The sequence below is a fragment of the Cornus florida genome, unplaced genomic scaffold, assembly GCF_030987335.1.
Source record: "Cornus florida cultivar Cherokee Brave unplaced genomic scaffold, ASM3098733v1 CherokeeBrave_3.0.0_Hap2_Chr04, whole genome shotgun sequence".
Taxonomy (NCBI): Eukaryota; Viridiplantae; Streptophyta; class Magnoliopsida; order Cornales; family Cornaceae; genus Cornus; species Cornus florida.
The window spans coordinates 47,627,697-47,699,785 of NW_026775574.1; the positions used below are offsets into that span (position 1 = coordinate 47,627,697).

Below are 72,089 nucleotides of genomic sequence, written 5' to 3' on the forward strand. Positions count from 1 at the left end.
ACTTGTTGACATCAAGTTTGCCTCCTTTAAGCGTCAATGATGCTAAGAGGCACCATTTGACCCTTTTGATCTTAGCTTCCGCTTCTTGTTTCTTCTTTGTGTGTCGTGGCTTTGTAGAAGTCCACTTTAGGTCTTAGGGTTTGTGCTTATCCTTAGTGACTGTTTCATTTTCTTTGCTTTTGCATTTCAGATCTGTTCTCGGATCAATCCATCAGGTTACTCGATGACGCACCGGGTTTATAAAACTTGGGCCGTTATAAATGGTATCAGAGTGTCCGGGTTTGAAAACCTTAGGACAACGGGTTTTGGGTGCGTATCATACTTTTGTTGACGTGCTTTGATATGTTCACAAGCTTCTTGTGAACATGTCTAATATGATCACATGTTTACATGCTTATGTGCTATGCGTGCTTACTGTTTGTCTAGTATGAATTGATTTTGAAGTATTAAGCATGACGTATAATATATGCTAGCTGTGTGACAGCCCAAGTTTTTCAACCCGGTGTGTTAGTAATGAACAGAAAGTTGACCCCATAAAAGATCCGAAATGCGGAAGCGAAACCAAAAACAAGACTTGTAGAGATATTAATCATCCCTAAGACACCCAAATGACTTTCCATGAAGTCATGAAACTCAAAGAAATAACCAGAAGCGGAACTAGAATAAAAAGGTCAAATGATAACCTATGGCACCAATGACGACCAAAGGAATGTGATCTAGTTCAAACTAGACTACGTACACTATTAAATGGCTTAAACGAGATCGACAAGGTTATGTTGGAATAAACAAATAAAGCCAACTAGCCAAAACAACTAACCAAGCAAAACCCACAAAATAGCACCATTTCGATCGACTGAAATGGAGTTTCGATCTGTCGAAATGGACCAGGAAGAGAAGAGAAATGAGCCTTCATTTTGGTCGACCGAAATGACAAACCGGTCGACCGGTTTGTGGCTCGAAGTGAAAAATGGCTACTGGAATTGGACTTTTACTGTTCAATAGAAATTCAAAGGCCATCGGTCGACCGAAACAAGCCACCGGTTGACTGAAACAGGTAGAAATGCAAAGAATGAATCTGTTAAGCACCAAAACTGAAAAGAAATTCCTAAGTCTCAAATGGATCCCCTATTGCACGATCAAAATGAATTGTATGTAAGTGTGTGATGATGTGGACATACACGAAAGTGTAAAATAACATTTTAAACATGCTGAAATGGCCTATGGCCTTATTACAATTCATTTACAACATTTGACATGTCAAACCTCCAAGTTAGAAAAATTATATTTCATAGGCAAAACTTAAACATGCTAACACTTGTATGTGAACAAGAATGCTTCTAAAGAAACTTCAATTCTGCAAATCACTAAAGCAAGTACAAATCTCCAATCTTGTATCCTGTACCTGAAATATGCCCCAGTAACTTTGGGGTGAGCAACATAAAGCTACTCGTAGGAAATGAGCATACATTGACTTAACGTTTTACAATTTTATCACCTTAAGGTGAAACATGCTAAAGGGGCTCATACCACTTAACGTCTATGTCAAGATGAGACTCAGGGAGCATTCTAAGCTACCCTAGATCATTTCTAGCATCAATCACGTCATACATGCAATTCAAACCATATAGGAGCATGCTATACAAAGTAACATGATATAGATTCTCAAAGTTACCAACTTGAAATCTAAAGCGCGAAAACAACCAAAGTGGATCATGCCACCTAACGTCTATGTTCCAAATGAATCTATATGATCACTCCTAAGCTACATTTGAACAACAAAATACAATCACAATATCTATACAATTTAACCAACATAGAAGCATGCTATACCAAGCAATAAGATATAGATTCTCAAAGTTATGAACTTGAAATTTAAAACTGCGAAATCAACTAAATATAGCAATTCAGTATACTTAGAATATCTAATACCATACATCAAGACATAGATTCTCTAGGTTATCTACATTTGAACAACAAAATACAATCACAATATCTATACAATTTAACCAACATAGAAGCATGCTATACCAAGCAATAAGATATAGATTCTCAAAGTTATGAACTTGAAATTTAAAACTGCGAAATCAACTAAATATAGCAATTCAGTATACTTAGAATATCTAATACCATACATCAAGACATAGATTCTCTAGGTTATCAACTAGAAATCTAAAAGTGCGAAATCAATTAGTGGAACACTTGGACATCTAAGCTCGGAATTCTGCCGAGACCTCAACGGCTATTACGAGGACTAACCCGCTGGTAATACCACCCCTAGTGCACACTATCTCGACGGGGAGAACTCATACCTCCCGCACTAGAGCCAAACTCTAGCCATGTCATAGTAACCATGTCCCAAGTGACTCCAAAATAAATAAGTTAACAACTTATATATGTATAAAATGGTACACAAGACTACCTTCATGCACAAGTAGGTTGAAACCACACAAAACATACTCTAAATCCACAACTACTATAGGATGACAAATGTCAAATCTTTAGGGCGCGATTCGTTATGTGCTATAATAACATTACATGTCGAATCTTCAGTGTGCGATTCGTTACACGCTATAACAATATAATTCAATATTGAAAGTATAACTTATAAATCCATTACAAGTCTAAAATCATGCTTCAAACATACTACCAATGTTATATACATGATTAAGTCTTCAACGCAATAGAGACGGAAATTAATTACATAACCTAATTAATTTCTGTAAGTTTCAAGTCTCGATTTAATGATCCTTAATTAACACATGTTATACAACATAGCATGGCCATTACATATACCACATGAAAAACTTAATTAGGTCATTAAAACAATATAATGGAATTTAATTAAAACATGATAATTAAATTCCTAGATTCTAAAATAACATCGAATGGTCCTAATTTAACATATGCTAGTGTACAAGTCCTAGTCATCAAAAATATTAAGTTAAAAGCTTAATTAAGCCAACAGAACCTTTAAATAGATTTTAATTAATCATTTTAATTAAAATCTCTAGATTTTCATACTTAACCAAAATGTTCTCAAATTAAAGTATGTTAAACAACATGCCAAGATTTAATTTAAAAGTATGTTATAAGTTAATTTCATGCAAGGTACATCCATGATAATTAAACTTTCACAAAAGATAATTATTAAATAAAAAAGTGTAATTCTTATTCAAATAATTCAAATTTAATATATGTTAATAAACATATCAAAACTTAATTTTCTAGCATGCCACAATTTAATTCTAAGTCATATAACATCATGAGAATTAAATCTTAACCATAGAAATTAATTAAATTAAATTCTAGATTTGGAACAAAAGCATGCATACAAGTTGTATAATCATGGGAAACACTTAATACAACACATAAATAATCCTAAAACATCCCCTACCTCAATTTGAGATGAAAATCTCAAAAGCCCACTGAAAAAAAAAAGTGTTCCGAATCCAACGATACCGAAGGGTTTTGTCGGGGACAACACGATCTACATGAACCACCAAGAAGCCCCATCAAAATCACAACTTGACTTCAAACCCAAACTCGAAATTTGGTCAGAAATGGGTTCTAATAAGGGTGAAAGATGCGTATCGCCAAGACGAGCAATAAACACAAAGGCCTTACTATGGTTTAACAAAAGAATGAAGCTTAAAAGAGGAAAGATAAGGTGGCAGCCTCCCTTAGGCTGCCATGGGAGCTACTGGTCGTGCAAGGAGAGTGGGGAAGATGAAAAATGAAATATCTCATCCCCCTTTTATAGAAATCTCAAAAAGTGCCCCGAACGGGCCCCGCCGGGTCCGAAAAAATGAAATTCGAGCAGATGCACTCAAATGGCAAAACTCTATGAACAAAAAAGATTTAAAATGAGAAAATATGAACAACGAAAGAAACGATGTCAAAAATTGAGTCCCGAGCAGAAAGTTATGCCCTAAACAAGTTCAGCGGCAATTGGGGCCAAAAACCCTGAAACTGGAAAACAACGACCAGAAGGAAATTCTATGAGTACATGACTCGATGAAAAGTGAAAATGAATCCCGTACAAGGATCCAGGCTTAAAACAAGGCATTTAGCAATAGATTTCATTAATTGCACAATGGCCCCTCCAAAAAGTGAAAACTACACTAATGCCCAGAATGAAAATATCTTCCAAAAATATTTTCTTAAAAACCCCTAAAATAAAATATCTTCAAAAGATATTTACGAAAAATACCCCAAGAAAAGAAAAAGATTCTGAAAAACTATGCATCCATGCCCCTATGGACACAGGGAACAATTAGAGTACTTTTTTACAAAAATAAAGATACGTATTTTGTGGAAACCACTTAGAATGAAGATACATGAAGTCAAAAACCAACTTCGAACGCAAGAAGTGTGGTTTTGCAAATAAAGTGACAAACGGGGAAAAGACAAAATAGGGAAAAAGACGAAATAGGGAAAAGGACGAAAAGTGAATAGTGTCGAAAAAAGAAAAATGTAGAAATGACCCGGCCCTCAAAGGAAGTTGTCAATCCAAAGAAAAGGGTCTCAAAAACCATCCCCGAGCACTCAAGATGACACTAAGTGATGAGAAACTGAACTCAGAAAAGAAAAGATCAATGGAAAAAAAATATTCGTGAAAATCTGAGAAAAGGGAAAGGAATGAAAATGACCAGGTCATTACAAGCTGTTGAGCATAGTTGAGTGTTCATGTCAACCTTATATTAAGTTATGAGCATCCTAGTTACAACTTGCATTATTGATTTTGATTTTTTATCTATTTGTTAGATGACTGAGTATGTTATATGTAAATTGTTTGCTACTTGTATAAGTATACAATTCGGTTGCCATGTTGTATGCTATATATTTAGTATGCCTATGTGTATGAATGAATATGATCTACGTGCTTAACTTGATTGCAGTGATAGCATGAGATTTTTTTTTATGCAATGTATAAGTAGCCTTATACTTGTTTTGTATCTGTTTTGACCTTGTGCATTGTTCATACTCGGTTGGGTGAGATTAATGCTAGGGCATTGGCTCCTGGAGTCTATAGTATTCTTAGACACATCCTTGTCATTTAGGACTTTGTCCTTGGGTTAAAGGAATTCGTTTTGTAAGGTCTCCATGGTGAGAGCCTTCTTGTCTGTTTTGTCAGTTTGAAAGTTTTGAGATTTTAGGTTTCTGGTTGTTTTTAGTAAGGTTCATGTGAGCGTAGGGCTGTGGTCCTTGTTTTGCGAGATGAAACGTGGGCTATGGAGGCACCGTTTCATCTTATTCTCTTTTGTTTCTTCATGACGTAGTCGTGGTAGTGTCTGAGGTGTTGGTGTCATCTCTTAGGATTTTATGGTGATCTTGATGTGGTGACATCATTTAGAGTTTCGTTTCGAGTGTCATAGGACAGTGAGTCAAGATTGACTTGAGTTCTTCTTTAGGAAAGAGTGATTTGTTTTCGTAAGCCTCAACATAGAGGTTCTCATGTCTTGTCTTCTTAGAGTGATGGTTTAAGGACTGGTAGGTGTGTTGGACTAGGATCCTTTTTGTGTTACCTTAGACATCTCTTACGAGCTATGGTTGGGATGTGAGTGGTTTTGTGTGATTAATTGCATTAATACAATTAATTACTCTCCCTTGTCATTGTAGACTTGGGGTTATGTGTTAGGGTTCCGGTAGAATCCTATAGAGTTCCTATCGAACTCTTTGGCATATTGAGATATGTCTTTCTTATGGATGTCCTATGATGGTTAGTTTTGCAACTATCCATTACATTGTCATTTTGCTGTTCAGTAATCGTTTTAGGAGATGATTCCTTTCCTCGCAGTGAGAGACTGGACTCATCCATGTTTTTGGGGTACGTTTTCTATCAGATTGTCCTTTTGAAAACCATTCCATCTTTGTATATGAATTTTGTGGCATCATTTTTTGTTTAGTCACTCGCACATGTTTATATGCCTTATCATTTTTGAGCATGCCTTAAAGATATGTTTAGGATATGTGGCTATGTGTTGGCTTGTACGATGATAGTGATGATGCGTTTTTCATATGCTATATCTGTTTAACATGCTAATATCATTAGCGATATATAGTGTATCATTGCTTACTCGATCCCTATGTGATAGGTAGATTATTTGATTACCTTATGTACACAATGTGATGTGTTAGTAAGGTCTTATCTGGTTTATGTGATTTGATATTGTGAGAATGTGTTTTGTGGGTGTCGAGTACATACATGGGTGCATTGTATTGCATTAGAGTTGCATACATAGTGTACATATATCTTGAGATTATGACGTGGTCACTGTATATATATTTGTTTTATGATGAGGGACATGGTCCTAATTTAGCACTTTTATGCTTGCATTTTGTTTCGGTGTTCCATTCATGAGTTTTATTTTTACATGGTATGCATGTTATGTTATTGTTCCTGCATTAATGCATGCTTATATGCTTAGAGATGCCATGTTGTGATTATGCTTTAGTGATATGATTTTTGTACTTACGTGGAGACGTATTGTATGTATCATTGATTTTACTTACATGAGCATGTTTATCTTCTTAGCAGTGCATTCCAATGTTATATGCATTGATATCCATGTTTAGTGTTACCTTTGTATCTTTTTTTTTCCGCATGACACATGATGTCTTGGCATAATTTTTCTTTTGTTCATTTTGAGAGAACACAAGCTAGTGTCATGTTCCTTTTGTTTGCATATAGTGTCTTTACGAGCTTTTACAGTGGTTGCGTAGTGGAATTCCTTATTAAGGAGTTACCACATCTTATTTCATTTTGGTTTGTCCACTTCCTTAAGGTGGGAAGAATGTTTCTTTTTTGGGTAATTTACACAGACCTCCCCTATAGTTTGCCATAATTACAGACGGCACCCTTCATATTCCAGAAATTACGCGGACCTCCCTACTTTTTAAAATATCCTACACGGACCTCTCTTCCATTACGGTCAACGCCAGTCAACGACGAAAAATGATGACGTCAGCTACTATTTTTCATGAAATGCCGAAAATACTTTTGCCTATATTATTTCATATTATATTTAAAATTATATATATATATATAATATATGATATTATATATATATATATAATTTTAAATATAATATGAAATAATATAGGCAAAAGTATTTTCGGCATTTCATGAAATATATATATATATATATATATATATATATATATATATATATATATATATAAGACCCATATATAAACCGTTGTGCTACAGAACGGTTCTCTTAGGGTTGAAGAGAAGAAGAAGACGAAGTTGTTGCCGTTCTAAGAAACTGCTCCATATTGGTTATGTTGTGCAAAACAAGTGTTGGGAGCTTTGGAGAGGAAGAAGAAGAAGAATATTATTCTGTAATTTGAAGAAAAACGATGAAGAAGAAGATTGTTCTTCTGTCTGCAACTTAGGGCTCCATTTGGGTAAGTTTTGTTCATCTAAAAATTAAAAGCTGAATTCTGAGTTACGATTTGTTATCTTCAAAACAAATATCTGGATTTTCAATTTGGTTCTTCAAAAATCTGAAAATTTCATTTTTGTGGGTTACGATTTGTTCTTCAAATATCTGGATTTTCGTTTCTTTTTGAAAACATGTCTACAAGTTCAAAGGGAAAAGCTTCAAGCTTGGGTGATTTAAGGTATAGGGATCTGTATTGCAAATGTAAATCAAAAACAAAATGTGTAAGTAAGGTCACAGGTTCAAATGATTATAACAATAAGGGGAAGTTGTATTATGTTTGTTTAACTAGAAGTTGTGGTGTTTGGGAATGGTGCAATCCAATTAGTTGCATTACAGACGATGTGATGGACTCTGCTACAACATGTAACCAAAAAGATGTATTTCTTGAGATTATGACAAATGTTGTTTAGATAAGTTCTGAGATTGGTAAGCTAAAGTCTAAAATTTGTGAGATAAGGTCTGAAATTGGTGTACTAAGGTCTGAGATTGGTGAGACAATGTGTGAAATTGGTGAGATAAGGTCTCAATTTGCAATGTTTGAAAAACCCCTTGGATTCATGAAGCTGCTTATCAATACAAGTTTATTTCTTGCATTTTTCTCAGTTGTATTATTTTTTTTCTTAGTTGTATATTGAAAGTGGTATGCCTTCAGTAATTATCTTTTGTAAAGAACGATCTTCAGTTCTTAATGGAGTTCTTAATGAACGATGGAGTTTTTTTGTAATGAATGATCTTCACTACTATATGACTTGTATTGACAAACTGCATTGACAAACTATGCATTGACAAACTGCATTGACAAAGAATTCAGACCTATATGACAAACAACCTATAAATATGAACAACCTATACAAACAATCAATTGTCCACAAAACATACCATACAAACAAAGTTAGGCAAAAAACATACCATATTATTTAGCAATAAAATTCAAAGTTGTCCAAAAGCTATACCAAAAGTCAGTTGTCCAAAAGCTATACCAAGAGCTATACCAAGAGCTATACCAAAAGCTATACCAAAAGTTAATCCCAACTCCATAAAGTCCACCATATACCTATCTATTCTTTTTGGACGATTGAGTTACCCACAAAGTACTTAAACAACAAAAGTTTCATAAATTGTCCATAAAAATAATATAGTTAACTATATTATGGCTGCATCTTCAACTGCCTTCTTCTCTATCTTCAAGTGTCCCTTCCAGATTGGCTGCATCTTCCAGTTCCTCTTCGAACTTGAAATTTGACTACATTGGGTTTTCTTGATTGATTTGATGTTGCAGAGTCTTGTCCAGGTTGGTTGGTGCTTGCAATGCCTTTTCTTGCTTGATTTGACCTTGAGCTTGCATACCCTCTTCCAGCTTGGTTGGTGCTTCTTGATTGATTTGAGGTTGCACACCCTCTTCCAACTTGGTTGGTGCTTGCAGTGGCTTTTTTACCTGCATTCCTCATTGTCTGTGATTAAAAGGAAAACAATGTTACTTTATCAGTTAATAAAGACATTAGGTATACATGTTAAGTTATAATTATTGTGAAGAAGTTGTTAAGTTATACTTGTTGTGGAAAAGTTGAGCTTTGACACCCAAATTGAGTAGCTGATGTAGGCCTCATCATCTGTGATTACAATTAAACTAAACTTAGTCTATTTAAGAAAAATAGAAATAAAGTTAAACCTCTTCTTTTTTTAAAAAAAAAAAAAAAGTTATACCTTTTCTGTTAAACTGGTAAAACTTAAAGTTCCACTTCCAACTTGACTGCTTGTTGGTGTAGTTGTATGTCCCTGCAAGTTCTTATATAGTGTCAAATAATGTCACAAGTTAAAGGGCATTAACTCTTGAGTTAATATTAAAAAAATTATAAATGATTTACCTGGTTGGGTTGACCTACTTTGCATGTTCTCCTGTTGTGCCCAAATTCTTCACACTGTGAGCATTGTAGGGATTTGCTCTTTCTAGCATCACTAGTTGCAGCTGCAGGCTCATCTGCATCTCTAGTCCTGGCTTTTTTTGGTCTGCTAGGCTTTTTCCTTGGAACTGGAGGTTCCACAGGGTTACAATGCATAGGAGTCCACATTCTCTGATCAGGTACTGGGTGAATCATACTAGAATGAGTTCTCATGTATGTTTCATTATAGAAACATGGATCACAAAACTGTTCAATATCTGTTCTTTTGTTTGTTATGGTTGTAGTTACATGTTTGCATTGGAGGCTAGAAATCTGCCATCCTCTATAATCACATGACCTTGATCTAAGCTTCACTATATGCTTTCCTTCCTCATTTATGACTTCATACTCATCTTGCCCTGCTGGGGTAACATTACATAATCTAGACTCATCAATCAACTTATTCAATTTTTTCCTAATGTTTGGGGTCACCAATCCTACCCAAGCACTGGCCTTTTCAGCCCTCATTAGGAGTCTGCTCATCAATTTGCTCCTACAACCATCAAGCAGCCCTAAAATATGTTTAGACCTAAGCTTCCCTGTAACGACACAGTCATTTGCCTTCCTTTCCTTTTTCTTGAAATTTTACGAATGAATTTTTTTCGTTTCATTTTCCATTCTGAGCTCTGTTTTGTGTCGCTTAGTGTCATCTCGAGTGCTCGGAATTGGTTTCTAAGACTCTTTCATGTGAACTGACAACTTCCTTTAAGGACCAAGTCATTTTCGCATTTTTCGTTTTTGGATACTATGCGTTATTTCGTCTTTTCCCTATTATGTCATTTTCCCTATTTCGTCTTATCTCTGTTTGTCAATTTTTGGCACAACCTCACTTCTCATGCTCGGAGTTGGTTTTTGACTTCACGTGCCTTCATCTTGAGTGGTTTCCACGAAATACGTATCTTTACTTTTGTAAGAAAGTACTCTGGTTGCTCCCGGTGTCCATAGGGGCATGGATGCAAAGTTCTTTGAAATTATTTTCTTTTCTTGGGGTATTTTTCGTAAATATCTTTTGAAGATATTTTATTTCAGGGGTTTTTAAGAAAATATTTTTAGAAGATATTTTCATTCTGGGCCATAAGTGCAGTTTTCACTTTTTGGAGGGGCCATTGCGCAATTAATGAAAGTTATTGCAAAATGTCTTGTTTTGAGCCTGGATCCTCGTACGGGATTCATTTTCACATTTTGTCAAGTTGTGTACTCTTGGAATTTCCTCCTGGTCGATGTTTTCCAGTTTCAGGGTTTCTGGCCCCGATTTTTGCCAAACTTGTTTTGGGCATAACTTTTTGCTCGGGACTCAGTTTTTCACGCCGTTTTTCTTCCGTTGTTCATATTTTAAGGGGGTTTCTTTTCCGTATTTTTCCAGAAAAAGCCATCTTGGCATCGGAAATCGCATCCGAAGTTCAGCTCTCAGTTTTTAAATTTAGCAGCTTTTTGGACCCTCCGGACCAGTTTTCTTGGGAGGGCATTTTGGGCATTTCACAGTGAGTTTTTTTCAATTTTTGTGGCGTGTCACGTAGAAAACTCAATTTTGAGGATGGTTTCTTCTTTGTGTTTTTGCAAAAAAGTTCATCTAGGCCTCCAAATTTAGCCTCTATTCTGGATTTTTCTAAAAAATTACCCCACAGCAGCTTTATGGCTGCTGCTGCTAACCATGGTGCACCCAGCGCGCGCGCGGCGTGCATGGGCGCGCGCATGGGCATGCGCATGGGGCTGTCATGGCCCCTCGTCGGGTCGTCGCGACGTCAATTCTTCTTTTGGGCTTTTCTCCTTCGTCCGGACTCCGATTCAAGTGAATTTTTTTTTGAACTTGACTAATTTTTCGCTGTCTTTCTAACGGTATGCTCGGTTGCACCCGATTCTTCCTGGATAATTACCAGTTTACCCTTTTTGCCTTAAGTGCTCGTTTTTCTTCGTCATGCCGTTTCTCCTTCGTCTGGACTCCGAATCATGCGATTTTTGAGTCCATCGTGATTATTTTTTCGCTGTCCTTCCAGCGGTGTGCTCGGTGGCATCTGAATCTACAGTTTTCAGAAATAACTATTTTGCCCCTGGGGGCTTATTTGTCATATTTTCGATCTTTTGCTTCCGCATCAGTTTTTGTTGAGTTCCACGACCTCGTGGAAGGTCACTTTGACTTCTTAGAGTCTTGTTTTCTATTTTCGCTTCCGCATTTGGATCCGTTATCGGATCATCCTTACGGTTCATCACAGGCCACGCTGGCCTAAAAACTAGGGTCGCCACAGGTGGTATCAGAGCGTCCGGGTTTGAATACCTTCGACGACGGGTTTTGGGTGCATATCATGCTCACGTTGTTTTGCTTTGATATGTCATTTATATCTTGATAACATGCCTTCTTTGATAACATGTCTTATATGATAACATGTTCACATCCTTAGGTGTTTTGAGACATCTATTATTTGTTAAGCATACTTTATGTGTATATATGCTCTTGATAACATGTTTTGATTTGATAACATGTCTGTTTGCTTATGTGACACCTTGAGTAGATAGTCCATTGCTATATTGCATGCTAGCTACTTCCTTTATGTCAGGTTTTGACATTATCTCATAGGATTTGTCGTATTCCTTGGATGTATTCTGTTTTCACGAGTTTCTTCCTTGGATAGGAGAAATCCATTCTCTAAGGACCCATGTCGGGAACATTCTTATCTGTTTTGTTGATATGAGTAAGGCTCATGTGAGTGTAGAATCGCAGTTCTTGTCTGGTGGACTAAGACGTGGGCCAGGGAGGCACCGTTTCATTTCCTTTTCCTTCGTGGCTTCTAGATCTAAGGCCTTAAGCGTAATGGTGCCAGTGTCATTGTTGTCAGAGTTTTAGGATTAGCTACCCCAACTCTCGCAGATGCCTGGTTTTCGTAGTGCCTTTGGTAATGATCATTTTCGACATTAATGTCATTGGTATCGAAAAGTTCCCTTCTGGGGCATGTTACGAACTAGTGCCTTATACTGTCATGCTACCTTGCTGACGAGTAAGTGTGGGCGGGTTCTGGTCACTGTTCATACTGCCTTGTCACTCTCTTCTTCTATCACGTTTCCACGTTTCGTTGTCTTGGGATTCTCTCGGTAGTTGACGTTAAGTTAACGTGCCGATTTGTATGAGGTGTTGCCTCAGTTCTTGGTTTCGCTTTACTTTAGTTGATTTTTAGACTTCAGGATTTGTCCTTCAGTGCGTTGTGAGCTGTCCTTTGATTTGACCTTTTGTTCTGTCATTATTCTGTTCTCTCTGGTGTGTTCCTAATTTCGGGGACGAAATTCCTTTAAGGAGAGTAGGTTGTAACGACCCAGTCATTTGCCTTCCTTTCCTTTTTCCTGAAATTTTACGAATAAATTTTTTTCGTTTAATTTTCCTTTTTGAACTCTGTTTCGTGTCGCTTAGTGTCATCTCGAGTGCTCGGAATTGGTTTCTGAGACTCTTTCATGTGAATTGACAACTTCCTTTGAGGACCGAGTCATTTTTGCATTTTTCGTTTTTGGACACTATGCGCTATTTCGTCTTTTCCCTATTATGTCATTTTCCCTATTTCGTCTTATCTCCGTTTGTCAGTTTTTGGCACAACCTCACTTCTCATGCTCGGAGTTGGTTTTTGACTTCACGTGCCTTCATCTTGAGTGGTTTACACGAAATACGTATATTTACTTTTGCAAGAAAGTGCTCTGGTTGCTCCCGGTGTCCATAGGGGCATGGATGCAAAGTTCTTTGAAATTATTTTCTTTTCTTAGGGTGTTTTTCGTACATATCTTTTGAAGATATTTTATTTTAGGGGTTTTTAAGAAAATATTTTTGGAAGATATTTTCATTCTGGGCCATAAGTGCAATTTTCACTTTTTAGAGGGGCCATTGTGCAATTAATGAAAGTTATTGCAAAATGTCTTGTTTTGAGCCTGGATCTTCGTACGGGATTTAGTTTCACATTTTGTCAAGTTGTGTACTCTTGGAATTTCCTCCTGGTCGATGTTTTCCAGTTTCAGGGTTTCTGGCCCCGGTTTTTGCCAAACTTGTTTTGGGCATAACTTTTTGCTCGGGACTCAGTTTTTGACGCCGTTTCTTCCGTTGTTCATATTTGATCATTTTAAGTCTTTTTTGTTCACAAAGTTTTGCCATTTGAGCACGTCTACTCAAATTTTACTTTTTCAGACCTAGTGGGGCCCGTTCGGGGCACTTTTTGAGATTTCCATAAAAGGGGGATGAGATATTTCATTTTTCATCTTCTCCCCTCTTCATGCACGACCTGGAGCTCCCATGGCAGCCCAAGGGGTGCTTCCATCTTCTCTCTCCTCTTTTGGTTCACTTTTCCTTGATGGAAAGTCTTCTGCCTTAACGTTTGTTGTTCCCCTCGCCGTGCTCTACCTTTCCCCCTTATTAGAATTTAGTTTTGACCATTTCTTTAGTTTGTTTTTGAGGTCAAGTTATGATTTTGATGGGGCTTTCATGGGGTTTATGTTCACGGCGTTGTCCCCGACAAAGCCTAACAGTTTCGTCGGATTCGGAGCCGTTCCATTTTCATGGCTTTTGAGATATTCATCTCAAATTGAGGTAGGGGATGTTCTAGGTTTGAATTCTTGTTATATAGCATGCTTGTGATGCTTATACTACTTGTTTGCATGATTAAATATAAAATCTAGAGATTTTATTATTTATTTTTCTTGTACGGGATCTAATTTTCCCGGTTGCTCATGACTTGGTTTAAACATGTATCATGATTTTATATTGTCCCTTGATATGCTCATTGTCGTGCATTAAAATTGGAATATTTGAATAAGTATTAAAGATTTTATTTAATATTTATCTTAGGTGAAAGATTAATTCACATGGCCTTAACTAGCTTGAAATTAATATGTGTTAACATATTATATTAGGCCTTAGCATGCTCTTCAACATAGTTGAATTTGAAAGTAATTGGAGGTGTTTTGAAAATTAGTAATTATTTATTAATATGATTAATTAATTTGCCCCGACTGCACTATTCACTCCATTTGAATTCTGACTTGATATTCTTGATCTACATGCCATATAGCTTCACATATATTTGATTTAGAATATTCGGTGAGGTTTTGAAACCTTTCATTTAATTAATTTCTTTGTTTAAGATTTAATCCTCATGGTGATATACAACTTGGAATTGATTTGTGGCATGCTAGAAAATTAAGCTTTGGTGTGGTTGTTCACATATATTAAATTGGGATTAATTGCATGAGAATTGCAACCTTTATTTTATATTTAACTTTAGTGAAAGTTTAATTTACATAGATGTAACTTGCATGAAATAAGCTTGTAATGTGATATTACATTAGTCCTTGGCATGTTCTCTAAGATATGTTAAATTGAGAGCATTTGGTTAAGTTTGAAAATTTAGAGATTTTAATTAAAAGAATTAATTAAAATCTATTTTGTGGTCCCATTAGCTTAATTAAGGTTTTAACTTAATGTTTGTATTAGCCATGACTTGTTTACTAGTATATATTAATTTGGGACTATTTGAAGTTGTTTTAGAACCTTGGGATTTAAATTAGCATGATTTAATTAAAGTTCTACTTTGTTGTTCTAACAACCTAATTGAGTTTTAGAATGGATATAGGTGATGACCTTGCCATGTCCTTTAACATGTGTTAAATTGAGGTTAATTGGAATTGAATCAGAATCTATAGAATTTAATTGTGTTTATCTATTTGAATTCTATCAATTTGCTCCATGATCTAGTTGCGTTTTAGAAGTGGTTTCTATATTCAAATCATGGACTTAGACTTGTTGTATATTCATTTGGTTATATTTTGAGCATTGGATAACATAGTTGCTGTGTTTATACTCATGAAAATATGTTTTCCTTATTGAATATATTGTTGCCTTGTGTAATGATTTGCACATTTCGTATTTAACATTATTTATGCATAGCGTGTAACGAATCGCACACTGAAGATTCGACATTCATCACATCATATTAGTTGCGGACTTAGAGCATGTATTGTATAGGTTTCCAAATTTGGTTGTGCTTGGTAGATAGTTGATTATCTTGTATATTCCTGTTGATATATGCGTTGTTGCACAACTTGTTGATTTTGGAAACTTGGGGATGTCGTTGTTTGGCTATGGCTAGGACGTGGTTCTAGTACGGGGGATAGCCCCTCTATATAGTCTAGTGCGCACATAGGGAGGTTACCCATGGGCTAGTAACCCTAAAGTAACTATGTTGTCGGTCTGATCCGGCATGACGTCCGAGTATCCACTTTGTTTGATTTCACATTTCATTTTCAAGTTGATAACTAGATGATGTTGTAAGTTGTTGTTTCTTATTTGTCGTTCCATTTTAAGTTACAAGATGTTAACTTTGCGAAATTGTGCTTTATGCGTTGTATTAGAAGTTCCAATGTTGGTTAAATTGCATCGATATTGAAAATCATGTTTTGACGTTCTAATAAAGCTTAGGATTGATCCTATTGATTCATTTATAACATAGACGTTAGGTGGCATGAACCACTACTATTATTTTGTGCTTTAGATTCTAAGTTGATGGCTTTGAGAACTTAAACCTTGTTGCATTGTATAACATGCTCTTTTGTTGTTGAATTGCATGGATAATGTGATTCTTGTTAACTTGTATTCAAATATGCTTTCGTCATGTTGTATGGATTACTCTAGACCTAGTTCAATTGTATTGAAAATGCAATTCATGTTGATCTATGCTCAAACATTCTTCTTGTCGTGTTCTTAGATTATCCCAACCATGATTCGTTTCATACACGTATGTATATCATGATTCTTGTTGCTTAGACTCTAAGGTAGCTTAGGATGCTCCCCGAGTCTCACTTGGACATAGACGTTAGGTAGCATGAGCCCCTTTAACATGTTTCACCTTAAGGTGATAAATTTGTAAAATGCTAGGTCGATGCATGCTCATCTCCTACGAGTAGCTTTTTGTTACTCACCCCTATGATATTGGGGCATATTTTAGGTACGAAGACTTGGTTCGTGATGCCTAGCATTCCTTGGATGTCGTGTAGCTTTCAAGTTTCCATTTCATGCGAATGTTAGCATGGAATGTCATTTTGTAGACTTATATGTCAAAATATGTATATTTGATTCCATGTATGTAATGTGTACTTAAGTACACTCCTTTCAATGTATTTGATATGTATGAGATGAGGCCGGAGGCCAATGACCATTATATTGTATCCTATGTATCTTTTGATTTCTTGAAAAGTTATGAAAACCTTGAAAAATCGCAAGTCATTGGTTCACCATAGTTGTATCGGGTGTGGGAATTCCATTTTTATTCTTTCATAGGGTCTTATAAATCATGTTTGAAGTGTGGCCAAGGGCCAAACGGTCATTTGACCCCGTTTTGTATTTTTGGATTCTGAGTTTTCATTCCAAGTTCCATTTTTGCCTTTTTGCCCGTTGGGGGGTTGGATTTTGTATTGGTGGTATTTTTAAGTCGTGGACCATTGTAGCACGTCCAAATAGGCAAGTTACGTTTGCGTGCATGGTCGTTTCCGGACAAAACCTTATCGTTTGTGTTTTGAGCCTCTTGTGAATTCATTTCGCACTTTTTTTTGCATATTCTGATCTAGGGGCATTATAGACTTTTCACGGTGGTTTTATTTTCTTCTTTCAACATGGTTGAATAGAAAACATGATTTTAGGGGGTGTTTCTTTTCCGTGTTTTTCCAAAAAAAGCCATCTTGGCATCGGAAATTGCATCCAAAGTTCAGCTCTCAGTTTTTAAATTTAGCAGCTTTTTGGACCCTCCGGACCAGTTTTCTTGGGAGGGCATTTTGGGAATTTCATAGTGAGTTTTTTTTCGATTTTTCTTATGAGTCACGTAGAAAACTTGATTTTGAGGGGGGTTTCTTCTTTGTGTTTTTGCAAAAAAGTTCATCTAGGCTTCCAAATTCAGCCTCTATTCTGGATTTTTCTGAAAAATTACCCCACAGCAGCTTTATGGCTGCTGCTGCCAGCCATGGTGCACCCAGCGCACGCGCAGCATGCATGGGCGCGCGCATGGGCGTGCGCACGGGGCTGTCATGGCCCCTCGTCGAGCCGCCGCGACGTCAATTATTCTTTTGGGCTTTTCTACTTCGTCCGGATTCCGATTCAAGTGAATTTTTTTTTTGAACTTGACTAATTTTTCGCTGTCTTTCTAATGGTGTGCTCGGTTGCACCCGGTTCTTCCTAGATAATTACCAGTTTACCCTTTTTGCCTTAAGTGCTTGTTTTTCTTCATCATGCCGTTTTTCCTTCGTCCGGACTCCGAATCATGCGATTCTTGAGTCCATCGTGATTAGTTTTTTGATGTCCTTCCAGCGGTGTGCTCGGTGGCACCCGAATCTACAGTTTTTAGAAATGACTATTTTGCCCCTGAGGGCTTATTTGTCATATTTTCGATCTTTTGCTTCTGCATCAGTTTTTGTTGAGTTCCACGACCTCATGGAAGGTCACTTTGACTTCTTAGAGTCTTGTTTTCTGTTTTCGCTTCCGCATTCGGATCCGTTGTCGGATCATCCTTACGATTCATCACATGATACGCTGGTCTAAAAACCAAGGTCGCCACATTCCCAACCAAATTGTTGAATGACTCACTAAAATTATTAGTGACATGGTCACTCTTCACCTAGTCAGAAAATGCATGCCTTGACCACTTGCATACATCTATTCTTAAGACCCAATTATAAGCCTCTCTTGGCACCTCCCTCATTTGCCTCATTAAATGTGTAATCATTATAGGCTCTAGCTGCCTTCCAGAAAAAAGACTGCAAAATCAATCTTGGATACTTCTTTTTGAAGTTGTTATATAGATGTCTGCAACATAACCTATGGGTTGCATGTGGGAAACCAATCCTCATTGCTTATTCAAGATCCTAAGCACAAGTAAAGCAAAAATTAGATATATAAATTTCATGTAATTTATTAGATATAGAAATTACATGTAATAAATTAAGTTTTTACCTTTTGCTGATCTGACATGAAGCATATATGTCTATCCTGACCAAGTTCAACAAAAGTTTGCAACTCTTGAAGGAATAATTTCCAGCTTTCTTTCCCTTCATGCTCCACTACAGCCACAGCCAGTGGAAAAAGGCCATTATTCCCATCAAGGGCTACAGTAGACAAGAGCACACCACCATAAGGGGTCTTTAGGTGACAACCATCCAATCCAATGAACCCTCTGCAACCATTCTTGAATCCAGATTGCATAGCTTCTAAAGACATAAAAATTCTTTTAAATGTCAAAGTAGGCAAGTCCCTCTCAAGCTTCATGATACTACCAGGATTAGATTTGAAAATTTCATTAGCATACTTAGGAAGCAAAGTGTATGCTTCCCTATGGTTTCCCTCTAACTCATCTATCACTTTCCTTTTAGCTCTGTATAGTTGCATGGGTCTTGCATCAACTTTGAATTGGCTCATCACTGTTGCATGCAATGCATCAAATGGAACCCTGGATTGTCTTTTATACTCTGCCTAAGCTTTTTAGCAATCCATGTGGATGTTGCATCCCTTACAGTGCCACTCCTCACACAATTGTGTGGACCTCTAATTGTCTTGAGTTGATAAGTTACTGTGATACCCCTAGATTCCAGAGCCACGGGTGATCAAGTCCGAGCACAGATCCGAGGGATACCAGAAAATTAATATGTAAACAAGCAGGAATACAAAAAGAATTAAAGAAATAAATTAAAGGCTAAAAAGAATTCTAAATATTAAAATCCTCAAAAGTTATAAAATTAATATTATCCAAACTTCCCCAAATCTCTAATACGTACACCTTGGGAATCCATCTTGTGGACTTCTAATAAAATCCCAAATGAAAGTAAAGTACGGAACAAAATCCAAAACTAAAACATGAAAGGAAATCCTACGTAGTCAGAGGAGTGAGTGACTGTATCTGCTCAGCATGATCAAGCTCTAAGCCTGGAACTAACGAACACCTGAAAAATAAGAGTGGGTTAGACCTACTAGTAAGTTTTATCTTACCACAATCCATACAGAAACTCGATACGCAGATACATCCTAGATAGCTTAGCAATAACTAAAATAGTCCATCTATGTATAAATACACACTATATGACGCTCAATAGCCTATAGTTCTGTTTCAGCCTGAATAAAAGGTAACATGCAAATCGCACATCATGGTGGGCAGTATACCTAGACCTACTAGGGAACAAAACTACGCCCAGTTATCCATCCTAGACGATATACGCACCCTAACCATGATCTTGACACTCAAGCTCATATCACGGTACTATAAGTATATATATAATATCCTTCCTAATGCAGAATATATAAAAAAAAAAAAAAAAAAAAACAAACAACCATCCAATATGTCATTCAACTGCTTTAGTTGACCTGACAAGAATCCATGTAGGATTTAACTGTTTTAGTTAATCCATTCCGTATGTATGAATAGGTAGGGATTAGCGTTTTGATCTAATCCATCCCTAATATGCCACCATTCCATACCGGTGCATATAATCCGCAAAATCTAATAAATGATGCAACAACTCATATGAACATCTAATACATCCAGAAACAAGTATAATAGAAGTAAGATATATACAAGATCCAATTATGCATCCAGTATATGATTATAATCATATAACCTCCGTTTAAATTGTTAGAGTAAAAATAAACAATTTAAATCATCTATATCCATATAGTTGACAGAACAGAAATAAAATAGTTCATCATTTAAAATCTAGAGCATGATATAATGATAATGAGAAATATAAACTGAGCACATTATATGAAATCCCAAAAATACTTTCATACTAGTCCATTTAATTTGCTAAAACAAAACTAGCAATTAAAACTCCCACAACTCCTGACAGCATACAATTTAGTATTCAAATTTCATGATGTCCATTACCATAGCATAAACTAATAGGTCTTTAATATGTTATATACATCATTTAAAAACCCCCCAATTAAATTTCAGAACTACACTTTAGCTCCTGCATTCTGAAAACACCAAAAATACACCCGGAGGGGTGTTCCAACAAGGGAGCCGGCTCCTCCTTTATGGGACACGGCTCTCACACAACTAGAGCCGGCTCTTCCTCATGGAGAACTACACTTTTCCTCTCTCTATTTTTCTCTCAAAACTCTCTCTCTGTTCGTGAAACTAAATAGGGTTTTCTTAACCCTAGGTAGACATATGCTATTATATTTATAGGCTTCAATCAAAAACCTAATTCAAATTATAATACGGACCGGAACTTAAATAGTCGGCCGCCACGTGATATCATAAAAAAAATACAAAACCCTAAACTATAATACATATATAATGAAAATAATACTAATTCAATTTAAACCATAAAACAATTCCACATAAGCATATAATTAAATTTAAAACAATTAAATTAATACAATTAAACAAATAAACAACCAATTAAATAAATAGGCAAATAATTCAATTAAGTCATTTAACAATTAAACAAATAAGAAATAATTCAATTAATCAACTAGAAATGCAATAAAACCATTAATTGAAATGCCGATACTATCATTTTAAAATTAGGGGTATTACATTTTACCCCCCTAACAAAAGGAATTTCGTCCTCGGAATTCGCTCTTACCTTCTTCCAGTATTTTAGGAAACTGCGAGCGAATGACATCCTCCCATTCCAAAGTAGACTCAACCTCATTGAGGTGACTCCACTGAACACACACCAAAGGGATAACCTTATTGCGAAGAATTTGATCCCGATGGTCGACAATTCGACACGGTGGCTCCAAATATGTTGCATCCGGCTGCAACTCAAACTCCCCAACATCGATATGCTGATACCGATCCTCATCTCGCAAAAATTTTCGCAACATGGAACATATTGTGTACGCGATCTAAATGATCCAGAAGTGCCAACCGATAAACTACAGCTCGAACTCGATCTGTAATCATGAATGAACCAACAAACCGTAGTGACAACTTCCCCTTCTTCCTAAAGCACATTACTCCTTCTATATGAGACACTTGGAGGAGAACTTGTTCTCCAACCCGAAAGTCTAAGGTACGAGTACGACGATCGGTATAACTCGTCTGCCCACTTTGGGCGATACGCATACGATCCCAAATAAGAGCGATATTCTCAGAAGTATCCTTAATGAACTCAGGACCCAAAAATCTGCTCTCGCCAACCTCTAGCCAACAAACCAGAGATTGACACGGTCAGCTATACAATGCTTCAAACGGTGCCATTCCAATAGTCTTTTTGAAAACTGTTGTTATATGCAAACTCCACCAGTGGTAAATAATCCTCCCAATGGCCCTTAAAGTCAAGAACACATGAACGAAACATATCCTCCATGATTTGATTAACCCTCTCAGTCTGACCATCTGTCTGAGGATGATAAGCAGTACTAAGATTCATACATGCCCACCAAAACTGCCGCTTCATATCTTGATACATCTTGTCTCCTCCTGGATGAACAGAAAATTCAGAATGATGAGTCTCAGTCATCACATCCTTCATTGAATCATCAGCAGAAGGTACTACTAAACGCCATTTGAACGTCAAACCTCTATCAGTCCCAATATAAAAAAAATGGAACCTCCCCAGAAGCTATCTCTACAACTTTGTCAATGCACTGCTGATCTGTGAGTTATACCTTCAAGATCTTATGAATGAGAGAAGGTGTAACTACCATGCAAGCCATAAAAGCATCAGACAACTCATTAACTGTCTTCAAAGCATTCCACTCAGTGGTGAATAAAGCAGAAAGACTAGTATCGGGTCGGCGAATGAGTGCATCTGCCACCATATTCGCTTTCCCTGGATGGTATTGTATTGAGCAATGATAGTCTTTTACAAACTCCAACCATCTGCGCTGTCTTATATTCAGCTCCCACTGAATGAACAAATATTACAGACTCTTGTGATCACTAAATAATCTGAAGGACTCTCCCAACAAATAATGCCTCTAAATACATAAGGCAAAGACCACAGCTGCCAATTCCAAATCATTATTTCATTCCTTTTACCAAAAATGATATGTCAAACCTCCAAAGTTAGCAAATTTTCATACAAAGGTGAAAACATGAAATTTCAAATCATATACATGAACCATCAAGTGTGTGGCCCTTGGCTTTATTACATATCATGTTAAATGCATCAAAATGAAATATTTAAGTAAATATTACTACATCAAAAGAAGCCAAGACATGCTAACACTTGCATGCTTGTAAAATGCATAAAAATACTCCAATGCTACCAAGCCAACCTAGGGATGTTATGCATCCCAAAACAAGGTTTATTCATCTAAAAATATCCCAAACAACTAGGGTGAGCAACCAAACTTTACTTGTAGGAAGAAAAGCATGCGTATACCCTAAAGCTTCAAATGTCTTGCAAGTTTAATATAGACGTATACAAGGGATCATTCCACCTAACGTCTATGTTACAATGTGGACTAAGGGATCATCTCAAGCTGCATAAGTAATTGAAATGAAATGAACAACGTACAAGCATGCTAAACACAAGTATACTAAATGTAAATAAAACCTCAAAACAGCGCACAAGCATACTAGGCACAAGTATACTAAAAATAAATAAAACCTCAAAACAATGCACAAGCATACTAGGCACAAGTATACTAAACATAAATAAAAACCTCAAGCACTAAATCACAAGCTACAAGTAATCAACGATTAACAACTTGAAATTTAATGTGAAATCAAGTAATCGAAAAAACTAAGACATGTGATCTCGGTTTTAATCAAGACCATACAACTTGTTCCGGGTAATTACGACCCACAAGGTATTACCTAGTGCGCATTCTAATAATGTAGGGAGAACTCATACCTCCTGTACTAGAGCCAAGTCCTAGCAGTATCATTATCCATATCCTTACAAGTTTTCTTAAAATCAACAAGTTCATAACTCATACACAATTAATAATGCAAGAAACCACCTTCCATGCACAAGTAGGGTGAAACCGCACAATCCATATCCTAGGGTTTCAATTCTAAAATGGCATACAAAATGACAAGTATCAACATGTGAATTTGCTACACAATTTAAGATACTAAATGCCAACTAAATCAAGTTACCATCATGTAAGCCACAAATACTAAATATACCACAATCTAGTAATAAGCTCCCAAGATAAACATTAGTTTAGATTCTACAAGAGTTCATTATTACAACAAGATAAATCTCTAGAATTTAGTAATCAACTAAATGTACAATACACTTTATACAAGATGTGTACATAACCTACACAAAACAATGATACCACCTATCATGCTAAATCAATTCACCATCATAGTAAGTCACAGTTACTAAGTCCTCAACAATGTAGTAATATGCTCACAAGGTAAATAGCAATAATATTCCACAAGAATTCATTATCTCAATAAGAGATTCTCTAGAATCAAGAAATCTAGCAAATGGAACAATTTACTTGCAACAAGATATATATGCTTCGCATGCTTTGAATTATTAAACCCTAAGTCAAGGTTGTATAATTTACATCTAAATGCAATCTTACAATTCAGTAAGCATGCTTTCAATATATATAAAACCTCAAATACAAATCAAACTACAAGAGTATAAACATACTACAACCCCTACCTTACTAGAGAACTGTCCCTCTAGAATCCAACGCAAAAAAACTCAAAATACAAAACTAAAAAATTGACTTCTAGATCAAGAAGAGAGGAATATATGATCTTCAAAGTGAGAGACCAAATTCCTCAAGCAAGGGTGTCGAATTTCAGAAATGGCAAAACAGGTTTCAGGATTCCTCAAACTGCCAACCCGAGATTCACCCCTCTGGAATCCCATACAAACAACATCAAATGGAAAAACTAGAAAAGGTGTTCTAGATCAAGAAGAGAGGAAGATATGACCTTCAGAGCCCAAGAACAAATTTCCAAGGTAAGGGGTTCAAAAATTGAAAATTAACAAAGAGGCTTCAGGTGGGCTGCAATGGGGTTAAGTGAGGAAGGTCAATTTTCCCCACCTTTTCCCACTCACAATGGCTATGTTAGCCAAACACGCACACACCAACACTGCCTCTCTCTCTCACACACACATCCACCCTCCTTTTGTCACAATCCTAGGGCTCCTCACAAGGCTTAATCTCACGCCTACACTTGTCACTAATCTAAGCCAACAAGTGTACCAACCAAAAGTCTACAAATGGGTGAATCTTCACCATCCATTTGTCACCATCTAATGCACCGTCACAAGGTTTAATCACAAGGCTACACTTGTCAACATCCTAAGCTACCAAAAATCTACAAGTGGGTGAATCTTCACCAGTGGCGGACACAGAGGGGGGCTTGGGTGAGCTTGAGCCCCCCCCCCCCCCCCCCCCCCAAAAAAAAAAAAAAAAAAAGTATAGTATGTTCAGCCCAATTTAAAAAAAAAAAAAAAAAATTAATAGTAGTATTAGCCCCCCTTTTAACCCATTCAAAAAAAATTTGCTTATGAAATTGTGTAATTAAATTTATATTCAATACTACCCCCCCCCCCCCCAATTGACAATTCCTGGATTCGCCCTTAATCTTCACCCTCCATTTGTCACCATCCAAAGCACCCTCACAAGGCTTAATCACAAGCCTACACTTGTCAACATCCCAAGCCAACAAGTGGGTGAATCTACACCCAATACTTGTCACCAAAACAAGCTTCCAAGTCTCTCTACCCACATGCTTAAAAGTGGTCTAATGAGAGTGTGACATTTGTCAGACTTTCCAAAAATTGCATAATGGTCCTTTCCCAAAATATCTTGCAAAATAAATTACAAAATGATCGTTAAGACAAAAATAATTACAAAAATATAATTACACAAAGTACCACAAAAGCGTAAATGTTTCTGAAGAAATGATACATCCATACCACTACAGGAAAAGTAAAAAAGTAGCATACTTTTCTACAAAAGTAAGACTATGCATTTCATGGAATTAAAATAATGTAAATGCACGTGAAGTCGGAAGTCAAATCCAAGCACAAAATCGAACTCAAAACCCTACCTCGGGTCTCCAAAACCCTAAGGTTACTCGGAAAAAAAAATGCCGAAAAAAAGGAAAAAAGGAAAATGACTGGGTCATTACACATTATATATGAAAGATAAAAACTTTATTGCGTTTGGTTTTGGTCAGAGATGATCTATTTATTAGTTTTCAGAGGCTTGGAAGAGAGAGTTTGCTCGTGGGTTTGACCCACCATTTTTATCTTTCAGGTTACTAGAGGTCTAAGTCTCAAGTTTGATAATCCGCAATTGGGAGACTTATCTATTTTTTCTATTTATTTCAAAGTAGGACATTATTACTCTATTTGAATGTAGTATTTGTTTATGGATTTTCTAGATGGTAACCTTTGGTTAAGGGGTCCTTGAATTAAGGAATTCCCAAGTTGTAACTGTTGGAGGTTTATTAATTAATGAAAGTATTATTTATTAGTTTTCTTTAGCGTATTATTTATTCTTTTATTTCATTTTGTAATCTGTACTTGTTTGAAATACTTTAATTGTTTTGCAATCCCCTGATTTTGTGCACGGATTTGATCAATCCGTGTTCCGAAATTAGGAGGTATCATAATACCAATTAGAGATAACACCACCACATATCATCACTTTACTTTTCCATTACCCAGATAATGTGGAATTGTGCACCCGTAGCTCGCCCAATGTAGTAGTCTGTCAGTATTTCGCACCCGCCCACGGCACACCCATATTCATTAAAGTTGAGTTCCTTAACAGTGAAAATAGACACTATGAACCTTCCTATATACCTGAGTATAGATGTTTGTCGGAAATGTAACACATTCGAATTTTAATTTGTCAATGTCCTTCGTTAATTAGATTCTAATTGTTCAATAAGGGAAAACATCGACCTTATCTCTTGCATGTGCTTAAGAAATATAATTATTGGAATGAAAATTCCAATAACCATTCGTGTAGAATCAACATTCTTTTATAAATATACTTTTAGATGTCTATGCTTCTTAACCTAGTATTTCAAATTCAGTATGATCAAAAAGACTTAATTATATATTATCTTATCCCCAAAGGAAGTTAATACACAACAGTTGCTTTTAAACTACAATGAAATACCAAAATATGGTAAAAACACACCAGAGGTGCTCTATCTTATTTAACATGGATTATTGCTCATAGCAACACACAACACACATATTTAGAGAGAGAAAGTAGGAAACTATATATATATATATATATATATATATATGTCTTGACATATAATGTTCAAAACTCAAATTTCCAGAGGCGAGTTGAAGCCGAAGTCAAGACCCCAGAGGCTAAAAGTTCCGTTGTCGAAGTCGTAATGTCCACCCATCAATTGTAGAGTTTTGTTAGCCACTCCATCTCTCACATATGGATAAGTTAATAGGTTCACCAATGACAAATTCACTGCCTCCTGCATAATTGACATTTACAGATAATTTGTATTTTTAGTATTAAATATCATCAACTCCTTTGAAATTCAGTAGTGCAACTGGGTTTATGAATGCTGTGTGAAAAAGGTTTATAGATAAATAAATTTTTTTTTTTTTTTTTTTTTTTTAAGTAATGCCTCCTAAGAGATCTATCTCATGGGAAGAGCTATGAATTCTCCTGTTTTTTTAACTTGCATGTATTATATAATTTATTTGATTTTTCACACATCTCAAAAACTGTTCAATTGTAGATGACTCGATAACCCAGTGAGTTAGTACAATCGGTGAATTTTGAAGTGTCACTATACATTTACTAATCTAACTTAAAACTCTTTAGTCTAGTGATTAAATCGGGAGAGTTCATGACTCTTCCCATGAGAGAGACCTCTTAAAAATATTATTATTTTTTTTTTTAATCAAAAACATATTTAGTAACATTTGTCACGTTTTGAACTAAACAAAATAATGCTCACACTTCTTTTTCTTTTTTCTTTTTTGGCTACCATAGCTGAATAATTGTAGCCTGATTTTTTGAAATAAAATCAGTATAACGTAATTATCAAAACATTTTTCTTTTTATTTTTTGGCATTTTTAAATTGTGCAAGCAAACATATTTCTATTTCAAAATCAATCACAATAAAAAAATTACATTTTCTTTAAATGTAATTGAAAACAAAAAAATGAAAATCGTAGTCAAACCAACCCAAAATATGTTTAAGGGTATCGAATGAGTGTCTTGGATTTTAAATTTAAAAAAATTTGGTTGAAATTTTAAACTAAATTTCCTCCAAAATATCGATTCGATATTCTTACTCGCAACATTAATATTCATTAAGGAGAATCTCTATAAAGTATAATAAAATGGGTGCCAAAGGGGGTAAGAAGGTCAAAATTGGGAGATTACCTTTTCATAAATATGGCATTGGTCGTCAAATGATAAATCGCCGGACTCTGATATCACCTTGGCCTTAGCCGGTAAGCCAATTTTGACCCAGTCATTTATGAAGTCACTACACATCACAATAGATTATTGCCTTAAAAAATGTTGAACATGAATAAAGTTACAACAATTTAATGGTGAAAGATATATGTTTTTTTAAAGCCACGTCAATGTGTGACAAGCCTTACTTAGAGGTTGTTTCACCAGACATAAGACCCTTAAGTCCACCACAATGACTGTGCCCTATGACCAGAACAATCTCCACCTATAAATTTTTTCAATATATTAATAGACTTGGACATTCCCCAAGAATAAATGTGAAAATAAACTAAAAGTGGTTTTCTTTTCTTTTTTTTTTTGGAAAATAGAGTTTGGAAAATAAAATTAAAAAATGAATAAAATATGACCTGAAGAGACGTGAGTGCATATTCGATGATTGCACCAATTCCACAATATCTAACCTGTGTAGTAGATATTAAACATTTCCACATTATCAGTGTGTGAAATAAGACTATACAAAGTAAATCAAGCAGGACTAAAAAAATATTTCATTGAATTATCTTTAATAATCTGGTTTTAGGGGTGTTTGAAAAACATGGTTAAATTCAGGGACCAAATTAGCAATGCTTCGGGACATGAAGGCTTCCCCTGGCCAAAAGTTTAGGATATGAGAAGGGCAGACTCGAGAGTCTGAGCATGCAAACACTAAAAACTGCATCAAAAATTTATACCAAATTTCAAAAAATTAGTCACTAAAAATACATAATGTTAACAATCATGTAGATGTAGAAAATAATAAGTCACTCCACCTCTAATTATTAAGGTAGCCGTGAGATTTGAACTCTAATCTTATCTACTTTTAAAGTATAATTTGAAAGAGTGTAATTTTAATCCTTAAATTTTCAAACACATAATTGGCGGTATGATGTTTAGAATATTAGAATTAACAAGGCTCCAAAAAATAATAATAATAATGGTTCTAACATTGGGGCTCTTCACTTAAAAAAATAATAATAATAATAATAATAATGGTGACAAAATAAATAAATAAATAAAATTATTATTACCTTGGGGTCCTGGGCTTCTGCAAGTTGACTGTAATATTTTGGATCTGGGCTGCAAAACTCACCCAGATCCACATCAATAGGTAAAAGTAAAACAATTTATCGAAACTAAATTCACAGCATTAAAAAATAATAATTAATTCTAGTAGCCATAAACCTTTTGTTAACATACTCGAATTCGTTGGTCTTGAATTGCATAAACCCTTTTTTAATCCTCTCAATTGGATCAAACGGGTCCAAAGTGGCCTCATTCAAAGTGGTTGTCCACTTCCCAGCTTTGGTCTCATCCAAGTATTCTTCCTCTCTGCATTCCAAAAAAACTTAGAAGGTCTAAGGCTGTTTTTCGTACTGTGAGAGAGAAATAGTATTAATCTTAAAAAGCGTAAAATAAATAAATAAAATAAAAAACACCTTAAATTGAATTTGAAAAAGATTATAGAGAGAATGAGAAAAGAAATAAGGAGTATTATAAAGGGTTTATGCAAAAACATGTATGTGTGTAGGGTCAAACTAATAATATTACAAATTAGGAGGAGTATTTTCTAAAAAGTAGGGGATGTTAACATCAAAAATTATAGAAAAATGTGTTTGGCTAAGAGTTTTTGAAAAATTATTTTATAAAGGGGTTTACTTTAAGATCATTCTCCTTTCAAATTCTTTAATTCTCCTTTTTTTTTTTTTATCAAATAAAAAAATAATATTTTCTTTCAAATCGTTTCATTTCTTTTCCTCTTATTTCGACAAACTACACTTATCCATCCGAATATAATAATTAGACCTATATACGAAAAATTTTGATTAAGTATTTATGATTGTTAAATGAAATGACAACTAAAGCAAACCTGATAAGGTGATTCATTCCTGCAACAGTTACCCACTTGAATCCTCAGCCATTGTATGTACCTTATATCTGCAAATTTTCATAATCATGAGAAACTATATTAAGGTGAAATTCTAGATTAGGGTTTGGAATTTTCCTTATTAAGTGAAATTTAGTGAAAGCACTCTGACTAAATTCTTTGGCTTGCCTTATAGAAAAATACAATAATTTTTATTTTATATTTTCCTAAAGAACTGCCCTTTTAACAATCAAAAGAAATGACTAACCGAAAACAAGACTGAATAATTGTGTTGAATAAAATATTAATCCTTCACAAATTTACTATTAATGCTGTAATTATTATAAGGAAATGAATAAAAATTCAAAAGATTTTGATACAATTAGCCATATAAAGTATAGTAATTTAATAACATATTGAAATTAATATGGTAGATAGCATACTCGTGAAATAATATGAAATCAAAGCTTATGAAGAACTCATCTTTTCTAGGATTGCTATTTATTGGTCCAAGTATGCATGGTACCATAAAAACAGCACTGAAAAACAGTAAGGAAAATTCCAAAATAGACAATAAAATATTATTGTCTATTGAAAAACAGGAAAATTCCGAGACACCGATTCAACCGACACTTAAAATGGACAATAAAATATGTGGTGTAAGTATCCCATGTGGTGGGCACAAATACATGCTCACATGGAATCTTCCATAACACTTATGGAGTCCGTTGGCATAAAAGTTAAAAGCCTCTGCCCTCGTTTGGCATGTGTTTTATTTTTATTATTTTTATTTTTAAAATGTTATAATGTTACTTTGAACAATAACAGTATATTTGGTGTAGTCGTATTTTATTTTATATAGTATAAAAATACTTCGTGAACAGTGGTCCAAAATTAAAATACCAAAAAATTATTTTGATAACTGTGCATGACCCAAAACCATAACTGTGCATGTTTTATTTTCTGACATTTCCACAACAAAATATTATTCCCAAACGTATTTTCGATTTTTTTTCCAAATCACTCGTACAACAAAAATACTATTTCGATTTTATCCAAAAACAAAATACCTAAAACAGAAAGCATGCTAAATGAGCCATAAGTCACATTTTCATTGCTCATTTGAATCTCTATAAATGTTTCATATCAAGGTCTGTAGAAAAAATTTGCTGACAATTATTGTTTCTGTGATAATAATAAAAATTTAAAAAGAACAAGAGAAAGAAAATTTATTGGTGGTGTGCAGTGCAATGAGAGAGTATGGCAGCCCTGGGCCTAGACGGTTGAGGCGGTTCCCTAGACCTCGAATTTGAAAGGTCCTCAAATTTAGGATATGGGCAAAAAAAAAAAATTAAATAAATAAATAAAAAAGTTACGAACAAGCTTAAAGGGCCCAAACACACTAATCAACCGAATCAAAATCAAACACACATTTATTTGATATCGTTATTCAGTGCTTAACACAGAACATGGTAAGCCATTTTTTAAAATTAGTGTGTTTGATTTACCACTTAAAATATTACGCACTAGTTTAAAACAAACAAAAATTTTAAGCCACACGGTCTTGCTTAACGCTTATTGCAAAAGACGATAAATGATTTCAATGTTACTGTTGGTTGAGGTTTGCCTTATTAATGTCAAGTGCAAGTCAAAAGTGTTCAAGGCTATACATTCACATATTGGTATCTGTCACGAGGGTATTTTAGTCTTTACACTATGTGTGCTAATATATTACACTATGTCATTGAGTTGTAATACATTACAGTGTTCATATCCTGGTTTATATTCACATATGTATGTGGCAGAAATTACAAGACTATTGTGAGGGCAATTCTGGTACTACATTGTTTTTTCAAGGCTGTTGAAGGTCTCACAGAAATGTGCCACATGAACAGTGGTCCTAGTGAGAGAAGGATATGCTCAGAATCACAATTTTGGGCTGCATACATCAGAATTGTATATTGACACTTAAGGGCTGCAAAAAGGTGTATGCTGTGACACAAGTTGAGAATTGTACAGGGGTATTTTGATCTATTCAAGGTGTATTCTATCTGAATATTCCCATCAAATGATTGGTGGTTGGTGACTCAATCTTATCCATACTAGGGCAGCAATAAGACTAGTATATAAATGTTATTATAGTAGCCTGCAGCTAAGAGCACAAAAATAGAGTCCTTTGAGCTACATTGTGAGGCTGTGTATGAGAGACTCGAGAGCTAAAAAAGTTTGAGTGACTTTCAGAGAAATACTTAAGGTTTTGAGCTGAATTTATTCACTGAAATCAGTATGAAGCATGTGCTAACTTACTGAAGAACATAAGGACCTGTGATGTTGTTTTCTAGTGCGAACAATGAGGATTGGGAGGTGAAAATTTGTTGTAGTTACTTTTGGAGTTTGAACAAGGTCCATGCAAGTGTATCTTGAGGGTTTACATCAGCTGAAGTGGCCTGAGACAACATATTAAGGCTGGTATCAATTTTCAGATCTCAAACCTCAAGTTTAGCTTGCATTTCTGGTTTAATTCTATAATCCTGAGCTTAACTTGTTTGAACCATGCTATACCATGACTGTTTATCATCTGAGCATGTCTAGTTTGTTGATTTGAGGCTGTCTTAGTTGTGGTTTGGACAGAGGGATGACTTGTTCTAATTTAGAACTGTAAATCACACTTGCTTCAGCTTATAGCAGTTTTATAGTCTGTTTTGGGTACTGAAATTGCAATATGTTGTTGTGCTTGTTGAGTTATTCGTATGAGCATGTCTACACAGTTAATATACTCTTGATAGAACCAAAATCCAGATTGTTGTAGCTGTGAAAAACCAAAAATACCCTCATAACAGGGCTGCAGCAGAAACTGTCTTGTGAAGCCTTCTTTGGACTGAGATTTGATATTAACTTGTTGAAAACTGAATTATGATGATTTGAGCAAGTGTAATATGATGAAGAAAAATTGTGAGAATTAAATTCAAGAGTTTTCAGTTTCGAAATTACAAATTTACCCCTCAAAACAGAAAGTTGCAGATGCTGAAAATACACCTGTTGTAAGCTTTAAATTGGTGTTGTTTGTGCTTCATTGCTTTGTCCTTGTGTGTCTTGTCCCAGCTTTAAATCAAATGTGATACATCATTTTTAAGCTGAGGGAGTCATTGTTTGAAGAGATTTTAAACTACCTCAAGGTGGTGTTTGACAAAGACTGAAAACTGCCTTTTAAACTGTAAAGAAGCTGTTTTAATCTTATACAAGTCTATACCTTGCTTGTTAATTTGTTCTAAAAATCTAAGCAAGTATATTTAGCGTATTGAAGACTGGGGGAGTGGAGTTTGAGCTGGTTGCAAAGCTAATTTACAGATTCACCCTTTAAAGCTTGAAAACTAGGGCTTGTTGAGGTTAAGCCTTCTTATGTGTGTTCATTGTTGTAATTTGCTGTTTAAATTGCTCTCTTCAATCAAGCAAGTTTATTTTGATGATACAAGGCTATGGGAGTCTATTGCAAACCTAAACTGAAGCTATATTGCAGAGTTGATCATTGAAGCTAAATTCCTAAGGTTTATTGAGGTTTTAGCTTAAACTGTGGTATATATGCTATACCTTGCTACTTATCTTGATCTTATCTACTAAGCAAGTGTATTCTACCGATTGAAGATAGAGGAAGTTGAAATTGGGTTGGTTCTGAGGCTGACTTACAATCTTACCCTTTGAAGCTCAAAGCTAGGGTTTTGGGAAATACAAGGTTGCTGTGTGCTTTCTTTATTCTACTTTGCTAGTTTCACCAAGTTCATATCTCAAGCAAGTGTATTTCTTCTATTCAAGGTTGTGGGAACCTAGTCTGATCATTAAGTGAAGCTGCATTGTGTGTTGACAGTTATATCCTTCTTGTGCAGAATTGTGAAGCTAGGGTTTCACCTTATTGAGTTTTTAAAGCTGTATATTCAATCTATTCTTGTGGTGTTGTGATAAGTGGTGTGTTAACACCTTATTGTAAATGGTAGTGAGGCCTTGATACCTCACCCCATGGTTGTCTAAGCTATTGAGAGTTTTAGGGTCCAAGCAAGGTTGCTTAGAACAGAGGGAGTGCTTGTGAGCACATTGGTGAACTAGTGTGTGTATTGGTTGTGAAAATTAGTGTTTATTCTTGTACTTGGGTGTGTGCAGAGAGTGAGACAGCTGAGTGTGTAACAAGGTACATACAGCTAGTGGATGATTTATTGGCTGAGGCCAAGAACCAAGGTTTTTCCCTATTGAGAGGGTTTTCTTGTATATCTTGTGTTTTGTGCATCATATGTGTTTGAATTGATTAACCTGAAAAAGTTTAATTAGACCAATTCACACTCCCTCTTGGTCTAACAGTTACCATCAAATATTATATTTTTAGGTTCTCCATCACTTGTTCACTCTTAAATTAACCTTATTGCTGTACTTTCTATTTCAACTTTGCATTTCTATTCCCTCTTTAGGTTCCGATAGATTTTTGTTTTTAGTTTACTCCAATTTCTCAAATGTTTCATTGACTTAAAATATAAATATAAATATATATATATATATATATATATATAATCATGCAATGAAACCCTCACACCATTGTTATAATACAAATATCTACTATATAAATAAAATTCGAATGATTTGTGCGTGAAATCTAATCTCTTCCTAAATATTTCATTTTCATAAGTTATTCATTTTATATGTTGATTTTGAATTTTTATACTCAGATTTGACATTAATATCCATTGTTAAATTAATATATTTCATTGGTGAAATTCATTATCTTTTCTATATGTTTATGTTTTAATACAGTATATTTTATAATAATATTATATATAGAAGATATTTAAGGCAAAAATGTAATATATACAATATTCAGATTTTAGTTTTTGCATTTAATAAATAATTTTAATGAATTCAGCACTTAAAATTAATACAATATCAAACAAGTTTACTGATTAATATATTCAATATTTAAAATTTCAACGCTTAAAATTAGTACTTGAAACTTTTCGTGCTTAATTTCCAATTTTATCAAAGAGCACCTTACTCTCTTCTTCTATTCTGTTTCGTGAATGATCCCTAGACATTCGGATTCAGCTTCAAATATCAAAGCGAAAGTTTGCCGATTCATTCCTCCTTCAACAGCTCCAAAGCTCGCTCAATCACTACTCAAAGTCAAACTGTCAAAGGTGTGCTTCCTTTTTTCCAACTTTTTTCTCTGTTTAGTATATATATTTTTGGCTGTTCAATAACAATATAACTTCATTTTGTTGAAGTTCATTTTGCAGAATCTGGAGTTGTATGAAGTTCATACTATGACTTTGAGTTGTAGGAATCTAGAGTTTGGTTAAATAATTTGTTTTAATATTCTGAAGTATAATTTTGTTGTTGTTCTGTCTCTGATCTTCTTCCTTAGTGATTCTATTTCTTGTGTTTATGTTCTATTCGTTACTGGTTGTGAGTTTTTTTAAACGTTTTTTGTTGTCCTTTTCAAACTGATTGTGAATTTTTTTTTTTGTTTCTTATTTTTTTTTTAATTATTATTATTATTTTTTATCTCTCAACGTTTTTGACATTTTTCTGTTGTATAATTTCTATTTCTGCATTTTTATGACAGTTTTGTCTGCTAGAAATTTTGAATTTTGGCATAAAAAAAAAAAAAAAGGAAGAAGAAGAATTGATTCAATTTTAAAAAAGAGCTTTTCTTAAGTTTTTGAGCAATACAAACAAAAAGAGTTTAGTTGAACATTTAATTTTTGTGACTGAGTTGTTTTGAATATTTTCTTTTAGTTTTTTTTATTTAAATTATATTGTGCCCTTTATAAAGCACCAAGATCGGGTTTTATTTTGTATATTTTCAATATTAATATATTTTATGTGCTAATTGTCTCATTTTAATAAAAATTTTGTACTCTTATAATTTTTTTGCACTTGCGAAACCTTACGTATAAATGGCATGTTATTTAAAAATTCGTTTAGAATCTCTCAAAAATTGAGAATCTCAAGGCCGCCCCTCTTAGAGAGGATTGAGTCCTTTACATGAGTGAAGGTCGGAGATCATTCACATATGGTATGGTTTCAAAAACAAAGTGGAACTCGCCCCATATGTACGTACTGATCTCCACCCAACCTCGTGCATATATAATATGTAGTACCATGGTGTGCCCATTAGAGGATCTATGCCAGAGAGCGAAGCCAATTAATGCCTAATGGGGCATGTGACGTCTGTCTTGACCTGGCTCGGCCACTATAATATATATTGTGTATATATATATATATATATTTTACTTTATATATGAAAAATTTATATAATGACCCCTAAAGTTTTTTATTTTTTTTAAAATTGATCTCCTAACTTTTTATTTTTTTTTTTACTCTTTCATCCTTTAAATTCGTTTAATTTCCTTACAAAAAATTAAAATTTCTTTTTTTAATCAAACTCTTTTTTTTTTTTTTTTCAAAGTTCTCTTATTTTTCTTATATTTGTTAGATATTTATTTGTCAAATAATTTATCTTTTTTTATACTACTCATTAATTATCATATTATTTTGCAATAACTTTTTTCTATTTGCCTCGTGATTTGAAGAATCCATATATGTTATCTTCACTGATTTTAATTAATTAATTAATTGTTATTTTTAACATTGTGTTGTGCCCCTGCATTGAATTTCTGACTCTTATTGGTGCAAGTGCATCTAAAAAGAAAAACGTAGTGTTATAAGGTGAGAAAAAACTCCCTTTCTTCTGAATTATTATTATTATTATTATTTTTTTCACTTGAGTCTCTTTATAGGAATTTACTCTCTCTTCATTTTTCCTGGATAATGTAATAATATATTGAAGTAATTACATATCTGATAAGATTTTAATAATAGACGATTTTCTCATGCATTTTTTTTTTTTTTTTTTTTATGTTCATGTAATTTTCTTACTAAGCAATTAGTATTGTAAACTTGTTTGATTTTAAAAAGCGTAAATTTTTTAATTCAACTTTGTTTCAAGGCACAAAAAATAAATACCATCACAATCACTAAAACCATGAAGTGGCAATTACTAGTATTGTTCAGAAAAATAATTAGTTCTCTCTCTCGTAAAATTTACTTGTGTCACTACTGATAATTGACATAATTTTTAAAACTCCTTAAGAACGTAAAAAATAAAGAAAAAAAAAAAATAGTAGGATAATATATGACATGGTGGTTGATGGAATTTTAGATAGGTGTGGTATATGATTTATATATTTAACCGACACATAGATATAGAATATATATATATATATATACACACAGAAGTCACAGGTTAAATTCGAATTGACTACCTCAGATAAAGTCGAACACAAAACTTCACGTGCTTGGAGTTCCTTTGTCCAGCTTGCCGGTGTGGACTTTTATAACTTCATAATTATTTTTTAGTGTAGAAAGTGCTCTTGTAATGTGAAGAAACTAGGACACATACAAAAATACAAGATACATGTACAAGTTGAAGAACTCAACACTAAAAGAAGCGAATAAAATTTAAGTAGCACAAGATTTTATCTGTCAAAATGTAAAACTTGATTTAACCAAACGAATCATTTCAATCTACGAGTACGATGCATGAATAATTAATAAATTAAATTAAATTAAATTGTTGGATTAGTACACCACTACAAGTCTACACACTCAAGGAGATCCTTTGAATAATTTTAGGGTTGAGGTTTCTGATTATATATATATATATATATATATATATATAGGGGAGAATGACAGCGCGCAAGGCAATGCACATGAGATACTCCTCAAGATTCTATTCTAGGTTTTTTATTTTTTATTTTTAGCACCAGGAACTCACCTAGGCAGGGTTCCTTCGGGACCCACCCTAAACTACAAACCTAGGGGTGCAGAGCTTCACTCCAAGGATACACCAGGTAAGTCGGAGAAATTGGAAGGCTTGGTAGGAGTCGAACACTGGCCGATTGGATGCCAGCCCCGAGCCCCTACCATCACTGCCAAGCCCCCGGGGGCTAAAATTAAGATTCTATTCTAGGTTATCTAACAATACTTTTTTTTTTTTTTTTTAAATACAAAAACCATCTTCAACATGTTACAACATAAGTTGTACTCCAATTAAAAAGTGTGGGTTAGGTGCAAAAACTAGATTTTTGTTTTATATATATATATATATATATATATATATATATATATATATATATATATATAGTGGGGCTCCGAACTGTCGTGACCTTGGATTTTTCAACCCAGTGTCCTATGATGAACCGAAGATTGACCCGATAATGGATCCAGATGCGGAAGCAAAAAACATACAAGATAATGGTCTCTTAAGGCATAACACACCTCTAAGACCCTAAGATGACCTTCCATGAGGTCATGGAACCCAAACGAATAACCGGAAGCGAAAGCTAGAATAGAAAGATCACTTGGTACCCTATGGCACCAATGACAACCAAAGAAGCAAGATCTAGTTCAAACTAGACTATGTGCGCCATAGAATGACTCAAACAAGATAAACAAGGTCCTGTGGGAACAAACAAACGAAGTTAACATGTCTAGGCAACAAACCAAACAAAACCCACAAGGCAGCTCCATTTCGGTCGACCGAAATGGAGCTTCAGTCGGCCGAAGTAAGCCAGGAAAAAAGAAGAAAAATGAGCCTTCATTTTGGTCAACCGAAATGACAAATCGATCGACCGGTTTGTGGCTCGAAATGAAAAATGGCTACTAGAATTGGACTTTTTACTGTGCAACTAAAACCAAAAGAGCATCGGTCGACCGAAACAAGCCACCAGTCGACCGAAACAGGTTGAAAATGTGAAGAATGAACTTGCTATGTGCCAAAAATGGAGAGAAATTCCTAAGTCTCAAATAAATCCCCCGTTGCATGATCAAATTGCATTACATGCAAGTGTGTGATGATGTGAACATACAAGCAAGTGTAATATGACATTTTAAACATGCTACAATGGCCCATGGCCTCATGACATCTCATTTACAAAATTTTGCATGCCAAACCTCCAAAGTTGGAAGAATTACATTTTTAAACAAAATGTAGTGCCAAATGAGTACAAGTGCAAATATAAACATGTTTGGCCCTTGGCCTCATGTTATACATGTCAAATACATTACAAAAAGTGTACTTATGTACACATTACATATTTAGAACAAAATTACAAGTTTTGTTATATAAAGCTACAAATGGGATTTCATGTCAACATTTTCATGAAAATGATACTTCAAGTCTACGAACTTCCATGGCATAGTGTGCATCCCAAATCAAGGTCCCTGTAACTGAAAAATGTCCCCACTACGTGGGTGAGTAACATAAAGCTACTCGTAGGAGATGAGCATGCATCAACCTAGCATTTTACAATTATATCACCTTAAGGTGAGACATGTTAAAGGGGCTCATGCCACCTAACGTCTATGTCAAAGTGAGACTAAGGGATCATCCTAAGTTACTCATGCAATTTAAAGTGAACAATGGCATACAAGTATACATACTCAAGTATACTAAGCAATATTAAAACATATTATATAACATACAAGTATACATTTTCAAGTATACTAAACCATATTAAAACATGATACACGACATTCAAGTACACATGCTCACAAGTATACTAAATCATGTTAAACGGGATAAGCAATATCTAGCATACATACATAAGTATAAGATATATGTATAGAGTACTCATAAATCAAGTAAACAAACACAAGTATACTAAGCTAAACACTTACGCACAAGACAAGTATACATGGCACAAGTATACTAAAATGAAATCCGCACACACAAGACAAACATACTAAGCGTAAGTACACTAGATAGAGTTTAGATACACCAACAAGGACACAAGTTCAAGTATAGAGTTTCAAGTATACTAAATGAGATCAAAATACATAAGCAAACACTAATTCTCAAGCTACAAGTAATCCATGATTAACAACTTGAAATTGAATGCGAAAAAAAAGTAGAAAGACTAGGACATGTGGTCACTAGACCAAGCAAGTGTTTCCGAGTAATTACGACCCACAAGGCACTACCTAGTGTGCACATGCATAAGTTATTATGGGCAATTACGACCCACAAGGTATTATCTAGTGTGCACTTATGACTTAGAAGACTCTTGTCTCCGTACTAGAGTCAAACCCTAGCCATCATGTGAAATATGTCCTTACAAGCTTTCCAAAAATAACAAGTTCAAAACTTATGCAAAATCAATAAGTTAAACCAAACTTATACATCTCAAATAATATCTAGGAATCAATTTACATGCACAAGTAAAGTTGAATCCACACAAACCATGTCCTAGAATTCAAGTCTAGATAGCATATGACATGTCAAGCCTCCAATATGCAATTTATACACCAAAACAAGAATATTTTACAACAATTGAGCCACATTACCACACTAAGCCACAAGTACTAAATAAGCTACAATTTAGTAACAAGCTCTCAAGGTAAGAAATTGTAATATTCTAACAAGTTATATACCTATACAAGATATATTTAAACGAGCTATTCAAGACAATGATATCACCTATCATGCTAAGTCAAATTACCATCATTAGAGGCTACAAGTACTAATTCTACAACAAATTAGTAGCATGCTCACAAGGTAATTAAACGGACTACATTTCAAGGAATTATCAACCTATTACATCCAATATCAATTTATGTGACTAACACACTTAAAACAAAATTAATTTAGCTAATTAATTAATTTTTCTCTAGATTTTCAAACATATCCAAATATCCTCAATTTAACATATGTTAAAGAATTCACCAAGGCCTACTTTAACATCACATTACAAGTTGATTTAATGCTTGATACAACTATGTGAATTAATCTTTTATAAAAGATAAATATTAAATAAATTTTGAAATTCTTATTCAAATGCCCCAAATTTAATATATGTTACACAACTCACCAAGGCCTAATTTACTAGCATGCCACAATTTAATTCTAAACTATATACCATCATTAGAATTAAATCCTAAACAAAGAAAATAAATAAATTAAATTCTAAAAACTTGAACAAGGCATGTTCACATGTTGTATATGCTTATAAAACAATCAATATAACAATATTATAAACCTAAGACATCCCCTACCTCAATTTGAGATGAATATCTCAAAAGCCCACCGAAAAAAGTGCTCCGAATCCGAAGGGTTTTGTTGGGGACAACACGATCTACATGAAACCACAAGAAGCCCCATCAAAATCACAACTTGACTTCAAACCCAAACTCAAGAAATAGTCAGAAATGAATTCTAATAAGGGGGAAAGGTAGAGCATGTCGAGGGAAACGATAAACGTTAAGGCCGAAGAGTTTCCACTAAGGAAATCAAGTGGAGGAGAAGAAAAAAAAGTAGCAGCCCCATGGGCATCCATGGTTGCCGGCCAAGAGAGGAAGAAGAAGAAGAAAATCTGATTTTTCTTCTTTAAGTCCCCTATCTATAGAAAATCTCAAAAACTGCCCCGAAAGGGCCCCGCCGGGTCCGGAAAAGTAGAATTTGAGCAAATGTGCTCAAACGACAAAACTCTGTGAACAAAAAAGATTCAAAATGAGAAAAAATAAACAAAGGAAGAAACAGCATCGAAAACCGAGTCCCAAGCAGAGAGATATACCCTAAACAAGTTCGGCGGCAACTGGGTCCAGAAGCCCTAAAACTGGAGAAAAATGACCAGAAGAAAATTCTATGAGTATACAACTCGACGAAATGCAAAAATGAATCCCGTATGAGGATCCAGGCTCCAGACGAGATATTTTGCAATAACTTTCGTTAATTGCACAATGACCCCTACAAAAAGAGTTAACTGCAAAACTGCCCCTGAATAAAAATATCTTCCAAAAGATATTTTCTTAGATACCCCTAAAATAAAATATCTTCAAAATATATTTACGAAAAACACCCCAAGAAAAGAAAATAATTCCAAAGAACTATGCATCCATGCCCCTATAGACACCGGGAGCAACCAGAGTACTTTTCTACAAAAGTAAAGATACGTATTTCGTGGAAATCACTTAGAATGATGATACGTGAAGTCAAAACCCAACTCCAAACACAAGGAGTGAGGTTATGCCAACAAAGTGACAAACGGGGAAAAGACAAAATAGGGAAGATGACAAAATAGGGAAAAAGACGAAAAGTGAATAGTGTAAAAAAAAAATGAAAAATGTGGAAATGACTCGGTCCTCAAAGGAAGTTGTCAATCCAAAGGAAAGAATCTCAAAAATCATTTCCGAGCACTCGAGACGACACTAAGCGACGAGAAACTGAACTCAGAAAAGAAATTTCAACGAAAAAAATTCGTCCGTAAAATTATGAGGAAAAAGGAAATGAAGGAAATGACTGGGTCATTACAGAACTATATTACTACTGACTATATATATATGCAAATTGTCGGCATGCAATTTGAAAAAGTAATGATGGCACCAGAATTATTTTCACGAAGGAATCAAATGTAATTGGTGCATATGACTGGCATAGTCGGCATCATCTCCTATAAATAGGAGTGATATTGTATTGTATTAAAATAACTTCAACTAATGCTGCGATTGGTGTACGTGCAAGAATGAAATAGAATGCAAGTAGGAATGGAATGCAAGTAGGAATAGAATGGAATGGCCATTCTCATTCTATTGTTTGATTGTAAATACGAAATTTGTATGAATGAAATAATAATAACCATTATAGTGTTTGGTTGGACCAATTTTAATTTTAGAATGGAATAATTTTCTAATTGAGTTCTCCAAAATATCACTGTTAGTAAAAAATAAAATAAATTAACAAAATAACATTCTTTTATATTTTCTTAAAAATAAATGGTGGTAGTGACGGTGGTGGATGGTGGTGGAGGTGGAAAGCAGTAGTGGTGTAGGTGGTGGTGTTGGAAGGCGATGGCGATGGCGATGGCGATGGCGATGGCAATGGTAGAAGGCGGTGGTGTTGGTGAAAGGTAGCAATGGTGGAAGACGGTGGCAAGAGTGTTGGTGGTGGTGGAAGGAAATAGTGGTGTAGGTGGCGGTGGTGGAAGCTAATGGAGGTGACTGTGGTGGTGGAGGAAGACAGTGTAGGTGGTGGTGGTGGAACGCAGTAGCAGCAGTGGTGATGGAAGGTGGTGGAAGGCGTTGACGGTGGTGGTGGTGGAAGGCAGTGGTGGTAGCGGTGGTGGTGATAGTGGTGAAAGGCAGTGGCGGTGGTGGCGGTGGTGGTGGTAGAAGGTGGTGGAAGGCGATGGCGGTGGTAGTGGCAGTGGCGGGTGGCGGTGGTGGTGAAAGGTGGTGGCGAAAGGCAGTGGTGGTGAAAGACAGCGGCGATGGTGGTGTAAGATGGTGACAGTGGTGGTGGAAGGTGACGACGGTAGTGGTGTAAGACAGTGGCGGTGGTGAAAGGCGGAGGTGGAAGGTGGTGGCTATGGCGAAAAGCTATGGCGGCAGTGGTAGTGGAAGGTGGTGAAATGCGGTGGTTGTTGTGAAAGGCGGTGGCGGTGGCGGTGGTGGAAGGTGGTGAAATGCGGTGGCGGTGGTAAAAGGTGGTGGCGGTGGTGGAAGATGGTGAAATGCGGTGGTGGTGGTGAAAGGCAGTGGCGGTGGTGGAAGGTATTGAAAGGCGGTGGCGGCGATGGTGGTTGAAGGTAGTGGAAGGCGATAGCAGTGCTGGTGGCAGCGGCAATGGTGGAAGGTGGTGGTGGTGGTGGTGAAAGGTGGTGGCGGATGGCGGTGGTAATAGAAGTCGACGGCGGCGGTGGTGGTGTAAGACTATGGCGGTAGTGGTGGTGGAAGGTGGTGAAAGGTAATGGCAATGGTGGTGGTGGAAGGTGGTGGCAGTAGCGGTGGCGGCAGTGATGGTTGGGGCAAAGGAAGTTGGTGTCAGCGATGATGGTAGTGGAAAGCAGTGGGTGGTGGTAAAAGTCGGTGGCGATGGTGGAAGGCGGTGGTAGTAGTGCTGATGGTGAAAGGTGGAGGTGGTTATGGTGAAAGATGGTGGTGATTTTTAGACTTGGAATATGAGAGTTTTTTAGGAAGTTGATTTTTTAAAAAAAATTACTTGGGAATGGAATGGCCATTCTATAGGTTTAGTTGTGGAATGGATTTTCATTCCAATGGAAAGGGCATTCCCACTTTAAATTACATACCAAACAAAGGAATGGTTGGAATGGATATTTCATTCCATTACATTCCTGGACACCAAACATAGCATAAGAGAATTAAATAAAAGCAGTTTCCTTTCTCTTCCTTGTTTGTAGTTCTCTTTCGCCATTGATTATATTTTTTTTTACTTTTATGTTATCGCACGAGCTCTAACCATATGAGACTCAAAACTAAAGCTCTCTTTCCCTCTTTCTATCTCAACTCTATATATTTATTTTGTGATATTAGTTTTGATAGATTGTTGGGTTTGCTTGTTTTATTGAAAAAAAAAAAATTGTATTTTTCACTCCGAAGGTTATTCTAAAAATGTCAAACTTGATAAAGCTGGAATTTGTTGCCTTGGACATTTTCAGAAAAAATTATTTATCTTGGATTCTGGATGCTCAGATCCATTTAGATGTGATGGGTCTTAGAATCACAATTCAAGAAGAAAATGATGCATCGTCATAAGATAACGCAAATGACATGATTTTCCTTCGTCGCCATATTAATGAGGAGCTAAAAGATGAATACCTCACTGAAAGAGATCCACTGAATTTGTGGAAAAATTTGAAAGAAAGATATGGTCATCAGAAAATAGTTATCCTCGCAAAAGCTTGAGCTGATTAGTAACAACTACGGTTGCAAGATTTTAAAACTGTGGCTGAATACAACTCTGCTTTATTTAAAATCAGCTCTACACTGAAATTATGTGGTGATACTATCACTGATGAGCTCCTATCGGAAAAAAACATACACCACATTTCACGCCTCGAATATGCTTTTGCAACAACAATATCGAGAGCGTAGATTTAAAAAATATTCAGAGCTAATAACATGTTTTCTTGTGTCTGAGCAAAAGAATGAGTTTTTGTTAAGAAACCACTAGTCTTGTCCAACTGGATCGACACTGATTCCTGAAACATATGTTGCCTCATTTCGTGGACATGGGCGTGGTAGTGAATATGGTCGTGGTGGTCGAAATGACAATGAATATGGTCGTGATAATCGAAATGGTAATAATGGTGAATATGATCGTGGAAGAAATCATTCCTATTACCATGAAGGTTATAAATTCTCAAATTTTAGCAATCATAGATTCACACCATATTCCCAGAAAAGGGATTATATTGAAAAGGGGAAAGGTATGGCCCAAACTTCAAAGACAAATGCAAATATTTGTTATTGGTGTGGAATGACAGGACATTGGCAAAGTATATGTCGTATGCTAAACACTTGGCTGATCTATACCAAGCCTCATTGAAGGAAAAAGGGAAAAAGATATAAATGAATTTCATCGATTTTAATGAGCCAGTGGATATCACAAAATTGGATGTGTTTGATTTTTTTGAGGATTGTGATGGATAAATTAACCACTTGATTGGTGATGGAAATGTCCACATCAATTAAACTCTGGTTATTGTCGAATACCAAAGCACAAAAGTGTGGTGTAGTGTGGCCAAGTTTGAATTTATAGAATGCCACTACCACTACTAATTATTAATGTAGCTAGAGTAAGTAGGGATCGTCCCAAGGGATATGAACGGTGCTTTGGAATCAATGTTGGAGTATTAGGTCGAATAATCAAAAGAGAGTTTGTTGGTTGAATTATACTACAATTTAAAATAAATAAATGGAATATAAAACAACTATAACAAATGAGGTGTAGAGAATGAGATAGGATTCTTGGGACGTAGAGCTCACCACTAAGCATTGCCTTCCTAGACATTCAATATTTAATGGATCAAGGGGATTGTGTGTTGTAAATGAAAGTGTGTGCCATTAATTGAAATATTAAATATAGATGGCCAAGTAAGCATACATTGTCTAGTTAATAGCACAACATATCAAATTAAGCCATTAATCCTTCCATAAGCCCACAATTAATGCACACTCAATAAATTAGAGAAAAATACTACTTGCATTCATAAGTATGGAACATCAAACAACAAGAATGGATTGTCCACCTACCTAAGAAAGTAAGACAATTACACTACATCTAAGCTAATGACATGAAAATTAAACTACTTAAACTAAGGAGGTGGTACAATCCATCAAGAAATAAGTATGAACCATCAAATAAACCACAAGAGTAATCCATTAAGTACCATGCTTTAACAATCACTAGATTCATATTATCAACAAACATAGACATCATCAATGTCACAAAATCTAGAAATAAGCACATGACCATTCATTCTAACATACATAGCCATATGAATAGAAGTAAAAGATCAATTGGAAGTATAAAACTACACAAATCATATAGAAACAAGATGTATATGAATATGAGGTTAAAACAAGAATTACAACACAAATCTTTCTAATTACAAATCATCAAGGTCTAGGAGGCATGCTTAGGTCCATCTCTAGCCCCAAGAGAGTAGTTTAGCCACTCATTGATGTTGTCATCCAACCCTCAAGGGCTCTCTCCAAGGTAGAATTCATCATTTTCTTCTTATGTTCTTGGTAGAAACCCTAGATGAGTGGAAGAACTTTCCCAAATTGTATATTTCTCTCTCTAATCTCTAGCTAATTCCTCTCTAACTAACCAACCTCCTTGCTAAAAATTAGCCAAAATCCTTATATAGTAGCTTAAATGTCACAACCAATGGTCAGACCTCGTGCACTTGGACCTCCAAATGATTGCACCACGAGTATAACTTTTATTTGCCTTGAAATATGTTTTTCACACAATTTGAGGCAGTTCGATCGATCACATGGTTGCTCTGATTGATCAAAGCATGGCAGCGCACTTTTTTGGATTAGGACAAGGCTGAGATATTTTTGGGAAAAGGACAAAAGTGGTAGGTGAGGATAAGATCAAAAGGTTCGATCGATCGAATGAGGTTAAATCGATTGAATAGGGAATTTTCTTAAGGATAAGGACAAAAGGCTCGATCCATCATGGCAAGGTTGGAACGATCACAGTGTGATCGATCATAGCTCAGTCCGATCGATCGTAGAAGGATTTTTCACCACTTTGCTTCCACTTTGCTCCTTTCTTCCACTAGGCTTGAGATTACTTCTTTTAATGCTCTAATTCAGCTGAATTGACTTATTTTAGGGATAAGTGTCTGAAAAGGGTAATAACACGAAATTAGACTAAAACAGGAAAATAAGATAGAGTAAAGTCCTAGAACATTCAAGATTAAGGGTTTAAATGCACACTTTTCAGTGCTTATCACACCCCCAAACTTAAATATTGCTAATCCCTAGCAATGAACTACAAAGAAAAGAAAGAAATGAACAACTAAATAATTGGTAACTAAAAAGCAATAAATGGTAAACTCCACTTTCGTAGGGAACACGATTGCATTTAACATATGCAATAAGCCTTTTAGACCCCTAGGTTACCCCTAGCGGACGAGTGAAGTCTCGTGAGGGTTTCCAAAAATGATACCCACAAACATCAAACTCTTTCTCACTAAAGAGGCACCAATATTCCAAACAAGCATTGGGAGAAAACTACCTCAAGTATGCAAATTTTCAACCATTTCTAAGCAATCTCCCAAAATTTCTACATCAAGTAAGCAAGTATAGTCCTCCACACATCAAGACAATGATCATGTAAATCAAAACAACTCTATAATCCTTTTTAAGTGAACCGGCATCAAATATGACGTTATCTAAGCCAACTAAAGAAATGATTACATCTGGCCTCAAACTAGCACACAAATCTAGTACTGATCATCAAAACAAAGAATGGACCTTTTATTAAAGCTTTATTCAACTAGGTGCACTTATTCTTTTTAATCGATTATTTTTATTTTTATTTTTTCCTAACCTAGAGGATCAAAGATGGAAGCATAGTGCAATGTGTTGATCTATTAAGCTTTCTAGCGATTCATGAGGTCGAGCATTAGGTCAATGACTCCCAAACTGGACGGTTTTAGGGCATTAGGTGTTAAAACACCTCTAAGGACTTACAAGCTCAAATCAACTAGGCTACAAATCAAAAAAAATCTCCATCTAATCATTTCCCACTTTTCACCTTTTGCAACTTTTTTACCTTCTTTTTTTTTTTTTTTTTAATATAGTTATTAACTTAGAGTTTGGGCCCTCTACCTTTTGGTGAGAGAAATTCAGTGCTTGATGAGGCTAGAATCCCAGCTACTCAATGAAAAAGGTTTGTTATTCACTTTTGTTAAGAATGAAAGGTTTCAATGTACTACTAGCTTAATTGGGATATAACCAAATCAATAATCAACAAAGCATGTACCCCACAAATGAATGCTAGTGTGCGCCTGTGCTAGTGTAGAATCTTAGAGTGAATCTCAAAATAATTACAAAATTAAGGTGATGTGGACCACAAATGCAAGCAAGATATCAATCTTTTGAAAAATCTACTCCTAAATGGCATCCACAAAGTATACAGGGAGTATTGGACCTCAAGTCAAGCAATTTTTAAATTTTAAGCAATATAGTCATTAAAAGATCAAAATCATAGCTAACATGGACCAATCATAGTAAATCTCTCAAATACACAAGTCATACTCAAAATCTTGAATTGAATACAAAGAACACACATTACCCCTCCCCCCCCCCCCCCAAAAAAAATAATAAATAAACTGCACAATGTCCTCAATATGCAATACGAACAAAAGAAAGGGGAAAGAGTATACCAGTGTAGCTATGGCGATGAATGGTCGGGACACAAGTTAACCAAAGTGGGTGGTATAACACTCTCAAACTTAGGATTAACTGTGGCCCTGAAAAGATGGCACTGGGATAAACTCTCATCAAAAAACAAAATGGGATAAATAATGGTGCATAGTGGACATGCTAATGTAAGTGGGATAGTAAATAAAAGAGAGAGAGGAATAAGGATGGTCCTGAAAAATAAGGGTTGCACTCTCTCACTGAAGTTACTATAATGTACCTGATAATGTAGTCAACATAAACAGAAATATCAACATGAGATCAAAACATCCAAAATATCCAAAAATAAAGAAAGTATAATGTACATCACAGGTAACAGGCCAACAGACTGGCTGTAAAAATGAAATAAGAGTATCATAAAGTAACAGTCTAAAAACATAAGTATAAAGATGAGATATAAAGAGAGGTCAGGCAGAAGATGACGGTCTGGCGGGGAGTGAACAACAGATCTGATTGGATATGTCTCGTAGTGCAGTTATGAAATTTGTGCGAAGGGTGGCCATATCGGCCCTGAAGGAAAGGACTGCGTCTTATAATGCCTGGAAACGTTCCTCTTACATGTTTGACTGAGCTTGAGCGTCAAGAGTGAATGGATCATCCCGACGGTGCAATCTCGAGTCATCAGAAGACTGAAGCTCGTCCTGGCTCTAGGAGTGGTGACTCTGCTCCTAGGAAAGGTATGGAGATCCCACTGGAGGCTCCTGCTCCAAGTCAATACCAACCCCCGCCGCTGCTACCTCTGCCGCTGCTGCTGCTGCTACTGCTGCGGCTACTGATGCTACTGTCTCCTCCTCCTCTGCTTCTGCATCGTCCACTGCCTGGGCTGCCTCAATCTCTAGACTCTTGATAAGAGCATTGTAGCTCTTATTCCAGTCCTTCTTCCTGTAATGGCAAGCGCTAGCCTCGAGTACCTCCTCTTGGTCAAATGGGTAGTGCTGGTCCCGGAGGATCTTTGTAATCAAGTAAGAATAAAGGAGGAACTTGGGCCGTTGCGGGTAACTCTTGCTGATGAACTCATCATATAGCTTCATTATGACACTCCAGTAGAGTGTAGGAACTGAAAACCAATGCCCTGTATCGATGGCATATAAAGCTGCAAGGAAATCTGCCCACTTTTGGGTCTTGTGCCCAGCCATATATACATTTCGGTATAAAACCAAATTAAAGAACCACATGTAGTCAGGCAGGTATGTCCGAGTGGCATAAGTGTCGGCGGTAGTGATGGTGCCATGAAAAGTTATGGCCATGTTGGCATCTGATGGCCTCTGCAAAGTCGGGTAATCAATGCCCGAAGGATATATATATGGGCACTAAGATGCTATCGATAGTGTCTCGACAATGATATGGATAAGATGCCCATATATAGTGGTCCGTAGCTCTGCCAGGTTACTCAGAGGTAGCCTGAGGTTTTGGTAGAACAGGCGAATGAGCCTTGGGTAGACCGGGTTGGTCAAGGGGGCCAATGTGATACCCCTCGGATCCGAGAGACGGGTCGATCAGGCCCAGGCCTAAACCCGAGGGATTATCAAACAATTAATATTTTAAAACGAACATAGAATACAAAGTGATTAAAGAAATAATATAACGAGCTGAAAGAAACTAAAATATAAAATCCTTTAATATTAAATATACTTAAATCCCAATAATCCAAAACCTCTATAAGTTAAATAACTCGGGAATCCATCCTTAGTGGACCCCTAATAAAAATCCCAAACTGAATGAAAGTAAAACTGAAGATATAATCCAAATCCAATACCTGGAAGGAAGTCCTACATCGTCGGTAGAATGGAAGATCGTCTCTGCTCAGCACGAACAAGCTCAAGCCTGGAACTGACGTATACCTGAAAAATAGGAGTGGGTCAGGCCCACGAACAAGTTCTAACCTACTACAATCCAAGTAGAGATTCAATACGCATATACACTCTAACCAACCCAACAATAACTATATAAGTCATGTATATATATATATCCACACTATGGACTCTCGCTGGACTATGATACGGGTCTTAACCTGAGTAGAAGACAACATGCAAAACGCACCTGAGTGGGCATGACTACCTAAGCCTAACAGGGTACACCACAACCAGCATAACCAGCTACGCGTCCTACTACATATACGCTCCCTAACCATCGACTCTGAGACTCAAGCTCATGTCTCGGTACCATAATAATATATTTAAAATCCGTTTATAACCATCCATAATAAATCTAGTAAGTCATTCAGCTTATTCAACTGCACAGACTTAACATAGATAACAAGTAATCCAGCTAGTCATTCAGCTTGTACAGCTTCTTTGACTTAGCATAAATATAAGTAGAATTTAATTATAATCCATTCCCTTATTCCAATTCAGGTTGGATTTAGTATTTTGTAACTAAACCATTCCTGGTATGTCACCGTCCTATACCGGTACATACAATCCATCCATCCAGAGGTTGATAATACAGATCACGAATGTAAATACCAACAAATTCACAATAAGCAGAGTCAAAATATTAAATTGAACATGCTTACTTTACCCCATTACGCAGTTATCCAAGAATTTCTAATACAGTCAACATATGTGTAAGTAATTCATCCATTATAAGCATATAACCATTCTGTAACCTAACATGCTTACTCTAGTAACTGATAACTCTTATTAGGAGATATATCAATCAATTCCATATTGAACAAATAACAAATAGATAAGCTGTCATGCTTATATCGAATTACCAATGTAGAATTCTCCAACACACGAGATTATAAAAAATCCGTTTCCCTGTTCCTTATTCCATGACAAGTATAATATTAATTATATTAATTACCATGCTTGTCCACTATCAATAATATCATATTAATTAAAACTTCCACTCACAGAGAATAAATAAATTAAGGTTCAGCAATTTAAAATTCCTCTGCACTGAAATAAAACAATTTCCGTCGAGACTTACCAGTGTTCAAGCTATAAACACCTACTGGTTTATTAAGAATCAATCCACTCTCATAAGTGTTAACTAGACTTAGAACATCTCAAAACACCTAAGTATAGCTTCCTATAGAATCTGAAAATCCCAAAATCCGAGTTCCACAGCCCAAACAGTCGCCCAAAAACCTAGAAAACTGAAGAACTGAAGAGAGGCTGCTCAAAACAAGTTGGAGCCGCCTCCAACCAAGATTGAGCCAGCTCCAAACCACTTGGAGCCACCTCCAAGCCACTTTGAGCCGGCTCTAAAACATTTTAGAGCCGCCTCCAACTTCCTCCCCTCCTCTATGTTTCTTCTCTTCAACTACGTCTTCTCCGGTGACGTCTAGCTTGTCTGTCCTCCTAACCTAAGGTTTAAAAAGGTCTGAACTAAACTCTAAGGTGTTCCAGAGCCATTAACCTCTTTGTCTAGTGACCAACGATGATTTAAACCTGAATTATACATTAAAGATTCAACATAGACAATTTACAGTTGGTAAACACTTATTGTTTAAACAATTCAAACATTGTAATCTAAATTACTTCTAGTGGTCTCCAACAGGTTCCAGACTAATTAAACTCTTAAAAAACCAATTGACATGAATTTAACACAGAAGTTATACAAAGAAGAAATTTAAACCAACAATACACATCTTGCAACCACGTCCAGTTTAAAAAATTCAAACATGCATACCAGTTGAATTTTAAACTTTATATGATCCTGGAATTGTATTAGAGATGTAAAGAACACGAGTCTAAGGAAAAGAGATAGGATTAGAACTTGCCTTTGAGACTTTTGTTCAAAATCTCTACGTCGTCTTCTAAGGTTCCAGCAATTCCTATTGAAATCCCTCCTCTGTTCTTTCTCTACTTCCACAGACGTGAATAGGTTTTATTTTATTTATTTTTTTTATTTTAAACCCTAAACAGACATATCCTACATATTTATAGAGTTATACCAAACCCTAAATTAATTCAAGCCCTAACAGAATCCTAATCGGCCTAGAGAAAACTTAATTAAAACTTGCGTCGGCTACCTACGTGACTTCTAAAAACAAAACCCTAATTATATTTTCATAACGAATAATTAAATAAAATACTTCTTAAATTAAAACATTTAATAATCAATTCAATTAAAGGAAAATAATAAATTCCAATTTAACGTAATACAGAAAATAAAAACAAGTTTATAATTAAAATAGAAAATAAAATACAATTTAATAATTAATTAATTCACAAAATCACCATTAAATAACAAGTCATCAATTATTGCAAATAAACACGCCAATCAACAAGTTAAATAATTTAAAATTTAATTAAAATAATAAATTAAATACCAGGACTATACTCTTGAAATTAGGGGTATTACATTCTTCCCCCCTAACAAAAGGAATTCCGTCCTCAGAATTCGCTCTTACCTTCTTCCCATAATTCAGGAAATTGCGAGCGAATGACATCCTCCCGTTCCCAAGTAAACTCAGCCTCATTGTGATGACTCCACTGAACACAAACCAAAGGGATAACCTTATGACGAAGGATTTGATCCCGCCGGTCGACAATACGACACGGGGGCTCCAAATAAGTCGCATCCGGCTGCAACTCTATCTCCCCAATATCGATATGCTGATACCGATCCTCATCTCGTAGAAATTTCTGAAACATGGAAACATGGAACACATTGAGAACACGATCCAAAGTATCCGGAAGTGCTAATCTATAAGCAACAGCTCCAATGCAATCCGTGATCATGAATGGACCGACAAACCGTGGTGACAACTTATCTTTCTTCCCAAAGCGCATAACACCTTTCATAGGTGATACTTTGAGTAAAACCTGATCTCCAACCCTAAACTCGAAAGCACGAGTACGCCGATCAGCATAACTCTTTTGCCTACTCTGAGCAGTACGCATGCAATCCCGAATAAGAGCAATCTTCTCAGAAGTATCCTTAATAAACTCAGGACCCAAGAATCTGCTCTCTCCAACCTCCATCCAACAAATAGGTGATCGACACGGTCGATCGTATAATGCCTCAAATGGTGCCATACCAATAGTCTTCTAAAAATTATTGTTGTAAACAAACTCCACAAGTGGCAAATAATCCTCCCAGTGGCCCTTGTAATCAAGAACACACGACCGAGGCATATCTTCCATAATTTGATTCACCCTCTCAGTTTATCCATCAGTTTGAGGATGATAAGCAGTGCTAAAATGCAATTCTGTACCCAAAGCCTACTAAAAGCTCTTCCAAAATCCAGACACAAAGTTCGAATCGCTGTCCGATATAATAGACAACGGAATACCATGTAGCTTTACAATCTCAGAAATGTAAAGCCTCGCCAACTGCTTCGAAGTGAAGTCAGTGCGAATAGATAGGAAATGAGCTGATTTGGTCAACCTATCCATAATGACCCAAATGGAATTGTGACCCTTGAAAGAAATGGGCAATCCCTTCACAAAGTCCATAGAAATGCTCTCCCATTTCCACTCCGGTATCGGTAGTGGTTGTAGAGCTCCTGGCGACCTATGATGATCAATCTTAACCATCTGACAAGTACTACACTGAGAAACAAATAGAGCAATGTCTTTCTTCATACCTGCCCACCAAAACTGCCGCTTCATATCCTGATACATCTTGTCTCCGCCTGGATGAATCGAAAACTCAGAATGATGAGTCTCCATCATCACGTCCTTCCTCAAATCATCAGCAGAAGGTACCACTAAGCGTCCCTTGTACCTCAAGCCTCCATCAGTCCCAACATGGTAAAATGAAACCTCCCCAGAAGCTATTTCTGTAACTTTATCGATACACTGCTGATCGGTGAGTTGTGTTGCAAAACCTTGCGAATGATGGAAGGTGTAACCACTATGCAAGCCATAAAAGCGTCCGACAACTCATCTACATTCTTCAAAGCATTCCACTTAGTGGTGAATAAGACAGAAAGACTACCAACGGGTCGGCGACTGAGTTCATCTGCCACCCCATTCGCTTTCCCTGGATGATACTGTATAGAAAAGTGATAATCCTTTGCAAACTCCAACCATCTGCGCTGTCTCATATTCAACTTCCGTTGAGTGAATAAATACTGCAGACTCTTGTGATCACTAAATAATTTGAAGGACTCACCCAACAGATAATGCCTCCATATGGGCAAGGCAAAGACCACAGTTGCTAATTCCAAATCATGTGTTGGATAATTAAGCTCATAAGGCTTAAGCTTCCAAGATCCATATGAAATCGGTCGCTCCTCCTGCATCAAAACACATCCAAGACCTTGCAATGAAGAATCTGTGTAGACCAGATACTCTATCTCGCCCTGTGGGGTAGACAAAACTGGTGCAGAAGTCAACTTAGTCTTCAGCTCCCAAAAGCTCTCTGATAATGTTCATCCCACACGAACCGTACACCCTTTTTAGTCAAATGGGTGAGTGGTCCCGCTATCTTTGAGAATCCCTGGATGAACCTCCTGTAATTTCGTGCTAGACCGAGGAAACTCCAAACCTTGGTGGGTGAAGTAGGCTGTCCCCACTCAACCACAGCTGAAACCTTGGCTGGATCTGCTACTATCCCCCTTTCGGACACTACGTGACCCAGAAACTTCACTTCCCGCTGCCAAAATTCACACTTCTCGAACTTGGCAAATAACTGGTGTTCACGAAGCGTCTGCAAGACTAGCTGAAGATATCTAGCATGATCGTCCTCTGACTTTGAATAAATCAAAATGTCATCTATAAAGACAATGACAAACCGATCTAAATAAACCCTGACCACTTTGTTCATTAAGTCCATGAAAACTACTGGTGTATTCGTCAACCCGAACGACATTACACAAAACTCATAAGATCCATATCTAGTGAGGAACACTGTCCTTGGAACATCTTGCTCCCTAACCTAAAGTTGATGATATCTAGAACGTAGATCAATCTTAGAAGAGTAGGTAACTCCTTTCAATTGATAAAAAAGATCATCAATCCGTGGCAAAGGTTACTTGTTACGAATAGTAACCTTGTTCAAATCCCTGTAATCTATACACAGGCAGAGTGAACCATCCTTCATCTTCACAAACAATACTGGTGCTCCCCAGGGTGAAGTACTCCTACGAATAAAACCCTGGCGGAGTAATTGCTGAATCTGATCCCTCGGCCCTCGCATCTCCACTAGTACCATCCGGTACGGTGCTCTAGAAATAGGCGTAGTGCCTGGAGCTAAGTCACTCACGAAGTCAATTTCTCGCCTAAGTGGAAATCTTGGAATCTCCTGAAAAACATCTGAAAAATCCTGTACAATTGGTATGCGTTTCAATAACACAGTAACCTCGTCCTCCGTTTCCTCCTTCACATGTAACAAGTAAGTGCTAACTACCCCATTAGACATGGCATAGCGGCGACGTACATGTCTTGACCAGGTATGGTAAAAAAACCATAGACCTATAATAATAATTAACTTAGGCATGGTAGTGCGATAACCAACCCAGCCTAAGTAACGCAACATGAGTGTGCATATCCAGGACCGATAGATTGGCTAGAAATCTGAGTCTACCCATATCTAGTGTCTCAGGCCCATCACTCTCATGTAGTATGGCAATACCGCCAATCAGTGCAGAAATAACCTGTAATTGATCACACATTTGTGTCACCAACTAAACTATAAACCAAAATGTTTGAATACTCCGTAGAGCAAAATACAACATACATATAAACCAATATTTGTTTGCTTGTCCAAAACCAATCACTCCACTGTGATAATCCTTTATCATCGCAACAAACACATAAAATAATAAAAACATAGTTCAATAAACCATTTATGGAAGAAAACTCAAAATACGTTAAACCATAAACCGTTAAAAGAATAATAGTAAAATATTCTTTAACATACTACTAGTGTATGTGACTAAATCTGTACCACACTTTACTAATACCTCCACTACTACCAGTAATTAAAATTACTCCTAAAAGAGCCATCCTTCTTGTGATTCGGTACCCTCCTGCTTGGACGGCCCGGTATCTCCTCGTATAAGACACTGCTTGAAAGTGTAACCAATCTCCCAACAAGTATAGCAAGTACCCCTAAAAGTACCAAACGGTCTCCTCTACTTGTTTGCCTCTGACTGATCCCATCTTGCTTGTGGTCCCCTATTACGTTGTCTCTAAGTGAACCTAGGACATTGTCTAGCTGTATGCCTATAATCTCCACAGGCAAAACAATGTCCTTTAAACACATTCTGCACCACTGGTCCCGCTTCTAGTGTCTGTTGAACGTGTAGCTGATTCTGAAGTGCAGTTGTTATGCCAGCTGCTACAGCTTGAACAACGGTGTAAACTAACTGAGGAGTATACTTTAGTTTCCTGCCTTGATTATAGCCCCGATCCTGAGACTCCTGAGTTAGTTGTACGTCCTCTTGCTCGATATGAAACTGCCCACCTTCCTCCTGCTCCTCCTCCTGAAACCTAGGTAGTTGCTGCCCTTCCTCCATTTGTTGGCGTTGCAGGCATTCTTGCTGCCTATGTGCCCCTCTCCTTCGCCTCCTTTTTCCTTGCACGTTCGATCCTCTTCTAGCGTTAACCATCTATTAACACAGAAAGACAGACATCAAAACGATTTAAACCGAACCGTAAAGGAATACAACGAATCCTAAACTCAAGGTCTAATCAAGAGAAAATGCTACGCTGAAGTCTTAATACGAAATACCCTAGAAACACTTGAACCTGGAATGCTCTAATACCAACTGTGATACCCCTCGAATCCGAGACACGGGTTGATCAGGCCCAGGCCCAAACCCTAGGGAATATCAAACAATTAATATTTTAAAACGAACACAGAATACAAAGTGATTAAAGAAATAATATAACGAGCTGAAAGAAACTAAAATATAAAATCCTTTAATATTAAATATACTTAAATCCCAATAATCCAAAACCTCCATAAGTTAAACAACTCAGGAATCCATCTCTAGTGGACCCCTAATAAAAATCCCAAACTGAATGAAACTAAAACTGAAGATATAATCCAAATCCAATACCTGGAAGGAAGTCCTACATTGTCGGTAGAATGGAAGATCATTTCTGCTCAGCACGAACAAGCTCAAGCCTGGAACTGACGTATACCTGAAAAATAGGAGTGGGTCAGGTCCACGAACAAGTTCTAACCCACTACAATCCAAACAGAGACTCGATACGCATATACACTCTAACCAACTCAACAATAGCTATATAAGTCATGTATATATATATATATCCATACTATGGACTTTCGCTGGACTATGATACAGGTCTTAACCTGAGTAGAAGGCAACATGCAAAATGCACCTGAGTAGGCATGACTACCTAAGCCTAACAGGGTACACCACAACCAGCATAGCCAGCTACGCGTCCTACTGCATATACGCTCCCTAACCGTCGACTCTTAGACTCAAGCTCATGTCCCGGTACCATAATAATATATTTAAAATCCATTTACAACCATCCATAATAAATCTAATAAATCATTCAGCTTATTCAACTACACAAACTTAACATAGATAAAAAGTAATCCAGCTAGTCATTGAACTTGTGCAGCTTCTTTGACTTAGCATAAATGTAAGTAAGATTTAATTATAATCCATTCCCTTATTCCAATTCAGGTTGGATTTAGTATTTTGTAACTAAACCATTCCTGGTATGTCACTGTCCCATACCGGTGCATACAATCCATCCATCCAGAGGTTGATAATATAGATCACGAATATAAATACCAACAAATTCACAATAAGCAGAGTCAAAGTATTAAATTGAACATGCTTACTTTACCCTATTACGCAGTTATCCAAGAATTTCTAATACAGTCAACATATGTATAAGTAATTCATCCATTATAAGCATATAACCATTCTGTAACCTAACATGCTTACTCCAGTAACTGATAACTCTTATCAGGAGATATATCAATCAATTCCATATTAAACAAATAACAAATAGATAAGCTATCATTCTTATATCGAATTACCAATGTAGAATTCTCCAACACACGAGATTATACAAAATCCGTTTCCCTGTTCCTTATTCCATGACAAGTATAATATTACTTATATTAATTACCATGCTTGTCCACTATCAATAATATCATATTAATTAAAACTTCCACTCATAGAGAATAAATAAATTAAGGTTCAATAATTTAAAATTCCTCTGCACTGAAATAAAACAATTTCCGTCGAGACTTACCAGTGTTCAAGCTATAAACACCTACTAGTTTATTAAGCATTAATCCACTCTCACATGTGTTAAATAGACTTAGAAAATCTCAAAACACCCAAGTATAGCTTCCTACAGAATCTGAAAATCCCAAAATCCGAGTTCCACAGCCCAATCAGTCGCCCAAAAACCCAGAAAACTGAAGAACTGAAGAGAGGCTGCTCTAAACAAGTTGGAGCCACCTTCAACCAAGATGGAGCCACCTCCAAACCACTTGGAGCCACCTCCAAGGCACTTTGAGCTGGCTCCAAAACATTTTGGAGTCACCTCCAACTTCCTCCCCTCCTCTCTGTTTCTTCTCTTCAACTACGTCTTCTCCGGTGACGTCTAGTTTGTCTGTCCTCCTAACCTAAGGTTCAAAAAGGTCTGAACTAAACTCTAAGGTGTTCCAGAGACCATTAACCTCTTTGTCTAGTGACCAACGATGATTTAAACCCGAATTACACATTAAAGATTCAACACAAATAATTTACAGTTGGTAAACACTTATTGTTTAAACAATTCAAACACTGTAATCCGGATTACTTCTAGTGGTCTCCAACAGGTTCCAGACTAATTAAACTCTTAAAACACCAATTGACATCAATTTAAAATAGAAGTTATACAAAGAAGAAATTTGAACCAACAATACACATCTTGCAACCACGTCTAGTTAAAAAAATTCAAACATGCATACCAGTTAAATTTTAAACTTTATATGATCTTGGAATTGTATTAGAGATGCAAATAACATGAGTCTAAGGAAAAGAGATGGGATTAGAACTTGCCTTTGAGACTTTTGTTCAAAATCTCTACGTCGTCTTCTAAGGTTCCGGCGATTCTTACTGAAATCCCTCCTCTGTTCTTTCTCTACTTCCACAGACGTGAATAGGTTTTATTTTTTATTTTTTATTTTTTTATTTTAAACCCTAAACAAACGTATCCTACATATTTATAGAGTGAAAACTTAATTAAAACCTGCGTCGACTACCTACGTGACTTCTAAAAACAAAACCCTAATTATATTTTTCATAACGAATAATTAAATAAAATACTTCTTAAATTAAAACATTTAATAATCAATTCAATTAAAGGAAAACAATAAATTCCAATTTAACGTAATACAGAAAATAAAAACAAGTTTATAATTAAAACAGAAAATAAAATACAATTTAATAATTAATTAATTCACAAAATCACCATTAAATAACAAGTCATCAATTATTGCAAATAAACACGCCAATCAACAAGTTAAACAATTTAAAATTCAATTAAAATAATAAATTAAATACCATGACTATCCTCTTGAAATTAGGTGTATTACAGCCAAGATGGGAGAAAGGCGACGACAGTAGATCTCGTCGTACGACCACTTGGTCATGGCCACCTGTGCGAAGAAATCCTCATCAAATATATACTTATGCGCCACTGAAAGGTGCGTAAACTTCAGAGTAACCCTGTCTCGGAAAATCCCAGGCTATGCCGATAGGGGCACGGGAACAGGTGAAGGAAGTGGCGTGGGCTCACCTTCCTGAGATGAAGAAGTGGAATGCTCTGAATGTGCAGGAGCTGGCTCCTCTAGCTCCTCAATTCGTTGCCTCACCTGGCACTCATAAGTCCGATTAGCTGTGGTCTTGAACCTAGTCATGGCCTGCAAAAAGAAAGAACACTTGCAATTGTAGTCAGTAACAGGAAATAGTATATGAGATACAGAAATGAAAGCACACAAGATAGAAACATGTTTGTCAGATTAAGATAGATAACACGATGCTTAAATGAAACAATTATCACAGTATAGAAGCACAAGAATATATCTATGCAAGTGGTTATACAAGCCAAGTATATATAGTGAATGAATAAAGGGTATACTCTAATACATTAAGTATGGTGAAACATACTAGAATGACAAGTAAAGAATGCAACCAACATGGAAAACATAGGCATTGGGCATAGATATGACACATAAAACACATAAGAGGGTATAGGAGTATCAATATGCAAAACAGTGTAGTTCGAACGATCATGGAAAAATGTGATCGATCCGTGTTGGATCGATCATGACATGCATTGGATCAATCATGCTCTGAATGATCAGAGCACTGATGTGATCGATCGAACATGCTGAGAAATGAAAAGTCATCCATCCGTGACGTGAAAGACATGCGGCGAATCCCAATAGTCACTTCAAGGCTCATGACCCCCTATACACCTCAATAATGCAAATATGGTCACTTAAAACGGCACGTGACACCCGATTCAAATTCGGAAATAAAAATGATATATACACATATATACATATATATACACATGCTCACAATTCCAAAAATGAAAACAAAATCAACCTTAAAAGCTTTGAATCTAAACATGGCATCAAGATAACACATGAAACAACATAAAAATGACAAAGGATGCTTGAACTTACTAAAATCCTAGAAGAGAGATGAAGAGAGAAGAAAGAAGAGAGACGAGATCAGAAATGGAGGAGATGCAGTTTTGGAGTCGTTGAAATCTTGCTGGAGATGGGGAAAATGACTAGAAAGCTTCGGGGGAGAGAGAAGGGCTTTGGATCAATGAAATGAATGATCCAAATGACCCTTGGGTCTATTTTTAAAAACTGTTCCCGACATATGTGATCGATCACACGGCTCCTCAAATCGATTGAACCTAGATCGATCATGAAGGTGCTCAGATCGATCGAACCTACAAAACGACAAAATATTTTTGAATTTTTTTTTTAAATTTTAAAAAATATATATATATTTTTTTTAATTTGAATTTTGAAATTTGAATTTTGAAAAGTCAAAGTCAAAAAAATGAACTCAGAATGATCGATCAGAACCCGATCGATCCAAGACCCGAAAACCTGCAGACACATTCAAACGATGGGATAGAGAGATGAAATTTTCAGAGCTTCAAAAATTTTCTAAGTATGGAAGTGAGATCGATCACAGGGTTAACTAGATCGATCGAAATGCCCTAGGAACAATCGAATAGAAAGTTCGAACGATAGACAGAGACTTGAAATATGCAGAGGATCTCGAACGATGGAACAGAACGATGAAAATATACAGAGATAATGTTTGATCGATCGAATATTTCTTGTGATCGATCGACCATGCACTAAATGCCTAATTTAGAGATGAAAGTACATGTATTCTCTATCAAAGTCTCAAACAACATATATAATCCCAGATTGTATCTAGATGACGCAAGAAAATAAAATAAAAGAGAAATGAGGGAGGAATATGATTGAAAAACCCTACGATGCACTAGTGTTTAACGTCTTTAGCAAGACGTTGGGCTCTTTTAGCCTGGATCAAAGATCTTAGTATGCATCATCTCCTTGATAGGGTGAATGGAACTTTAAACCCCACCCAACAAACTATCCCCTAAGGAATTTGTTGGATTTGGTTTAAATGAAATTGATGGCCCTTTATCAACAAAACTTTTGGGCTTCCATGCCCTTTCAACATTAGGTTTGAATACACTTTGTTTTGAAACCTTTTTAGAAGACAACTCATTTGAAGTTTCAATACCAAGCAAAGACTTATTTTTTTCATTTCCAAAACATTTTTCAACAACACATATCTCCTTATGTTTGTCCATTGAATTCGGGGTTGGATTAAAAATGTTCAACTTCACTTTCATGTGACCAAATGAAATCTTCATTATCCCCGTCTTACAAATAATGTTGGCATTAGCGGTAGCCAAGAAAGGACGGCCAAGGATAACGGGAATTTGGCTCTTAGGATTTGGGACTGGCTCCGTGTCAATGACAACAAAATCGACCGGGTAAAAGAACTTGTCAATTTTAATCAATACATCTTCAATGATACCCCGGGGCTTCTTAATTGATCGGTCGGCTAGTTGCAAAACTATCGACGTTGGTTTCAAATCACCTAAGCCCAATTGAACATAAACCAAATAAGGTAGAAGATTCGCACTCACTCCTAAATCAAGAAGAGCCCGATTGATAACATGATCAATAATAGTGCATAAAGTAGTTGGTGAACCGGGGTCTTTAAATTTTGGGAGAGTATTATGTTGCAAGATTGAGCTTACTTGTTCGGTTAAAACAACTTTTTTAGGTTCTTAACTCTTATTCTTCCTCTTAAGGGTGCAAAGATCTTTCAAGAATTTGGCATAGGCCGAAATTTGTTAAATTGTATCTAAGAGAGGAAGACTAATTTTAACTTGCCTAAACACATCAATTATTTCATTTGCCTTGCTTTGTTGCTTTTCAAGAGAGGTGGATGCTTTTAAAGCATCCGAAAATGAAGCCTTAGGCTTAAAAAAATTTTCAAAATCATTTTTAGAAATATTTTCAACAATGGATTCTTTCACATGCAATGAAGGAGGAATAGGATGTGAGACGGGGCGGGTGTCAACTTCGGGTTACACTAGTTCACTCTCTTCATTAGAAACACCAATTTGGTTGTCAATAACTCTTTCACTTCTCAAAGTGGTCACTACATTCACATGTTCAAGGGTATGACCTTCCAAAGAGGAATTGGTCTCCACAACAAATTGTTGCTTGGGGGGGTGGATTCAAAGGCATTTTTCCTTTTTCTCTAACATTCAACGTACTAGCTATTTGCTCGACTTGGGTTTCTAGCTTTGCAATCATTTGGTAATGTGAATGAATCAATGGGGTATTTGCTTCCAAAGTACCCAAAGCGGTTAGAACTTTTTCTTCAAATGCGGGACTTTTTAAATTTACTTGAGAATATAATGATTGGTTTGGAAAATGAGAGTTTGAAAATTGGTTTCCATTTAGTGCTTGATAAGATGAACGATAACCTTGGGAACCTTGGCCTTGCATTGGGGGCGGAACATACTTGCATTGGAAACTACTTTAGGGAGGGTTTGAGCCTTCCCCTTCTCTTTTCCAAGAGAAGTTTGGATGGTTCCTCCACCCGGCATTATAGTGAGTGCCATAGGGATTATTCCTTTGGTTAACAAAAGCGGCATTCATTTGTTCATGGTGTTCACTTTACACATGTCCATGAGGACAATTGGAAGTAGAATGTAAAATACTAGAACAAGTAATGCATGATTCATTGGAAGGATGATGAGTATGATTAGGGGAGAAAGACAATTGGTTCACCGAATTTTGGTTGATCAAAAATTGATCAAACCTTTGGGATAAAGACTTTACTTCGGTGGCTATAACATTAGAATTATCAATTTGATATAAGCCGACATTCTTCCTTCCACCTATATTTCTACCATTTTTGGATGATAAAGATCAATGCATTGAATTCTCACTCATGCTCTCATATAACTGCCATACATCATCTTCATTCCTATCAAGATAAGAACTACCAACGGAGGCATCAACCATTCCTTTATAATTATACGACAAACTTTCAAAGAAGAATTGAACTAATTGCTATTTAGGGATGTCATGGTGTGGACACTTCCTAAGCAAATCGTTCAATCGCTCCCATGCCTCATGAAACAATTCCCCATCCCCTTGTGAGTATTCACAAATTAAAGTTCTCATTGAATTGGTCTTTGACACCGGATAGTACTTTTAAAGAACTCTTATTACATTTCTGCCTAAGGAGTTATCGAAAAAGGCCTCAGATTGTTAAACCAGTATTTTGCTTTATCTTTAAGGGTGAAAGGGAAGAGTTTAAGCCTCAAAACTTCTGCTGGCATGTCTGTGTATTTCACGGTGGAACACGCTTCAAGAAACTCATTCAAATACTTATAAGGTTCTTCACTTGGTAGCCTATGGTAATTGGGAAGCATTTGGATTGTTTATGGTTTAATCTCATAATCGTGTTCTCTAAATGGAGGTAATTGAATGCATGTTGGTGCATTATACTCAGTTGGCACATAATGGTCTCTTAAAGCAAGAGGAGGATTCACAACCGGTGGCTCTACACGAGCACCATGATTTGCTTGAACAACGGGAGCTGGAGGTGGAACAAAAATTGGCCGAGGCATTCCCAATGAAACTTGGCCTTGTTGTTGTGGAATGAAGGGTCTAGGCATGCCTAATGGTACTTGAATGTTGTCATAATGTTGATGCATATTAGGGTGAAGAATGCCTTGTTGGTCAATGTGACCAAGGTCCTTCACATGGTCCTCATTATGTTCCTCTATTGATGAAATGGAGTCACTAGAATTACCTCTTCCCCTAGGATTACGAACAATTGATTCAAGATTCAAATTTAATGGGAATATGGTAAGATTCAACGACCTACAACCATGCATGCACAATCAAAACAAACAACAACTAGTAAGTAACAAGTAGCAATCATTTCTCCTCCGCAACAAGTCAATCAACAAACCTCCACATACATTGATCCCATACTCCCATGCTTTCAACAATATGCAAGAAAAATAAATTACCTCCTCATAGGCCCACGATCTATCTAAAAAATAAATTGCCACCACACAGGCCGATGATTTAACTAGAGAGAAAGAGTTAGAAAAGCTCACAAAGAGTCCTTAACAACTTTAAAGTATTTTTCAGTTTTTCTTTGCCGTGCCTTGCTTTGTAATTTTTTTTTTTTTTTTTTTTAGCTTCTTATGCTTTAGAATCCTTTTACTTCACTTCTCTTGGCTCAATGTACCTAGCCAATCAAGAACAAACATAATAAGCAAACAAAGTAAAATAAAATAAAGACACGATCAAAAGAGTACTAATTCTTAATTGATTCCAAAATACGGCGTTATCAATCCCTGGCAACGGTGCCAAAACTTGGTGGTTGTCGAATACCAAAGCATAAAAGTGTGGTGTAGTGTGGCCAAGTTTGAATTTATAGAATGCCACTACCACTACTAACTATTAATGTAGCTAGAGTAAGTAGGGATCGTCCCACGGGATATGAACGATACTTTGGAATCAATGTTGGATTAATAGGTTGAATAATCAAAAGAGAGTTTGTTAGTTGAATTATACTTCAATTTAAACTAAAGAAATGCAATGTAAAATAACTATAATAAATGAGGTGTAGAGAATGAGAGAGGATTCTTGGGACATAGAGCTCACAACTAAGCATTGCCTTCATAGACATTCGATATTTGATGGATTAGGGATTGTGTGATGTAAATGAAAGTGTGTTCCATTAATTGAAATATTAAACATGGATGGCCAAGTAAGCATACATTGTCTAGTTAATCTAGTGAATAGCACAACATATCAAATTAAGCCATTAATCCTTCCAAAAGCCCACATTTAATTCACACTCAATAAATTAGAGAAAAATACTACTTGCATTCATAAGCATGGAACATCAAACAACAAGAATGGATTGTCCACCTATCTAAGAAAGTAAAGCAATTACACTACAACTAAGCTAATGACATGAAAATTAAACTAATTAAACTAAGGAGGTGGTACAATTCATTAAGAAATACGTATGAACCATCAAATAAACCATAAGAGTAATACATTAAGCACCATGGTTTGACCATCACAACATTTATAATATCAACACACATAGACATGCATCAATGTCACAAAATCTAGAAATAAGTACATGACCATTTATTCTAACATACATAGACATATGAATAGAAGCAAAAGATCAATTGGAAGTATAAAACTACACAAATCATGTAGAACCAAGATTTATATAAATATGAGGTCAAAACAAGAATTACAACGCAAATCCCACTAATTACAAATTGTCAAGGTCTAGGAGGCATGCTTAGGGCTATCTCTAGCCCCAAGAGAGTAGTTTAGCCACTCATTGATGTCGTCATCCAACCCTCAAGGGCTATCTCTATGGTAGAATTCATCATTCTCTTCTTGTGTTCTTGGTAGAGACCCTAGATGAGTGGAAAAACTTTTCCAAATTGTATGTTTCTCTCTCTAATCTCTAGCCAATTCCTCTCAAACTAACCAACCTCCTTGCTAAAAATTAGCCAAAATCCTTATATAGGTAGCTCAAATGTCACATCCAATGGTTAGACCTCGTGCGTTTGGACCTCGAAATGATTGCACCACGAGCACAACTTTTATTTGGCTTGAAATATGTTTTCCACGCAAGTTGAGGCAGTTCGATCGATCACATGGTTGCTCTGATCGATCGAAGCATGGCGGCGCACTTTTTTGGATAAGGATAAGGCTGAGATATTTTTGGGAAAAGGACAAAAGCGGTAGGTGAGGATAAGATCAAAAGGTTCGATCAATCGAATGAAAGGTTGGATTGATCGAATAGGGAATTTTCCTGAGGATAAGGATAAAATGCTTGATCCATCATGGCAAGGTTGGAATGATCATAGTGTGATCGATCATAGCTCGGTCCGATCGATCGTAGATGGATTTTTCACCACTTTACTTCCAATTTGCTTATTTCTTCCACTAGGTTTGAGATTGCTACCAACGGGCCAGTGGCCTAGCGGTATCAATCTTTTACTTCCCAAAGAGAGGTTAGGGGTTCAAGTCTCAGAAGAGACAAGTGTGTGTGAGTACCAACTAGAAAAAAAAAAAAAAAAAAAAAGTCTTGAGATTGCTTCTTTTAATGCTCTAATTCAGCTGAATTGACTTATTTTAGGGATAAGTGTTTGAAAAGGAAAATAACACGAAATTAAACTAAAACGGAAAAATAAGATAGAATAAATTCCTAGAACATTTAAGATTAAGGGGTTTAAATGCGCACTTTTCAGTACTTATCAAACTCTACTTTCTTTTATCATATCATCATTAGTTTATTTTTTTATTTATTTTATTTTTTATTGTTGTGCTTGTACTAAAGTTTTTTTAGTTACCTTTGAATTAAAAGTTTCTTTTGTTATCCTTGTATTAAAAGTTAACTTTCCATAATATATATAGGTATTGGTTAATGGCGATAATATATGCCTTACAGACAGTAGAACAATACACACAATTCTTCGAGATAAAAAATATTTTTCCCTCTTAACATTGACTGAGGCTAGTGTTAGTATAATATCAGGTCCCACAAGTTTGATTAAAGGCTCCAAAAAAGCTAATATTGTTTTATTACATGGGACAGTAATATACATTGATAATGCCTTATATTATACTAGATTTCGAAGAAATTTGTTGAGCTTTAAAGACTTACGTCAAAATGGGTATCATATTGAGACCACGAATGAAGGAAATGTTGAATATCTCTACATTATTTTTAAAAAGCATTGATAAGTGCTCAAATGTGATGCATTTTAGCACCTAAGCTAGAGTATTTTAGTCCATTCATCTATCTTACTTTCCCGTTTTACTTTTAATTTGTGTTTTTGTCTATTTCATGCCAATAAGGTTCAAACAGGCTAAAAAGAGCTTTTTAGCTCAGTTTTGGAGTTAAAAAGAAAATTCAAAAAAAGTCAGAAAAATTGTACTGTTCAAGATTCGATCGATCGAAGGAATCCTGGATCGATCGAAGACATCTACAATCAATCGAAATTAAGGCGGTGCTAGCTCAATGGATAAGGTTGGTCCAAAATATTTTTGCCACGTCATCTTTGATCGATCAAAGTAAGTGTTCGATCAATCAAAGACAACTTTGATTGATCAAAGCCCCTTACTGGCAGTGAGCTGTCTAATTCCCGAGCGCGCCCAAACTCTACCAACTTTTGTAGCTGCAAGTTTGCACCAATCAAATGCCGTATTTCTAACCTGTTGCCTACTCAAAGAGGCATGTATTTAAATTAAATGAACCAATTTGTATAGGGTTGGTAATTTTGAGTAGAAAGAATTGTTTTAGCTTAGATATTTTTTCCTTTCTCTAGAACTAGAGTTTTCGGGAGCAAAGAAAAGAGGAAGCAGATGGTGTCTACATTGATGATAGCCCTTGAGGGTTGGATGACATCTATCGTGAGTGGCTAAATCTCTCTATTGGGGCTAGAAATAGCCCTAGGCTTGCTTCCTAAACTTAGTATTTTGTAATTTTTGGGGATTTATGTTGTAAATAATGTTTTGACCATGATTATATATAGATCTTAAATTTTAACATGATTTATATGGATTAATTCTTCTAATTGATCTTTTATTTCTATCCATATGTCTATGTATGCTAGAATGAATCGTCATGTGCTTACACTATATTTTATGAGTTTAATGCATGTCTATGTCTGTTGGAATTATAAATCTAGTGATGGTGCTTAATTGATTACTCTTGTGGTTTGTTTGGTAGATTATACTTATTTCTTGATGGATTGTGTTACCTCCTTAGCTTAATTAATTTAATTTCCTTGTCATTAGTCTAGTCGTAGTGTAATTGCTTTAAATTCCTGGATAGGTAAATAATTCATTCTTATTGTTTGATAATCCATGCTTATGAGTGCAAGTAGTACATTTCTTTAGATTTTTGTGTGTGCATTAATTGTGGGTTTAATGAATGGTTATTAGCTTAGTTTGATAGGTTGTGCTACTCACTAGATTGATTAGATAATTTATGCTTAGTTTGCCACCCATGCTTAATATTTCCATTAATGGCACAGTGTGATGTTTTGAGTTTTCACAATCCGGATATGTCAATGTAACCCAAAAGTTAACTCGATAACGGATCTGGAATGTAGAAGCAAAAATAAAACACAAAGTCGGTGAAAAGAAAATAAATGCATAAATAAAACGGTGAAAGTAGACCAAGTATGCCGCCAAGGGCAAAATGGTCATTTCACATGCAAAAAAAGTCTCAATTGATGTATGTCATCCCTAAGACACAAATATGGTTTCTAAGAATAAAATGCGGAAGCGAAGTTTTAAATATAAACAAGTTTAGCCCTAGGGGCAAAATCATAATTTTAAAAAAATTAAGGGTGTTACCGAGCACACCATTGGATAGATGGTGAAAAATTAACAAAGTTCAAAAAAAAGTTCACCCAATTCGGAGTTTGGACGAAGAAATTATGATAAAATGGAGGAAAATGGTCAAAAGAAGAAACACAAGACCATCTAATCGATTAGATGATCCATCGAATCGATTAGATACCAAAACAGTTAGTTGGAAAATCTGTGGAAGACCATCTAATCGATTACATGATTCATCTAATCGATTAGATAGGGTTGAATGCTAGAAAATGTTGAAGAAAAATGCTATTTTGAGGGCCAAGATGGACTTTTTTAGAAAAACACGAAAAAGAAACCCCCCTTAAAATAATTTTTCCAAGCTGATCATGTTGAAAGAAAAATTTATTTTTGTAACGACCAGGATTTCTCAACCCGGTGCGTTAGTGATGAACCAGAAGTTGACTCGATAACGGACCCAAAATGCGGAAGCAAAAGAAGCCAAATGACCTCAAGAGATGTACGTCATCCCTAAGGCCCCAAAATGACTCTCCATGAAGCCACGGAACTCAAATGAGCCAAGCAAATGAAGCAAGATGCCTAACCCAAAAAGAGATGAACTAAGGGTAAAATGGTCATTTCTCACTAAAGAGGGTGCCACCGTGCACACCATTGGAAGGACAACGAAAAATGAACAAAATTAGACTCAAGAATCGTCTGATTCTGAGTCCGGGCAGAAAAGATATGAAATTCCAACACCCGATGCGAAAGTTAGGAAGCAATGACTTAACATTTTCCAATATTTTCATAATAAACTTTGAAAACAAAAGTGCATAAAAAACGAGATACATGTCATTGGCCTCCGGCTTCATCTCATACATGTTAAATACATTGAAAAGAGTGCACTTACGTACACTTTACGTGTACGAATCAACGAATACAAGTTTAAACAAATAGGGCTACAAAGAGGCATCTTATACTAACACTTGCATAAAATAGAAACTTAGAAACTGTAAGCCATCCAAGGAGCAATGGAATCTTCAAATCCCAAGAACCTGAAATATGCCCCAGTATCGTAGGGGTGAGTAACATAAAGCTACTCGTAGGAGATAAGCATGCATCGACCTAACATTTTACAATTTTATCACCTTATGGTGAAACATGTTAAAGGGGCTCATGCCACCTAACATCTATGTCAAGATGAGACCCAGGGAGCATCCTAAGCTACCTAGATCATTTCTATCATAATCACATTGTTCATGCAATTCAAACAACATGGAAACATGTTAAACAAGGTAACAAGATATAGATTCTCAAAGTCTTCAACTTGAAATCCAAAATACGAAAACAACAAGTGTGGGTCATGCCACCTAATGTTTATGTTCAAAATTAATCTATAAGGGCATTCCTAAACTACATTTGAACATCAAAACACAAATTATGATATCGATGCAATTTAACCAACAATGGAATTTCCAATACAATGCATGAGGCATGCTTTCACAAAGCTACATCTTAAGCTCAAAATATGAAATCAAATAAGGAACAACAAGTTACGATATCATCTAGTTATCAACTTGAAATGAAATATGAAATCAAACAAAGTGGATACTCGGACGTTACGCCGGATCAGACCGACAACATAGTTACTTTAGAGTTACTAGCCCATGGGTAACCTCCTTATGTGCGCACTAGACTATATAGAGGGACAATCCCCCGTACTAAAACCAAGTCCTAGTCGTAGCTAAACAACGACATCCCCAAGTTTCCAAAATCAACAAATTGTGCAACAACATATATATATCAACATGTATGTACAAGATATCAACTATTTACCAAGCACAATCCAAAATTTGGAAACTTTTACAATACATGCTCAAAATTCACAACTATTATGGCATGTAAGATGTCAAATACAAAGTGTGCAATTCCTTATACATAGCAACAATATATTCAAAAAAGAAAAACATATTCTCATGAATATAAAAGTAACAGCTATATTATCCAATGCTCAAAAGTAATCAAGTGATTATACATCAAATCCAAATCCATGATTTAAATATAGAAATAACTTCCAAAATGCAATTAAATCCATGGAGTATTAAAGTAGAATTTAATTAAACATAAATAATTAAATTCTCTAAATTCCAAGTTAATCCAAATAACCTCAATTTAATATATATTGAAAGACATGTCATGGTCATCATATATATAATATGAAATGACAAGTTAAGTGATTAAAACACTTAAAACAAAATAAATCAAGCTAATTAATTAATTTCCTCTAGATTTTTAAACAATTCCAAATGCCCTCAATTTAATCTATGTTAGAGAACATGCCAATGCCTATTTAAATACCACATTACAACTTGATTTAATACTTGATACAACCATGTGAATTAAACTTCCGCTAAAGATAAATATTAAATAAAAGTTGTAATTTTTAATCAAATGATCCAAATTTAATATATGTTAACCAACATATCTGAGCATAATTTCCTAACATGTTATAATTCAAATCAAAGTTATACATCATCATAAATTTTAAATCTTATACAAAGAAATAAAAATTACTAACTTTCTAGATTTAATACAAGGCATACATATATGTTGTATAATCATAGAAAACATACAATACAACACACAAATAGTCATAAAACATTCCCTACCTCAATTGAAATGAAAATCCCAATTACCACCAAAATGAAATCGCCCAAAATTTTCGGTCCGCAAAACAAATTTTTCAGCTTGCTACCTTCAACTTGTAAAATTCATAAAAAAATTCAATTCTAACCCAAATTGA

General features: G+C 35.8%; 1 protein-coding gene and 1 long non-coding RNA gene across 2 annotated transcripts; one reads left to right on the plus strand and one right to left on the minus strand.

Annotated features, from left to right (window-relative positions):
- Window positions 1–26,619: 26,619 nt before the first annotated feature.
- On the minus strand, window positions 26,620–29,667 carry LOC132304947 (carbonic anhydrase 2-like). The gene is made up of 8 exons (XM_059802643.1): window positions 29,651–29,667; window positions 28,981–29,112; window positions 28,812–28,860; window positions 28,340–28,456; window positions 28,152–28,205; window positions 27,933–28,009; window positions 27,709–27,814; window positions 26,620–26,784 (listed from the first exon to the last, which is right to left on the minus strand). Exons 1-8 carry the CDS (start codon window positions 29,665–29,667, stop codon window positions 26,620–26,622), a joined length of 717 nt encoding a protein of 238 aa, XP_059658626.1.
- Window positions 29,668–31,672: 2,005 nt separating this feature from the next.
- LOC132303222 (uncharacterized) lies at window positions 31,673–37,355 on the plus strand. The gene is made up of 3 exons (XR_009481137.1): window positions 31,673–32,116; window positions 34,716–34,821; window positions 34,909–37,355. It is a non-coding gene; the product is annotated as an uncharacterized LOC132303222 (long non-coding RNA).
- Window positions 37,356–72,089: the final 34,734 nt, after the last annotated feature.

Coding starts and splice junctions, on each gene's coding strand:
- LOC132304947 (XM_059802643.1), bottom strand. Junction 28,206..28,339: donor TGGTCCCTGAATTTAACCAT/GTTTTTCAAACA, acceptor TCTACTACACAG/GTTAGATATTGTGGAATTGG. Junction 26,785..27,708: donor AATGCCATATTTATGAAAAG/GTAATCTCCCAA, acceptor TCAATTATGCAG/GAGGCAGTGAATTTGTCATT.